Raw genomic sequence first — 72089 nt, 5'->3', positions numbered from 1 at the left:
TATTCAATGTTATAAGCAATAAAACTTTGGAACCTAGCAGATAATTGACTGCATACAGTCTGGATGCCAGCGGCTGAACCTGTTTTACCATCCACCGATTTTTTTTTAATGTTTTTAATGTTTTTTATCCTATTTCGAGGGTGCTGAATTCGAGTCTGGATGACGCAACTCTTGAATCCTTTAAATAGGCTTTTGAAATATTCAAAAGGGCTGCCAAAATGGCAACACAAATCTGAAAGTGCTTTAATTGTTTTCCTTATGAATGGTAAGAAATTGGACACTAAAATGAAAATAACTTTAATGATGTTGACTTGGTATGATGCTGCGGTGAAGTCTATTGAGATCGCGGTGAGTCTGATTGAAATGTTAACGAACATACCCCCAGAAGACGCCAATAATAATAAGTGAGGGAAATTTAGTTGCATTACAGCACTTATACCCTAAGCAGGCACTATACATCCTCTTCCTCAATTCGATCAAAAGTCTTGTGTACAATTTTTGGGGTAACTATCGATTCACATGTATAACATGGTGCGATCATATACACCGAGTTCATTCAACAATATAAAAAAAAAATCGGGATCCTCTGGAAAGTAAGAGAACATCTCACCAAACATACCCTGCAAATTCTTTATAATGCACTCATTTTACCCCATATCACCTACTGTAATATTGTGTTCGGAAATTGCGAAATTGCGAATGAATTGAAAACGAAGTAAGATATTTCAAAAACGTGCTGTGAGACTTATTACCGGTTCACACTCACACTGAAACTTTGCTTTATGATTAAAAGAGTCTTAGAATTTCTGATATACATACATTGCAAACAGCAATATTTATGTATGAATATTCTAACAATCAGCTCCATGAATTGTAGGCCTATATTATGTATATGCCAACTCCTGAACACTGTATCTCATCGCTTTTCTTCTCTTCTCCTCTCTTCTCTCTACTCTTCCTGTTTGGTTCCCTTATTCTAGGGTTTGTTTGGATGTGTGTGTTTGTTTTTTTCATCTTTGTACATTCCATCTCGCCAAAGAACAAAAAAAAAACTTATGTTACAAAACTATTTTTCTCGTTTCAAGGAACGTCCGTGACTCCCCCTCCCCGATCGTCCATTCAGAGGCAAAATGAAGTAAAGTATCGGAGGAAATGTGTTATAAGGTACCTAAATACATCAATCAGGGCGGTGATAGACATGGTATGCCTATAGTGAATATCTAGAACAGGGCTTGATATCCAAAATATTTTAATATGACTTGTCTTATGGACACGCTCAAACCTCTGTTTTCTAAATTTATAATGACCAAACAATCTGACCATTGTACATAGGCACTAAGTGGCGGTATCTAGGTAAATGATTATGTAAATTACACAAATTTAATGATCTCCACATGATTCCAAATATCATGAGTTATCTCTGCTTGGCTTAATATGATCCTTGAATTACAGGTTAAATCCTGCACAAAAAAAAAGAAAATCTATTTCCCCTTCATTCACTCTGATCTTTTTCCTTTTTTTTGCCATGTGATATGAATCAGAGGGTGCTATTATAGCCTAACTTTTAAGGCCCTAGTCACATATAAACACGGATCCTCAAGGATCTAAACCTGATCCGGGGAGATCCGGGGAGATCCGGGATAGTTTCGACCTCGATGAAGTGTCGACGAGCGTTGATATGACTGTGCACGCGGTATCAACACGGCAGCTACACGGATAAGGCCGGAAGAGCGCGGCGTCTACACGGACAAACACGACATCTACACGGATCAACACGGCAGCTACACGGCAGCCACACGGACCATCCCGGATTTCTCTGCCTACACGGTAATCCCCGGGTGACGCCGGATGTTTTTGACCTCCAAAAGTTGCCGTGTTGGCACCCCGGATGTCCGCGGATCTACACGGACATACACGGATGGCCAAGGATGTCCAAGGCGTCAATATGGATCTCTCCCCAGATCATTCCGGATCAGATCCGGGGTGGTCCGGGTTGATCCGGGATGTCTATGTGACTGGGGCATAAGACAGTACATTTAGCATTCATTTAGCGAGGCGAGTATGTGAGCGGAGGTGGTCGCGATGCCAGTTGCTACGGACAAAGTGACGGGCTTGACTCCATCCGTATCATGTAGACCTAGGGTCAGGAAGCTGTCGTAAACGTATACATTCAACCCACTTTCCAGGACACTGACCGCGAAAAGCGAATGGCACGACACAGCCAGGCCCGTCCGGTTATTGTAGTAAGATCCACTTACTATTCCCTCGACCCGTGTGTCCTCTTCTGTTTCATTGATATACCACTTATGCATTCTGCTGCCTTCCAAGAAGAGGATGAAGCGCTCTTTTTATACGGAAATAATGAGTAGGACGAAAATGAAAACACAGTTAATAAGTGAAGAGCTTGTTTGCAAAAACCGATAAGTCCATTTGTCAAATGGAGATATTTGCGATTAAAGGTCAAGGAAAATAAAGAGAATAATAAAAAAATTTTTGCTTCTTTCGACCATAACTTCAAAAATATACCTTTATATGTATTGACCAATATATCATTTAAAAGGTATTATTTTGTATTTTATAACAGAGACCGTACTTCAAAAGCTTCAAAAATGGACTCATCGGTTTTTGCAAACAATCTCTTCAAGTGCACAGAACAAACAATGGACTTATCACAGTCAATTCGTACAATGCGCTATGTATACATGTACACACACAAACATACATTTATGTATCATATACATTTTTGTATTTATTTATTAATATACATTATTAGATTGTACACATAATAGCATGTTATCTATATAGGTAGAGAGAAAGAGAGAACGAGAGAAAGATTCTACCCAAGCTAATTTCATTTTGTTGCTCGCTGAGATTTTGATTTTGGCGATCTCAGCACTTCGTTTTTTGTTTTGTTTTTTCTTCTATAAACAGATGGCGCTGAATTACAAAAGGGAAGGCACACCCCTCTCCCTTTTAAACCTATTGCTGGAAAATCTTTGAATCATGAACAAAAACACAAACAAAATAATAGGAGAATGTGGTGTTTTAATAGGAAAACGGGGACATCCCATGAGACCGATCCCCATGAGTCATAATCACAGTTTTCCATGAACAGATTTGTGATAAAGGGGGACAATGAAGACCCCATCGCTGCAGCAGCTCCTTCAGTTTCGTGGTAGACAGTTTCTGTCCATCTGAAAGAGGTGGAATTGAGGCACATGCCAAGCAACTCATGAATTTCTGACGGAGATTTAGTTTGGTCCCGTCCAATAGAGTTCCGTCAGATTTAAGTCCCTTTAGGATGGTAGCGCACGCATCCTTCCTTAACTTGCACGCTCGTTAATATAGCGATTCGACGACAAAACTGACGAAGAGAATGTTATATTAAATTGACAGTCACTTGACGGACCTGGTCAATGAAAAGATGTTTGAAGTTTTTACGTGATGTACATTCTGGCCAACAAGAGGCTCTTATAGCAGCCGTGGGTGTTGATCATGGGAGTACGCAGTGGGAGAGCCCCAGCCCTGGTGGAAACGGCAGGTCTGAGTGGAATGTCCGGTTTGTGGATCGTTGATTGCCCAAAGAGTATCGGTCACATTCCCGATGAGCTGCGCGGTTTCCGGAACAGGGTTTGGGACAGTGAAAGCGTGTTTCCGCTGTAGCGAGAGGAGCTTTGTCATTTACCCTTCGTTCGAGAGCTGGGGGCATTTCATGAAACGTTTTGTCAGATATTTTTTTCTGACAAACTGTCAAAAGCTACTGAAATCCTTGCTTCTGATTGGCTGAGAACAAATTTGTCCGACAAGTTTGTCGGACAAAACGCTTCATGAAATGTCCCCCAGGTGTGGGATCTCTGGGTATGGTTTCTTGTACTTCTTGTTCTGTTTCAACAGAATTTGCATCTTGGTCTCGTAATCCTCAGTTTATCCATCACCACAATTGCATTCCCTTCTGTTTGCTCTGAGGATGTAGATAGGCTATCCTCTCTTAAACTGAAGGTTCCTGACTTCTCGGCTCGCTGTTCGTAGTCTTAATGCTTGTGCCACTGAACGTCTGCTCCCCGGTAGAGGTGTGAAATCTTTGAAGGTTGCCGTGGTGGTGGGAGAACGTTGGGTGGTGGAAGGCTTAACGGTGCGCCACGTATTTTTAAAAAGAAAAAAAAAATGTGGCTCACCGTTTATAAGCCTTCTACCGTGACCCACGTTCTACTGCCACGGAAGCCTTCAAATATTTTAAACAAGCAAATTTTATGATAGCATTATTGGCCTGAGTGACCTGGAAGCCTGGATAATCGTTTTGACGGAAAACGTTCAGAGGTCAACAATACAGGGTTAACTAGGTCAAAGGTAAAAGTTCACAGCCGCAAATGTCAGAGGAGATTATCGAGTTTGAAATATTGAGTTTCTAAATAGTCCCACACAATGAAATATCATTATCTAGAAGATCATACATGAACTCAAGTATGTTTATCACTGTTTGTATTGGTTTTCAGCAACATTTGTATCAAGAGAAATGAATCTCTTTGTAGGTTTTCTTATGAGTATCGCTTCTACAATTTAAAAGGCAAATAGATACAAAATGTTTTAAAATTTGATATCTTTACATTCTCAAATTATTCCCATTTTCAATAGATATCATAAGGAACAATATCCCTGCCTTTTAGAGTGACAAAAAGCTGTGGAACTGCGTGTTCCGTAAATGCTGTCTATTAAAGAGGAATTATGGATTTTGTTGTGGTATTCGAACTAGCATTGCGCATTATATCTAATGTTTATATTAACACTGGTGGTACAAATGAAACCATGGTTTAAACCATGGACAAAAACCATGGAGCGCCAAGCGTCGCACGGAATATTTCGTTAGGAAATTGGACATTTTTTCGACAAAATTACAGTTTCGTTAACGAAATTATCATTCCGTGGACGAAATGTTCATTTAGTTACAAAATGTTGTCATTTCGTTACAAAATAATCATTTCATCGACGAAACGACTGATTTCGTAACGAAATGTTCCGTGTGACACTTGGCGCTCCATGGTTTTTGTCCATGGTTTAAACCATGGTTTCATTTGTACCACCTTCGTGAATTCGGGCCCTAAAGTGCAAATGTATTCCGTTTTTTATCTAACCCAGCTAATTCAGACTCCAAATAATAGTCCTATATCAATCAGAAATGAAATGTAGAATTCAGCTGTGATCAAAAAGACATCGGGTCATTCACAAGGGCAATTAATTATTTTTCTCTTCTGTCCGGGCGAGTATTTTGGTGCATGATGGTTTTTGGCGCCCCCCCCCCCCTCCTGATATTATGTACAATAGATATACAAACATTTCACTGCCTCAATAATCAGTGACCACGTGACATTGAGGGAAAGTCGAACTCACGATACACCGTTTCAAGACTTCCAGCGAAAAGTCCAGTCCTGCGGATACGGGTTCCGTCGTAGGTTGTCCAATAGACTACTTGATCCCGGCGATCGTACGTGAAATCTTTCACTCTCTCAGGAATTGTACGGTAGATTGTGAAATTTACTTTGGCATTTGTTCCTTTCGCCATATAAATGTTCTGGTCATCAGCCAATAAAATGGCGTCTTCTACAAGCGGAACAGACAAGAAGACACATGGAGGGAAACGTAGAAGGTGTAGAAAGCGTAGACGTAGAAAGTATTATCAGTTTCATTGAAAGTGTTGTGTTAAACTCATCTTGTTAAGACAGTTTTGAAAGAGCAAAAAATATCTAATGTAATGTTCAGCAATTTTAATGGAAAGTATAGATTTTGATTCAATTCAAGATAAACATTTTGACGGACCGAAAAAAAAAATTCACTTTCATTCCCCTAAAGATCTTGTCAGAAGGCAGTGAGATCGCATATTCATGTTGCAAACATTAGGTTATATTCTTTTCTTGCTAAAGTACCGGACAAGACTCAGAAAGTGTCAAATGCACTCTCTGGGTGACAGAAAAAGGAACAGAGTATGACATTTTTTTTTCCGTGAAGACAGACAAAAGTGATGAAGCTTGTTGTTCTGAAACTTTGTTACGCTTCAAAGAACATGATTAACAGATATATGGGGATACGTTAATTCATATAATATAGTGTTCTTTTATTCGAGTCTTATCTTGTAAGATACAAGGTTTTGATAGCGTCTCAGATTCTTAAATCGACGACCATCTTCCATTCTTGAACTGGTCCATAACTCATTGTACTTTATTATCGCGGTGGCTCTTGAAATATTTTTCACCTGATTATATCTGCTTTAACAGTTAGATTATAATCATCTACTTTCCAGAAAATCCCGAATTGTTATGGTCAGTTAGTACTGGTTGAGGTGAGAATTCATGTTTTGAACATTCCTAAGTGAGATAATGAGAAACCTCTTATGAAATATGAAAGACCATGTCATTTTAAGAAATATTCAATGTCTATTTGATGAAAATTGGCTTTCAAATGGCCGAAATATCCAAAATAAGTGATAATCATAAAAGACTACAGGCCAAGCCTTTTATTAGGATCTGTTTGTTCCACTTTGTTTTTTGATATCTCAGCCATTTCAAAACCGATTTTCATCAAATAAACTTTTGATACCCCTTAAAATTGCATGTTCTTTGACATTTCATAGAGTGATTTCTGAATTTCTCGCAAAACGTTAGAAGCTAAATCCTCACCTCGACCAGAACTGTACACACCCTTTAACGTTCCCAGCTGTAGATAATTGGGTCTTGGGCAAATACCCCCTGGTCAATTACCCCGGACCCTTCCCCTGGCCCTAATGCTAATGCTAATCCTGAACCTAATCCTAACCCTAACCCAAACTCCTAACCATAAACCTAACCCTAACCCTAATCGTTACTCTAACTTTACCCATAACCAGTAATTAGGGGGGGGGGGGGGGGTAATTGCCCTTATACGGTAGATAATTATATTCTTCATAGAGTGAAATAGTGCTTTTTCCAGAATGGGAGCAGGAAACAATAAATAGACATTCGTAATAAAATTTGTCACGAACAACCGGATTGTTTCCAATAAAGAGTATATATGATTGTTATTGAAATCCGTCACGCACATGGACAGGAATGAACTAGTTATTTATGTTCTATTAAGTTATGTTCTGTTATTTCAAGTCATGTTCTGCCTTCCTTTGTGATGATATGTTTTTTGTTTTTTTTTTTGTTTTTTTTTTTTTTGGTAATACCTGCCGACTTTTTCCGTTTGGGCTGGCAAGTGACGAGTTGACGAAAAGGCAGGCGATTCGTCCGCAGTACAACGGGCTCAAATTCACAACCGTCCCCGCAGATTAAATGTTGACATGAGACAGAATCCGCAACGACATACCGCACAGCACCCGCTGAGCGTCCCAAATTTGTGGTCCATTTCAGGGTAAAAAACAAACAAACAAGCAATTAAACAAACAAAATAAATGAAATCCTCCGCCAGGACGCACACACTTCACCTGTCCTGACAGAGGTTCAAGATAAATCTAAATTTGATACATCACCCCGTAGTGCTCTTCGAAGGTATGATTATATATTTCTGCATATACTTCGGCATCTCTGTGTGTTTGTGTTTCAAGGAGAACTAACTTTTTTTTAGACAACTGGGAAATGGGTAAGGGGAGGCCGGGGTGGGAGCAAGGAACTCACCTGCTATACAGAACATGGCAAGATAGATTGTCGAGCTCATGCTGAGACTGCTGGCAAGATTCCAAAGCGAACTGTTTAAATACAAGTTGACAAATTTTTCAAAAGTTATACCTTGATTGCGTGAGTAAATGATATGAAACTTGCGGTAATATTGCACTGAATCAAAGATAACAATGAAATCTCGTTAAATGTTCAATTTTTGATATTTCACCAACAGTTCGATATTTGCATATTTTATAACAATTCATAGTGATTTCTGAATAGAAGCAAAGTTTTGCGAAAAACTGCTTAGGCTACTGTAGAATAGGAAAGTTTTTGCGATCTTTTAAAAACACAAAGACCAAATCAACTCGTAAAGAATCTAGTAGCGTTTGGTGTAGGCTTATAACAGCTCTGGCATAAAGGCAATTTAAAAGCTCTGGTTTTCTTGGGAGAAAGTGTAAACGGGTAAGGAGGGAAATATCATACAGTTCGTTAAGCTAACATGGGATGAATTTTGATGAAAAAATAGTGAAGTCCAAAATGGCTTTTGTCAAACGCATCTAAGGGAACTTTTGGTTAAATCAAATAAACACCAATATCCCGTGAAGTCAAATTTGTGTGGATCTAGCTGATGGCAACTTCATGATCATCCTTTGCCATGAATATCTCAGGATTGGATAAAGAAAAAAAAACATCTTGAGCTTGTTCAGACGTCACGCATGTCATCAATCCTTAACGTATGCTTGAAATCTCGTAAAGCTTTTATCATTTTTAATAATGTTATTACTCTATAGCTATCATTATTAGTACTACTACAACGTAACAGTGTATTATTTTGTTACTATCACTATTATCACAAATATCAACATCATTATTCCTATCGTTGCCCTGAACTTTTAAATACATGCATGCTTCGTGGGATAAGTGACATACATATTCTATATACAAGTAAAATAGAAATTATTGTCTTTCAAAGTTATATATAAATACAACATCGAAAAAAAAAACGTATCACAATATGGACTCGTTGAAGTCATTTCCCAATTTTTAGAGCAATAATATCATGACAAAAAAAAATATCCTTCCCTATACTTAAGGCCAATTTTCTAGCAAATGGTGAATTGGAAAATCTAACGTCCTTGCTGATTCTTTTTTTCCCCCTTTCAGCAGGAAGGTGATGTTTTCAGCAGGAAAACTTACCTTTGAGCTGCTGCTGTTTGGCGTCATCCGCGATTTCTTCTTACGCTGATGGCAAAGCTCCAGGCAAGGATGTAAATACATATGATGCCATGAGCTGCCTCCCGAAAATTTTAGCCCGATACTTTTTTCCCTTCTCTCTCTCTCTCTCTCTCTCTCTCTCTCTTTTAAATAATGTATGTGTGCGTGCCGTTACGATAGCCATACTTTGGTGGTCATATTTGAAATTTACTTCGACCTGGTGGGAGCCAGACACTTCTCATTTCTCCTGCATGAGGGCGTGAAGTTGTTAAGGTTAAAAGTTTGTTTATTTCTTTTCAATAGTTTAATGAAAATACGCCTAAATTTACCATTACGTCGAAGGGACTTGATGTTGATGTTTTTGTTGTTGTTGTTGTTGTTGTTCTGGGTTTGTTGTTGTTGTTGTTGTTGTTGTTGTTGTTGTTGTTGTTGTTGTTGTTGCTTGGTTTTGCCTACCAGATGGTGCCGAGGCTTCTGACAGTAACAGGTGCGTGAATTAACGAGCGATACACGTTCATGTGTAGTAGGTCTAGATCCATGCTTACACGTTTCCCTCCATTATTTTTCGTTAGTCATAATTATAGGTAACAAGGAAACAAGTTATCCGTGGTGAAACATCGTGACGTTTCTCCCCATAAGTGATTAGTATCATTGGCCAACACAAGTCATTGTGCATTTGCACCACATAGATTCTAAAATAGTAGTGATTACCTTAAAGGGGGTATCTCACTGAGCGGCGAACGTTTGCGAACGTAGCGAATTTGGGAATTCGCCAGGGTTCGTAAACGGTTGCAAAAGGTTCGTTAACATTCGCAAGAAAGTTCGCAAACGGTTTTTATTGTCGCAAACAGTTTTTCTTGTCGCAAAGAAATTTTGAACATGTTCAAAATTTCTTTGCGAACCTTTGCGAATTCGTATTTTCGCTAACGGTTGCAAACATTCGCAAAACATTCGCAAGAATTCGCAAAACATTCGCAAGAATTCGCAAACGGTCGTAATAAGGTGTCGTTAACATTCTTTTTGATTCGCCACTGCTAGCGAACACGTAAACACATGGTTCCTATGTAAAATTGGTCCATTGAGAGAAATTTGTCATATTAGTTCGTCATGCCGAAGAAGAAAGTTGTAAAAAGGAAAGTTAAGGCCCTTCGGGGGACGGGGGAAGACCATGCCCTGGACCCGGTTGAAGAAGATCTCCCTTCAGTCCAGGAGGTTGCTGCTGACCCCCCTGGTGCTGCTGATGAACCCACTGAGGTTGAAGAGGATGAGGAGTCTTCTGTCTCATCACCCTCTGATGATAGGGAAGGAAAACAGACGACGAAGAAGAAGAAGTCGGGTGTTTCCTATACTTGGACATCAGAGGACAAAGAACTTTTAGCTGCTTTTTTTGAAGAATACCCCATGTTCTACAACTTTTATTTGGAAGAGTTCAAGGACAAAACTACCAAGAGAGAGGTGGTGAAGCAGTTTGTCAAGGAGATATTTGAAGACAAGGGCCGACAAGCACCGACCTGTAAGTTGATTAATATATTTCATTTGGAGTATTGTGAATTAATGCGATTATGCTATAATGCAATTTTGATGACGTCATGATGTTTTTTATGCATAATCCCAGTTACTGTAAGAGTGGATATTTTCGTGCGACTAATTTTTCGCTACCGGCGGGGTAAGAACAGTTTCGCGTGTTTTTAATTCCGCTAGTTGTATTATTCATGTATCCCTGACAAGGTCAGCAGTTGAATAATTTTATCCATACTGCTCTACATGGTCCTGGGTATAATTATCAAGTTTGTAACAAATAACATGTTGAATGAAATAACAATGAAACATATAATTATGATACATAAGCAATTTATTTAGGGTACGCGAAACATTTTAAACAAGAACTTACATACAGCACTGTATATATTCATTTTCTGTTTTGTTTTACAGATAAGCAGGTCATGGGTTTCCTGAAAAATTACAGGACCAGGTTCGTCAAGCTTAGCTGCAAGAAGTCTGGACAGGCAGATGAGCAGATCACAGCTACGGACCAGTGGATAATGACCAACTTTGCTTACCTCAGCAGCAGCAGCATCAACAACATCACACTCAACAGCATCAGTACAGTCAGCAGCAACAACACAGTCAGCAGCAGCAGCACAGTCAGCAGCAGCAGCACAGTCAGCAGCAGCAACACAGTCAGCAGCAGCAGCACAGTCAGCAGCAGCAACACAGTCAGCAGCAGCAACACAGTCAGCAGCAGCAACACAGTCAGCAGCAACAGAAGCAGTACTTTTATCAGCCACAGCAGTACGTTCACCATCAACAACAATACCCTCCGCAGCCGCAACAGCTATACCCTCCACATCAGCTAGAGTATACCCGCCAGCCAGCTACCCTGCAGGTAGAGCCAAGCGCCACCAGCACCACCACCTTCACACCTACGACCACAGGCAGTGATGGCATAAACTCCAGTCTCGGTTCGCTAGTGAACTTCTCCGGACGTAATTTCGTAGCCAGCCCAATCACTTGCCAGACCAGTACACCCACCACCACTACTTAATCCGGTTAAAAACTCTAAAAACAATGTTATATTATCGCTTGTGTAATTTTCTTATTACATGTTGTGTTATCGATTTTAAGATTCAGAATTCATGAATAACCTTCCTTTTATATGGGTACTTACATGTTTATACTCATTTTACCAAGAGAAGAAACAAGTGTGATATAATTTCAGTTCATAGGTACGGAGCAAGTTACTAAAGTTTGAAAACTTGTTTTTACATTTCACATTAAAAACCCTACAGAAAAACGTAGACAAGATAAGTTTTTTGTGTGTAATTTTTAACAACATCTTTTACATTCTCTGTTGTTGATTTCAAGAGGTAGAATTCATGAATGGTCATTTCCTTTTTTTTTTATTTGCGTACGTATGCTTATACTTATGCTACCAAGAATAGAAATAAGCGTGATATAATTTCAGTGCATAGGTATGGAGTCACCTTTGCAAGTTAGTCAATTTTGAAAACGTGTTCTTTGTCTTATTTCGCACTGAAACCCCACAGAAAAACCTAGACAAGAGAGGGTTTTGCATATTGTAGTCTATAACTTTTTTATTTCTTTTGATTGTAATTTCGTGTGTTGTTGATTTTGAGGTTTTTTTTAATTCTTTTTTATTTCGGTATTTATGTCTTTACTCCCTTACCAGGAAAGACCGTCTGATATGATTTGGTTAATTAGTATAGAGTAAACTATATACACTTGTATGTTAAACAAACACTGTCATGTACGTTTCATATTACAAACACACATAAAGAAGGTACGTAGATAGAATAGGAGAGGGTTTTTTTTTTTCATTGTAGTTTATTCATATTTCTTATTGGCATTTCCGCTGTTGTTGATCATTTCAGTTCACAAGTATGAAGTTGAATTGCCAGCAAATGAAAATGTTTGGAAGCTGTAGTAATCATTTATTATTACACCTTATACAGATAACTCGAAATAGACTCGAGACTGAGTTCGTTACATTGTAATAAATGTAATTTTCTTATATCTTTTTTGTCTTGTTGATATTTGATATAAAATTGTCTTTTTTTTTCATTTCAGGATTTATGGCTTTTCTCATATATATTACCAATAAACTGTAAATAATTTCATTTATGGAGTGCACTCTACATGTGAATTTGGAGGGGGGAAAGGTTTCTCAACTCAACTACACAATTTTGTACCATAGATCTTTAACAGATTTATTAAGGAATGACTCTTTATCTTTATTCATTGACACCTACTTTGCATCACCACTGTCGAGCATCACTTTTTTTTACCATTCAGAATGTGACAGGTACCAACCCACTTTTTCCACGTTTCAAATGTTCCAAGAAAATCTAAAATTGAAGTGATCAATGTCACGCTGTTTCCATTTGATTCATGAGCTCGTTAAATTCTGATAACTGAACGATTTCCGTCGTCGCTTGTTCAATTACCAACTACTTGATTAACCGACCGTTTCTCACGACACAGATACAAAAGTTGCATAAAGAAATTAATTAACTTAATAAAGAAAAAAGAAGTAAAAAAAGAGTACAAGACCAGTCAAATCCACGTTAAACCACAACATTTTAATAAACAGATTGGTCCTGACATGACACATTTTCCCGTCCATGAAAGGAATCTGGAATGATAGTTGTCTCTGCACTGAACTCTTATTACCTTTTTTTTTTTTTTTTTTTTTTTTTTTAGGAACGCACTGTGTATAGTTTAATTTGCTTCAGTAGTTAACATAAATATGATATTGTCATTTTCTATACCGTTGATTTTGAGATGTAATAAAGCACTATTTTATCCTGGTATATATGTATGTCTACCTTCATTCTATGCCAACTGATTATGAGTTCGACATAATTTCAATAGAGAAAGAAATTGTATGCACATTGGGGAAAACTCTATTTTACATGTCACATTGAACCCCTGCAAAGATAACTCGGATGTTTCTTTGAATGCATTATCATTTGTAGCAGACCAAATAAACCGGATTTTGTAATCTGGTCTATCCGTGAATCTGAAACCACAATGGACCGAAAATACATAGCGAGAGACATTGTAGATAATTAGAATTGTTAAAACCACAACTTTCGGTGATCGGTACCCTATCTAGAAACAATATGAACTCACGGTATTTCATCAGTAACAATTACACAGGGATCAATAAACAAGGTCTTACGATAGTTCTTATTCATTCCCAAAGACCTGTAATTACATTCTTCACAATCATAATGTGCATACCAACAAAACCACGGTGAACAAACTGAACTTGGTCATACTAATCAAACTTTGCCTATTATTGACAGAACACTTCTTTTCTGCGCTGAATTTGTTCTTTTTCTTCGATAAGCATAATACACATTACGTGACACAATGGCGATAGGGACGATTTTGTAGTGTCAAAGAATTGAATTTTACGTCATGATGTCAGAAAAAATGGAAATCCGATACACAATACTTTCAGAGTACACTTTTCTGCTAAATCATAGAAATGAGATAGTCATGACCGAGTTGAGCAAGATAGAGCTTCCGAGAACTGGAGAGGGGGGGGGGGGGGACCCCAGAATGACCCTTCAAAAAAATTGATATTTACACATAATGATAACGTCATAACTTTCCATCATCAGTCTTTGGCATTGCCGAACACAGTTCAAAATCAGGTAGATCTCTTCCTGTACTTGTTCACATCAATAGCCTTGTCCTGCCAAGAAACCTTGCCAATTGTGGCATAGTAGTCTCTGAGATAGTCTCTCTGGGCTCTAGCACTTCTGGTTCCAACATTTCCTCCAACAACTTGCAAAGAGGCAAGTGTGTCTTCGGACCTCCAGCTTCCATCTGTCCACTGGTAATGGTCTGCATCAGTCTCTTCTCTGTCAGCTCTTCTGGCGATCTTCTGTGGTGTTCTAGCGGCTAACAAGTTGTGGAGACAGCAGCAAGCCAGCACAATCGTTTCCACATTTTCAGGCTTCTGGAGCATTGTGGTTAACAGGCATCTGAATCTGTGTGCTAATATGCCAAATGTATTTTCAACTATTCGCCTTGCTCTTGAGAGACGATAGTTGAACAATCTCTCAGGCTTCGTCATGTTCCTGGTGGCATAGGGCTTCATCATCCAGTCTTTGAGGCCAAAAGCGTCATCCCCCACAAAGAAAAAGGGGATTGGATGATCATCGTCAGGCAGGGGTTCTGGTGGAGGTAGGGCTGCTGCTCCCTCTTCCAAAGCTGAGTACAGCTCACTATCTTTGAAGATTCCAGCGTCTGAGCAGCTGCCATTGGAACCAACATCCAAATACATGAATTTGTACTGGGAATCCACAACTGCCAACATTACAATAGAGAAATAGCCCTTAAACTTATGGTAGGCGGATCCTGAGTGAGACGGAGCCTGGATAGCCACATGTTTGCCGTCAATGGCTCCCAGCGTGTGGTGGAAGTTCCACCTGTCGGAGAAGCCCTGGGCAACTTCCTTCCACTCTTCCTCAGTTGTAGGAAGCTTGATGCATTCTTCATGAAGTTCCTCATAGATGGCCTGGCAGACCTCTGGCACAATGGTCGAAATGGTGTTGGGTGCAACACGAAACCCGTAGGACAGGGACTTATAACTATCACCACTGGCTATGTATCTCAATGCAATGGCCAACTTCAGACCAGGCTCAAGAGCTCGTCTTAGGTTTGTGTCCTTCTTCTGGATGCGGGGGGTTAACCTCTCAACAAGCTCCTGAAACAGGCCAGGATCCACTCTGAGAAAGTTCTTAAAGCTCTTTACATCTCCATCATGCAACTTCTGCAAGAGCTTTTCGTATTGGCCAAAGTCTGTCCTCTGCAGCAACCACTCTCTGACCCAAACGGTCTTTCTTTTTTTCTTTCTTTCTTTTTTTTCTTCATCTTCTCTTTTTCTCTTTTGCTGCACGATAGCTGTAGCTGCAGCAGCTAGGCAAAGAAGCTCTTCAAGGATAGCCGCACGTTGAGCTTCTTCTTGGCAGAAATTCATTTCCATGCTTTTGAAATCCATCTTGAGCGGTGGTCACAAGAGATCTGGATGCAGTGGAAGGCTGTACGCTCGTTTTATGGGTCTGACTATGCATAATCGCCTGGTAATTTTCCAGGTCCCAAAACATTCGCAATTGTCGCAAGGGATTTGCAAACAGTTGCTAACATTTGCAAAACTGTCGCTAACATTTGCAAAACTGTCGTTAACATTCGCTAACATTCGCTAATATTCGCCACCTGTGTTTCGCAAACACTTTCGCAAACGTTCGCTAAAGTGTTGCTAATTGTCGCTAAACATCGCTAAAAGTCGCTAACTGTCGCTAATGGCAGAAGCGAACCTTGATTTTTCGCAAACGTTCGCCAGAAAAGTTGGCGAATCTCAAATTCGCTACGTTCGCAAACGTTCGCCGCTCACGGATATTTTGTAGGGGAGGGTTGGGGTGGAGGGTATGGGGTGGGACAGATTAAGTGAAAAATCGAGGCGAGTACCCGGCCCTCATCAACGTTTTCTTTCCTTTCTTTCAGCACTGATCGTTTAAGTACTTTAAAGGCATTCGATGCCATTAGTTGCCCGCCGGAAGCTCGGGTCAGTTTTACTAATGTATGTTGGCGTGACGGTACGACATTCACATCATAGTACAATTATATTCATATTCAGCGGTCATCACCAGCCTGATTGTTAGGCGACATCCAAGGCTACTTCTCATAAGCATTAATTTTCATCAGCTCGTGGAGTTGGTACGGTCAACATTTCCTTTGTAAAGAGGCAGTCCGTGTAACTTTTTAGATAAAACATGAAGGTGAAGAGGGATTTGCATTGTGTTGCTGTTGTTATCACTTATCAACTTGGAAGAAGAAGAAGAAGAAGACTAAGAAGAATCTCAAAATAGAATTCTGATCTTTACTAAACGTGCATCAAGAGAATAATGTCAATTGAGATTTGGCTGTAATATGATTGTACATCTCATTAATATGAATTGTAGTAAGTCGTTATAAAAATGAGTGACATCATAGTTCTCCATTTCACCTTCTCAAATGTTTTCCATCAATGAAACATTAAAAAAAAAACATACAATCAAATAAAACGGTATTACACACTAAAACATTGAAAGCAAGCGATCAAGATTAGGTGTTTCATATCGCTGACTGCGTAGTAAAATATAAACTGTTCCGTTGATCAAAGTCTAAACAGTGCTAAAGCATATAAATGACGGTTCATTGAAATGACATATAACCTATTACCACTATCATTTTGTAGAATTTAACGATTGTATATCTCTTTCTACTCCTCCTTCCATTCATGTCCACACAGGACATTCTTCGATAAACAGCTGAATATGCAATTTTCTCTTAAACCATAGTTCATTGACAGGAGGGATTTCCTCTAAAGCCTACTCAGCGCTCCTACCCTTCATGTCGCATACCCGAGCCAGGTATCGAGAAAAAAAATCCACTGAGCGGTTTAGAGCTATTAAACGAGAAGTGAGACTGACGGACGGACGGACAAACAACCCGATGATATACAAGATGTAACGCCTCAGGCACCAGTGGGGATGGATGCATTAAAAACGTACATTTCTCATGCTCACGCCAAGTTCCAAAATAATCTACACCAAAAAAAAAAAAAAAAAAAAAAAAAAAAAAAAAAGAGCTCCATGCTTACTTGCGCCCCGTGCTTACGTCGGGAAACAAAATTAATAACCTTGATAAAGTTAACGATATTGATATTTCTAATGGCACCAGAAATTGATTAGATTAGTTTTATACATGCATGCTCCTATTCCCTATGATCATCTAATAACTCTATCATTTTGTCTATAAGTTAACGAGGAAAAAAAAAGAATGGCCTCCATAGTCGGCGTTCATTGAAAAGCGACTATGCGACAATTTAATATACTATACACACTCACAGTAAGTGGCTCTTAATATTTCTCGCCCCCTTTGGTGGTTTTAATGTGAATATCATCAGCTGAAGTCTTGTAATCACACTAGGGAAAAGGTAATGGCTTCGCTTAGTGTTTTTGCTCGACAATGGACGAGCAGTATGATGATGATGATGATGATGATAATAATAATAATAATAATAATAATAATAATAATAATAATAATAATAATAATAATAATCATAATCATAATAATAATGATAATAATAATAATAATAATAATAATAATAATAATGATAATAATAATAATAATAATAATAATAATAATAATAATAATAATAATAATAAGGTCTTATTTACCCAGGGTAACCTCTTCACTGTTGCCACTGCTCTACCAGAGGGTAGAGAAGGACAGCTTCTCATTTGCAGCATCAAGAGAGCTATTTGTTTTATAAACAGGGAAAAGTTACAAGATGGTGTTTACCCAATATACAACATGACATTTACATACCAATTTAAATGGGCATTAAGATGTGCCGATAAGCTATCATTCGAATAGGTGTAACTTCTTATTTTCATTTGTTCCCCTTTTCTACGCTCACATTCATTGGGCAGTTCTTTTTCTTTGTAGGTATCTTCCCTCAGTGTATTTAGCAAAGTGACTTTTACTTTCGAAATGATCGCTCGTAGAAGTGGCCTTAAAAGGGGGACAAGAGGTTGCCAATCACGAAGACTTTTACAGTACATTGTCTCAAATCATAGTAAATGCACTCGCAACAGTTTAATGAATGGCAAATCTGAAGCTCCATTATGTGGTTGCACCTCTGCTGATGTTGTTACTGCAGGAAAATTACCTATTCAAATCAAACGTCTACATACAATAGCAAAACAAACCTATCAATATTGAGAATTGATATGGGATTCAAGTGTTTGGATGTCCGTCAGTGTATGAATTCTATTGCATCATATCTGATATTTTCTTGCCTTCAAACAAAGTTTCTCCTCATTACGAATTCTGATCTCTTTTCAATTGAAAACAAATTGTTTTTCTTCCGTTCTTCTATACGACAGCTCAATCTTCGAAGGTTGAAAACTCTAAATTAGTTTTTGTCATTAGAGTAATTTTCATTTGCCCAAGCAGCGGATCACTGATTCTTCAAGGAAGAGTATTATCCAATTAATTTTCTACTTAGCCATTGTCTTTTCACACCACCAATTTTTACCGAGTTGAATGTTATATGTTTCAGTTTGAAAAATTTTGTTCATGCTTGAAATACCTAACCCATCTAAAATATGAGATGTGCAACGTTTTGCAGTACCTGTTAATCATCCAATCCACTTTTATGACGCCAATTAAGTTTCGCAAAGCAATTATGTAATCAGGGTCCTACGAATAGAGGACGGGAAAATGTGTAATACAACGTGTATATGAAATAGGATTCGGCCATCCATTACATCCTGTTACAGACCTCCAGACGTTGGTGGTGTGCGTTCTGCATAACTTCGCAGGTTTAATGACATAGCACACCAATCGCTCTAAAGCACTTAGTTGTTTTGAATTTGTGTCTTGTGAGCGGACGGTTGTTTCATCCTCTCCCTCGCATGATTTTCTTCCTGGGAAGTACAGAGGATAACGGCTTCTTGGTCTTCGCACATTTTAAAGGGCATGTTTTGTTCTGTTTAGGGAGTGTACCTGTAAGCTGCGATCTGTGGAATAGTGGATGACATAATATAAGTGCGTACATAGGGTGGATGATATAAATATCCTTGGTGGTTGATTTCAGGTGAAAGCGCAAAATAGAGAGATTCGATCAGGACCAGGGCATCAAAAATCAGGAAATTTCTGCCTTCCACCACAGTATATCATTCTTAAGCGACGGACCAAGCTCCTTGTGTTTGCGGAGTGTATTTGAAGCTCCTTAGACCGACATAATAATTATATTATACACAAAGTGGTTTGCGTGCGTTCCAGTGATAGATGCTTCCAAATTCTTTCACGGGCTGAAAATGGTTGGACAAGCTAAAGACGAAAGCGTAAGTCATAACAGAAGGTTGTACGTTGTTGATGTTGTTGTTGCTGATGATGCTATCGTTGTTGTTTTGTTTGGTTTTTCTTCATCAAAACTTGATGGTAGTAATCAAAGTTCAAGCAGCAACTTGCGATAGCAAGAAAATCCTAGAGGAGGGATACGGCATCTAAAAAGGATAAATCGTACTTTAAGCATAATGAAAGATAAGCAGAGAAATTCGTGAAATATGTTGTAATTTCCTTAAATGCGTCAAGTAAGCAGACCTTTCTCGTTTGGCTGCTCAAGTTTTTGGTTATCATTTATATTGCCGATGATTCTATATGTTTAAGAATGGCATTATTACCTTCTTATTAATAGAGATGATTCCTATGTTATATTGCTAATGTCTTTTTAATTTGTAAGGCATCTTACTGTTGGTTAAAAGTGACTAAAATGTGTCGTTGCGACTATGTTCAATAAACAGTGATATTGACGCATGTGATTTATAATTTTGATGAAGCAATACTATCTTCCAGAATGAATAATATACAGGAATATGGGGGCATTTTTTTTTCTTTTAAGATTTGCAGACGTTTTCGTGCAGACCTGTCTCATTTGGCTCCTCAAGTTTTTGGTTATCTATTATATGGGCGATGATTACATATGTTTTAAAAAGATGGTTGTAATTGCTAATGTTTTTTTTTTAAACAGTTTTCAAAGCATCTTATTTTTGGTTCAATTCCTGCAATTTGTTACCCAAAATGTATCGTTCTAACGATGATACTGGCAATATTTACTACAATGACATCAATTCATTTGTATTGGTATCTCCAACGTGTTAGAGCGTTCATGAAAGTTTACATATTTTTCTCCCCTGTTTTGTGCGTATTCGTCTTTATTTCCAACATGATTAATGCATCGTATATTGAGACTGAGTACTCTCCTCCCCCCCCCCCCAAAAAAAAAAAGAGAGAGAGAGAGAAAAAAAAGAAAAATGCATGTTGCATCCATTGTAAGGCAGGCATCTGGAGTTTATGAGTCTATGGCCATGCTAAGATATTCTTTAAAATGCTGTAACAAGTTTGAATCATGTACTTTATGATTGTTGTTTTGTGATGTTGGTCTTGCGTGATCTTGCAGAAGACAATTCTATATTCTACCATTCTTGCACAGTTACTAAATGAATCAAGACATTATAAGAAAAGAGTTTGTGTGTAATATTATAGTTATGTAGGGACTAATTCAAAATGGAATTCTTTGCTTATGGCTGAAATCGATTACATTTGTGCTCCACGTATACTCACCAGCCTTTTATCAACTCTGTTGCAACTCTGTTGCATTAAATTCCCACATTTCTACGACATGCATGGGCTTAGTCACGTGGGTAAGCAATAGGGGCAGTAAAATCACGATTCACGATGCCATTACTGGATTACTACATTTCTGCTACTTTGCAGATTGCTTTTCGTCACGGAAATGGCAGTGTCTGGGCTAAAGGTATAATATTTCTGGTGATGCTCATTGGTAAGAAAATAGCTAATTTTTCTACTGAACCGTTGATGATTAGAGAAATATTCTACATGTTCTACATGAAAACATATCCTATGATAATATGCTAGGAACACACGCACACAAGGGTATTATATGTATACATAATATATTATATATATATATATATATATATATATATATATATATATATATATGAAGAGTTTGTTCGCAAAAACCGAGAAGTCCATTTTTGAAGATTTTGAAGTACGGTCTCTGTCATAAAGTACAGAATAATACCTTTTAAATCATATATTGGTCACTACATATAAAGGTATATTTTTGAAGTTATGGTAAAAAGAAGCAAAAAATTTCTTATTATTCTCTTTATTTTTCTTGACCTTTAATCGAAAATATCTCCAATTTGGCAAATATGGACTTATCGGTCCCGGTTCGAGCCGTAGAGGCCCGTATTGACCCGTATCAAACGTATAAAAGTCCACTTTAAAATCCTTAAAGGGACTGTACAGTACTGGTTGAGGTGGGGATTCACGATTTTAAACATTCCTAAGTGAGATAATGAAAAGCCTCTTATGAAATATGAAAGAGCATGTAATTTTAAGAAGGATTCAACGTTTATTTGATGAAAATTGGTTTTCAAATGGCTGAGATATCCAAAAAAGTGCTAGTAATAAAAGGCGACATGCCACAACTTTATTAGGATCTCTTTGTTTCACCTTGTTTTTGGATATCTCAGCCATTTCAAAACCGATTTTCATCGAATAAACTTTTGATACCCCTTAGAACTGTATGCTCTTTGACATCTCATAGAGTGGTTTCTGGATAACTGAATCCTTTTCGACCCCTATCGACCCCTATCGACCCGTGTCAACCCAGGATGTAAACCTTGTCGTCATCCGTTGCATTGAAGGCAATGTGGCATACGGCAACGGTCCATACGGTTTTACGCTGCGGGGTCGACGCGAGTCACTGCGGTTCAAACCGGGTCAATTCGGATATCAATACGGAATTGAAATCTGTGAGAAAATTTTGAACATGACCAAAAATTTTTCACCGCCGTATCGCAGCCCCTTAAATCCATCAGGAATTGACACGGTTACGATGCGGGTCAATGCGGGTCTCTACGGCTCGAACCGGGTCGATACGGTTTTAATTCCTTATGGACCCGATACGAAATCCGGCCGTGTGTGACTCTAGCATTACACACAACATTGCTCAGTCACGTGAGACTCGGGACGCGAACCCGGTACCCGGATGTGAAGGTAGACACGCTACCGACTGAGCCATATCCCCGCCCTTGCCTCCAAAGTAGCTGGATTACATACAGGCGCAAGCAGCAACGCCCGGCCACAAAGGGTTTCCCTGTAATCTAATCTCTCTAGGCTTTGCTGCATCTACAAAAACTATTCACATTTGACATAAAAGCACACAAAGATGTTAGTACATCGATCTGCAAGTTATCATTTCCACTGCTATGCAGATGTAAGGTCGATTAAGATTCAGATGTAAGGTTGATTGTGATACTGCATCTTGGTTTCTATTTTCACGTACTCATGAAGAGACGTCCAGAAAACTTCAGGTTCATTAAAAAAAAAAAACGATAAGTGAAAGTTACATTAAAGCTAAGATAAACATTATATCCTATATTGTTATTTCCATTATTATTATTATTATCCTCATTATTATTATTATCAACATTATCAATATTGTTATAATTATTATTATTTTCATTATCATTATTATCATGCATCATCATCATCGTCGTCGTCTTTGTTATCATTATCATTTTCTTGTTTGATTATTTCCTTTTTTTGGTAACTGAATACACCTCTTATATTCCAAACGTCATAAATGACAGCAAGCACGATAGAATCCTTATCCGTCACGTGGTTAGGACCACGCCCCGCTGTCATGATACCAACGACTGATGTCGTCGATCTCGGTATACCTAATCCCTGCAAAAATATTACCGGACCGGGCGGGGTGTCTCTCGAAACGTTCCCGTATGAGATAGCTAACTTCGGCGGGTTTCCTGGAGTAGGGCGCCAAGTGGCATGCTTTCCCCTCCCTGCACAGGGTAAGGAATCAATACTCAAATCATTAATTTGTCCATTCTGAGTTCTCAGGAAAATATCATTCTTAATGACATACATTACTTCTGTTTTCGTAAATTAAAGGGATCGCATAGTTTTGGTAGAGACGTAACTTCAGGTTTCTAACACTTTGGGGTGAAATAATGAGAGACCTCTTATGAAATATGAAATAACATGTAATTCAAGGAGGAATTCAACGTTTATTTGATGAAAATTGGTTTTGAAGTGGCTGAGTTATCCAAAACAGAGCGATCTAATAAAAGATGGGAGCCACCTTTCATTGCGATTGCTTTGTTTTACTTTGTTTTTGGATGTCTCGGTCATTCCAAACCCGATTTTCATCAAATAAACTTTGGATTCCTCTTGGAATGGTATGCTCTTTACTATTTCATAAGTGGTTTCTTGGTATCTTGCAAAAAGTTGAAAGCTCAATCCTCGCCTCCACCAATACCATACCATCCCTTTAACGTTGATTTAAGCTTTTCTTGTTTTAATGATAGTGTTACATGACAACAGTTATATTCTCACATGGTTAAACTACATGGTGCATTTGTGTTACAAAGCATGCGGTTTTAAGACGTTGTTGTAGGCTCATGGTTATATTCGCAGCACTTCAGGGCTCCAAGAACACTTTGAAATATTTAGTTGAAGTTCTTGTTACACATTGCCATATAGAAGTTTTTGTTCGCTATAAGGTCTTCATTATTGAACGTGTTGAAAGTGCACTATTATCTATCTGTCTAAATATTATTATATATACTATTACATATCTAAGTATCATATATATATATATATATATATATATATATATATATATATTCAACATCAAGTAAATAAAATGCATCTCTAGTTTATTTATAACCTATTATGATACTGTGCTTATATTTTCATACAAATATTACCGAATATGTATATTATTTTTATTAACGTGATACGTTTTGTGTATGTATTTAACGAAATGAAAATAAGTGAATGAACATAATATATATATATATATATGAATGAATAATATGAAATAACCATGTATATACATGTTGTATATGCATCAGTAATGCACTACGTACACCATTAAACAATCTGTACATGCCTACAGATACACACACACAACTTTTGTATTTGAAAAACATCTTATTTATGTGCAGGGAGTGATAGTTGAAATATCCCTTCACAAAAGTTAAACTTACATGGATATCCAGCGTTCATCGTTTCTATCTATAGTGAATTAATACACCGGTTATGTTTACATGCATTGTACAAAATACCATTCATATTGAATCTGCTATCAACTAAAAGACTAAATGCACTTTGAAATAATTTTTGAGGTGACTAGATGCCAGAAGCTTTCGATACCATTTGCACGTTTGGTTTTTCCTTTTTGGTCGTAGACGAATGCACGAGCAACCCTTGCGGTCATGGTATCTGCGAGGACGATATCAACGAGTACTCGTGCAACTGCAGCGGGACTGGTTACCAGGGAACCAATTGTGAAATCGGTAGGAGTTTTATATTCACCCCCCCCCCCCCCTTCTCTCCTGATTATTGTTCCGGAATCGTAATATTCCCACTACTGCATATTAAATGTGCAGAATACAGTGTTAAATCACTCCCCTTGTTACGAAATCTTGATTTATTTTTACAGATAGGAAAACAATAGAAATGCCTTTATGTTTGTACTCACGATTTCCACCAGTACAAGCTGTCTTAAAGGGGCATTCCAGACGATTTTAATAATTTCCCATCATGTAGTACATAAATCGACAGCTCCATGTATAGATTTGTGAATTTATTGTGGTCTTTGAACAGGAAACCAATACTCTGTAAATTACAATCTTCAACACTGAAGTGTTGATGACATACAAGTCTCACTTATTTCAGAAATGTAGCAGTGTAATTCCATTACAATACCGCTTGATTGACAGGTTCACCTGTGTAGAATGTATGCATACCTTCTTCTTTTGTTCTGAGCCCCAAGTCATGCATTCTTATGGTGAGGCTGCCATGTCTTCATCCTTGTTCATTGCAATTTGTTATACATTTTGAAAACATTCTTATTCCTCATCCAAATCACTATAAATTCTAAAACTCTCTACTCAGTGTAAGTAAATTATCGTTGTTCAAATAATGTAAATATCTGAAAATCATCCGGAGGTCTCCTTTCAATGATTCTTTTCCCCCTTCTCTTCTCCTTCCCTCGCAATAAGCCAGTTCGGGGCTCCAGTTTGAGCATGAGCAGAAAAAGGTCATTTGTACCGAGAGACAGGTTGGTTTTTAATTTCACTGAAATAAGCATCTGTAATGCTATGATTATTCATGAATAAATGGTGCCTGCCGGTACATCCACCTGACAGCAAGCCTGGTATTTGGCAATGTTAACAAAACAAAAAAAAGTTTGTTAATGTATTCAAAACAGCACAATGAAATAGATGCTTCCCAAAGTGTTGATAGACGAACCATTCTGGTCATTTCATCTACACAGGTTCATTCTTTGTTAGAATACGAGTTCCATAAATTGCTATGTTGGGCAAGCTGCTGCATGATTATGTCGCTTTGAATTGAGTGAAGTGCCTAACCAACTGTGAAAAATGAAAGGTCATTAAGTTATGTACCCATGTGCACATGAGCTATCTCCGAACTGGCTTATCGTCTCATTCTTTCTCTTTCTCGTTCAGTGTCATTCCTCTCTCTTGTCGAATCTTGCAGGACGCCCCGCATTGTTTGTCACGGAGCACACCAATCGTCTAATCATGGCATTCGATCTAAACAGCCTTGAGTTCGAGGAGTTCCTAGCACTGGATGACGTTCCTCTGGCAACTGCCTTCGATAGCGTGGAGATGAAGCTGTACTGGGCCTACCTGTCGGCGGACCGTCGAGTCTGGCGGTGCGATATCGCGACGAAAGATAAAGAGGCAGTCACAAATGGCACGGAATCCTATGGGGGTAACGGCAATCAAATCCAACTTAGCTGCGGCGTGGATTATATGGGAGCATCGAAATATCGAAATATCGGAATATCGGAATATCGGAATACTGGAATATCGGAAAGGAACGGCAATGATTTTTGACAAAGTTTCATTATAACTCGACATGGAAATCTGTCTATGGAATCTGAAAATTTCATTTGTCCCATGACTTTGCAAGTCGTCGTTACTATATCGTTGCCATTAGATTACAATTAAATTTCATATCAATTCGGTTCATTCTCGGTATCGATTGAAATAATCATTCTCACATCGAAGAAAAAATACATTTCAGGGTATAAATACGCAACTTTTCGAGCAGAGAGAATTTTTCTCGTGTTATATAAAGAATTTGTTGATTGTGGTGCAGTCATTTCTTGACACTCGATTCTTTTGGGATTTTTCCAAAGATAGCCAACCATCATTCGCTTCCCACTGTACTGTTTGATAGTTGTACATGTACGAACAGATGACGGACTAATAATTTTCGACTTATTTTTCAGTACCAAAAGCAATGACCCTCACACGGGGGTCAAGGATGATGTACGTCCTCTACGACGGGGTCATCACGCAGGTACCGATTGACATGCCGGGAAGGGAGATCGATATTCACACCCTTGACAACGATACAAGTGGCGGCGCTGGTATTGCAGTTGATGAAAATAAAGGGTACGCTCACCAGATTAATGCATCAATAAGCCAGTTCGGGGTTCCACTGTGAGCATGAGCAGAAAAAGGTCATCTGTACCAGCAGAGCATGTTGGTTTTTAAATTCACTGAGATAAGCATCTGTGATGTAGTGATTATTCAAGTGATACTTATAAGTGATGCTTGCCAGCACATCCACCTGACAGCAAAAGCGGTATATGACAATATCAATAGAAAGAGATTGTTAATACATTCAGTGCAAAATAATGGGATGGATGCTTTCCAAAATGCCAATGGAAGGATCATTCAGGTCACCTAGTCTACGCAAGTTCATCCTTTGTTTGAACATGACTGATGAATTCCATAAATTGTTACGTTGGGCAAGCTATGCCTTCTGTCATTTGAAACTAATGGAGTGCCTAATCGACTGAGAAAGAAGAAAGGTCATTTGTACCCATGTGCCCATGAGCTAACCCCGAACTGGCTTATTTAGATCACCCAGTCATCCATCGTTTCGTTTGGTCATACAGAATTCCTTCCGCGATATAGACATTGTTTTATGTTGGGTTTTTTTCCATCCCTCCATTTATTAGTATTCTTTTGAGTACAATGCCATAGTATTACTATTGAGGTTGTTGTTGTTCTCTTTTTTTTTTTCATTTTCCATCTGAGAAGATGACTTATAGCCCATATTTAATTCAGCTGCTGTACTAGCTGGTCTTCCAAGGGGTCCAGTTGGATGTGAGGCGGGACCACTTCACCGGGTTATGCACCCTGCTCTTTGCAATGAAGTAAAGAATGAAGTGGGATCTTTTACGCGCATGTCCTATCCGAGGGGCAGAGTGTTTTGCCTCTCACTGCAAGGGACTGTATGCATGATTACACACAACATTGCTCAGTGGGATCCGGGAATCGAACCGGGGTCCTTTGGACCTGAAGGCAGACGCGCTACCGACTGAGCCAAATCACCTCGGGCCCTTTCATTGCCTGAAATGCATATGTGGTGCCTATTATGAACAAGATGCATGAATAGAATAAGTCAATTATAGATGAATGAATAAAATGAATAAATTAAATTGAATTTAATTTTGTACTGAATTTATTCTCATATTTCATAAGAAAACCAAATACAATACATATAACTGGACAAAAAAAATCGACAACGAAATTATCATATTACAATGCAAAACATGAAAAAACAACAACAACGTATTGCTACAAAACGAAATGCAGTGATATCAGGCGAGTCAACAATGCAAGGCTATCTGTGCATAGATGACGGAATCAAAGCATTAAGTTTGTTACGAACGAAAGTGTGAAATATGAAGGAACGAACTATGAAGTAATGTCCTTTTCTAATATTCAATGCGTTTCATGTTCATAATGAAAACAATATTATCCATGAAAATAATGACTCTGGATCTTTGCTGATATTCATAATAAACAACAAAACTATAACACGGAAAGAAGAAAAAAGGGTAACTCTATCGTGTTCACTTTGCTTAAAAAGAAGAAAAAATGATATGATTGTTTGAGAGGATGAATTGATTAACTGCAAAACCGTTGCAGGTGACAAGTCACTGTGTTACAAAGAGATTTTCAATTAATAATTTTAAATGTATATCTCTCTGTAATTCTTTTCTTTTTTTAATCTCAGGATCCTTTTCTGGACAGAGGTGAACTCGAGCAGAGTTCACTTAATTTCCCTCAACAGAACTGGTGCCTGTGAGACAATCATCAAAACATAGCATCTACTGCGAAAGGTTTCAATAACACCAGTGAGTTTAGAAAAAAAAAAGAAAGTCTAGTGCTATACATGCATGAAATAGCTCCTAATATACCAATAACCAGGCGTTAGTCACAAACCTAACATTTCAATTTGATTTCATATGATTTTGATGTTAACATTGATTTTTGTATCATATTAAAGTGTTTGCTTCATTATGTGTATTATGACCTCGATGCAAATCAGCATGCCGATCGAGACATCCTGAATAAAGTCATTTTAAATGTCAATGAATGAATAAATAGATGACAGGGAATAAAACATGCACATGTTTGATAGAGAAAATATAGAATATATTATGGTCTTATGGAAGACAAAAACTTAAGATGCAAAAGTGAGAGGTTAAGATTATCACTATTTGTGGCGGTGACACGACATTTGCTCATCATGCAACAATTGCTCCAGTCTTATTTTCTCCAAGTACCTATGGTTAGGGTTAGTGTTGCGATTTTTTTAAAAGATTTTGATATGAGGATTAGAATTAGGGTTAGGGTTATGTTTTTGGTGTGTGCGTGTGTGTGTGTGTGTGTGTGTGTGTGTGTGTGTGTTTGTTTGTTTGTTTATTTAGACATTATGCTTGACTATACCGTGCAAATATTTCTTGGGAGCAATTCTCGCAGCAGCAAGTGTCGTGGAATCATTTGTGGCTGCACGAAAGAGAAAGAAGAGTAGTAGGTATGAAGTGTTTCCATTTAAAAACAGGAGGACAACATTGTCTCAAATAGCGCCATGGTGATAATAGTGGTCCCTAAAAAGAGCTCTTTTCTTGCACACCTAGTCTGGTGTTTCCTGTATCAAGACTCGGGGGCTTTCAAAAGTTCGTATGAGACAGTTTGGGTTGACTGGTCAAGAGAATTATCAAAGAAGATAGTGATGATACAATCATAAGAATATAGAGAAGTGACAGCATATACATTTATGTACAATACTTACGATTCTCTTTGAATTTTTGTCTGTTGCTTTGCTCATAATTCTTTGGAAAATGAAAGAAAAAACTGACTGAGGTTAACAAAATCCCTTTCATGGGAAAATGAAAAAAAAAAAAATTAAAGGCACAGAGTATCAGTTTACATCTAATGGGCGGAGAAGAAAAAAAAAGTAAAGAGGACACATTCAACTAAACAAATGGGGAGTACTTTAGCTTTAATTCTGAACAATGTAGGCCAGGAGACGTCATAACAAAAAGCAGCACATCTCCGAGAGAGTTTCAGTTCTCAGTACTTGTCTTTTCTTCTTTTTCTTTTTTTTTCTTTTTTTTTTTGCAATACATGAAACAAAAAAGCCGTAAGTTCATGTATTTCATAAATGACCAGACCTGGATAGGTCGAGCAATTACGTTGACTTGGGTAAGTTATAAATACAGCGGAACTGGCTTGAAATGGGAAATTCCCATTTTAGGTATAGCCGAGAAAAAAAAAATGGTTACAAGACCTGTTTGTTGCAGATTGGCAATTCAATTTTACCAATTGCTCTTGCAGGAGGTCTACTGCTGATTAGCTCCTACGATCGCCACGGCGAACTCGCGTACATGGACTTCAACAGAATCTTTGATTACGGCGATGGAGGCAGCGATGATGGGCAAGTGCCCCGTATACTCCCCCTGGCCTGCGGGGAAGCGGAAGCTCAAAATCCAGAGATCTTGGGCGTGGCCTCTTTCAATGATACGTTATACTGGATGCAGAATGGAGGTATCTTTGCGATCACAAACTACACTTCTCGGTCAGTGCAGGGGTGCGAATTTTACGCCATCCCTGCACCGCGAGGTAACCGGCAGGAGTTGGGATTGCAGAGAATGGCGATTGGTAAATATTGACCTTTTCATTCAACTAAATTACCAGCACCTAAAGATGGAAATAGTAACATTCAAAGTGTGTGATTGTTACTACATATAGTATATGCTCTTTTGTAAGTCTCAAAATAAATGCGAATGCATGATTTTGATGTTATGAGGGAATCTTTTTAGACGAAGAAGTATACCTGATTCCAATTGTTTACTGTGTTCAAATTTCTCATACGGTATGTGGTGTTTTAGCCGAAAATTAATACATTAGACTAAATATCTGTTAACTTTCTCGTCGGTATAACACGTTGAATAGTTGAATAACACTTGGTCTTGCCTTTCTCTCTCATTCAAAAAAAAAAAAGAAAAAGAAAAAAGTAATATCAGATATGAAATTATAAGCCTGACATAACGAGATCTCCTTGTGATAACATAATCTTATTAGTTGTAATCTGGAACAATATTTCAGAACGAGAATGTTGTTTACAATCATATTGTTCTTAAGAATATAAAGAATCAGGGTAAATCCAGAGCACAATTAGCAATGACAGTGTTGTATGGTTCAACAATAAAAAGCAAAAAGACGTGGTAAAAGTGCATGGAGTTGTTAAACAGGCAGGAAAAAAACCGAAAAAAGAGTTGATCTAAAGAAATTTTGTAAACATTACGTTGTAGATAAAGCCCGATCCATTGTAGCAGATCGTACCCTCCCACTGATCCACGACCAATATAACACGTTGATGAGTGGAAGGAGATTGAAATCAATCAGAGCAGCAAGAGCACCCCTTTACCTGAACTCTTTTGTGCCTTATTCCATCCAGATATTTAATGATTAGCAGAATTTTACACATGTATTGTTTTATTGTATCGTCAAGATTTGGAAATAAATTACCCCTATACCAGTTCAGTGTTTCTAGTTGATTTAGTGCTAGTAGTTGCACTATAGTCCATGCATATCAGATTATCGTACCAAGTGCTTTTTTTTAATACTCGATTATTGATATTGCCGACGTATCAACGTATGTTGAACAATAATTGTTTTCTGTGTTTTGCAATGTTGACAAAAATGCTGTATTTTAAATGGTTAACATGTCATCTGAATGTTGTCTAAGAAAGAAATTGCTGCATATAATATATATACATGTATATATATATATATATATATATATATATATATATATAATGTACATACATATATATCTAGATCATATTGTATTTATATTATATTCATATATGGTAGAAGTGTGTGAACATAAATATTTTTTTTGTATGGACAATATTGATTGATTGATTGATTGATTGATTGATTGATTGATTGATTGATTGATAGATTGATATATGTATATATTTATATACTATGTGCTTGTACAAAAACATCGATTGAATACGTTTAAAGAGTAAAAAGCAAAAGGTTTATGGGCAGGTGCGGTTCCCACCCAGAGTTTCAAAATGTGTCTTGTTAAATTTTATTGGACAAATATGTACAAAAAAAAGTTTGTTTGTTTGTTTGTTTGTTTGGTTGGTTTTTTTTTTGGGGGGGGAAATATTTTACTTAATAGTTCAAGTCATTATATAACTATTAGATATTTATGATAACTCGATGAAAAGGTTTGTCATTACAAACAATGCTTCACCAATCGCTCTACAATGCATATAATCACAGCGGATAGTGCGACATTAGAGACACGTGCAATTGATGTCCATGTCAATCAACAGCAATGATGTAACGGTTGTAATTGGCAATGCTTCAGTGCGAGAATTGTGTCAGTAAGATTTGATAAATTTCTTTACGTTATTATCTTTTTTCCCTGCATGCCTGTTTGGACAAGACTGTATACTACCAGTATAAACCTGCCTTAACTGCACCCATTACGAGCATTTCTGAAAGATCATATCGTTATAATCTCCAGCGGAGACTTGTCCATTAAGTAGCTGCATTGTAAATATTAATAGAAGAATATTGTTTTTTGCGTTGTAAGCCTTTGTCATAGCTGTCACCACTGTGGCTGAAACATTCACTGCTTTCTTTACAGTACAACTGTATACTCTGTTGTACACAACAACCATGTAGGCCTATTTCATTCCTGTGCGTGAAATCAACAAAAATATCTTTATATTCACCATGATTAATCATACCTGATCTGTCAAGCAGTGACAGACAATACCTGTATACCTGTCCTCGAATAAGAGTCAGAATTTCTGCTTACATTTTTTGCAGTTGGTATTAGTTTTCAACAAAAAGAAGTGAATAATTACAATGTAACATGCGTTTTCTCTATACAGAGGAGCACCGTGCATTACTCATACTTACGTATATAATCGATGTATATTACGACTGCTATTACACTATCATTATATAATAAGACTGGGTATTTATCTCATACAGATGAATTTTTCCATAAGAACAAAATTTTGAAATAACATTGTCAGATTTGTTTCATTACAATTTAGGAATATTTATGTATGAATTATCCAAAAATGATCTTCCTGATATTTTTTTTTTTGCATATGTTTAAAAGAAATTATTCTATTCATAATTATCCCACCCGCCGCAACGTGACGATTATCACCTACCACGTACCCGAACCATTTTTGCGAAAAAACAATTATGTATACAGGGCCGAAATACTGGAACGATCTCCCCATAGAACTCGCAGGTTGTTTGTCTTTGTCGACCTTCAAATACAAATTAAGACAGAATCTATTGAATAATCACATTGCGTAAGTCCATTGAAATTTCCTTCTATCTTGTTTATGTGCCTTTTCCTGCTGTGTTGGTTGTTGTCATTCAAATCAGTTAAGCCTCTCTGTTTGCGCTCTTGAATTCCTCCACACCACTACCCTTCTTCGTACTCTAAGACTTCGGAACGCGTGAACAGCTGGCTTGTTGTATTCATCTCAGTGCTATACTGGCTGGTAATTCAAATTCTAATTCTAATTTTTCTTTGAATGTTAGTACTTGTATGTTCACTCTTTAGGTTTTCCGCATTTCTTCCGAAGACTCGCATGTCGAGTTGTTCTCTTTTCAGCATTATTCAAATCATATTACACTATTGTCAACATTGCTAAGTCAACTTCTTACATCTGCAGAATGTGGTTTTCTGTATATCACTATTTGTATTGAGAAGGTTCTGTTAGCGCCCCAGGTATTTTAGCCTTTCATTTTTGTTTTTCTTTGTTTTGGTCCTACGTTGCATCCGTGCTCCTCATCTTTATCTTACATTCTGTTCAGAATTTGGGACCTACGCTTAATAAGCTCGCTTTTAAGTAGGTTCCATCATATATATATATATATATATATATATATATATATATATATATATATATTTAGCGTTATACATAGAACCAAACGTACGATGATTGACCGCTATGTTTTATGTTTACATTAATTTACTGTGCATCCAAGCCGGATACTATGATTCATTGTTTTATTATATTTGATGTACATTCCTTCATTGAGAAGTATGAAAATAAATTGAATTGAATTGAATTGAATTATTGCCTTACTACCAACATTCTTTTGTCATTACTCTCGTAATATAACCTTAATTAAAACTATTAATATCGACGTCACCATCTTGATGAACATCATGTTGGTAATTGAATAAAAAGACACAATTCAATGACAAGAATTAATATGTTGTCTGTATGATTACAGTGTAACCTATCAAAACCACCACTTACCGTTTGCAGATGAAAAAAGAAAAAAGAAAACAGCTGTAGTACCTAAAAATAGTTCTAAAATGTGAGTTACGGACAGAAACTACCAATGTAAATTTTACTAAATATACAAAAATAATGTGAAGTTTTCTTGAAATCGTTTCTAGAATAAACTGTCTACACTAATGGTTTATTTAGAAAATTAGTAATACCTCCTTTACATTTGATTTAATGCAAAATATCTATATGGTAACATGTTTTGTGATACAACTGAAGTATACATATGCATTAATGACATAAGGTGTATGTGTGAATCCCCCCCCCCCCCTCCCGCTTGTATTACATGTATTCATGGTGTATGCACGTGTGAGGACATGTCCTCATGTAAGGACAGGTAAATGACTATATATTTATATATATACTGTATATATATATATATATATATATATATACATATACATATATATATACATACATATATATATATATATATATACACACATATATATAACTATATACATATATAAATATATATATATATATATATATATTACATATATATATATATATATACATATATACATTTATTTATTTATAGATATATAATAAACCCTCACACTTTTAAGTATTATCTATATCTGTATGTGTATCATGCATACATATATCTAATGTCTAAGATCATGAACGGATACACACTAATGCGTGCTAACAAAATACACAGAACACTACAATCCAAACTCGTCCGAGAACAACACAAGTCGCAATGTAATTGATTGGCCACGGCCATTTAATGAAGTCACATTCCTTTACAATGAAGGAACAGTCTCACGAATGCTAATACATGTAATGAATTCCCTTTATCTTCCAGAGCCGTCGCGATTATTGCATGACCATGAATAGCAAAAACATTCATAACTAAAAGAGAATCATAATCAAATCTCAGGAAAATCAAGAGAAAATGAAAGTACACTAGCACCAAATTTTAATTATATCTATGTAGAACAAACTAAAAAGAAAATCCATAGGACATTGGCACGCAGATATGTTCGATATAAAATGCTGACCAATTTGACAGGATTTATAATTTTCAAACATCTTCTCTTGAGAGGCTCTCATAAATAGCTGAATTTCCACAGGTAAACAAGTGCTCTCTAGAACACAATGACACTATAATTAGCATGAAAAGGTCACAGTACCAATGATGATTGGGGGGGGGGGGGTGGAGGTGGTTCTTTGGGTGCCCTGGTAGCTGTATCTCCTCAGATGAAGAGACATATAATAATGTGGTGGACTCCCGCTATAACAAAGTACTTGGGACTGGCAGTTTTCTTTCATTATGTCAACATTTTGTAATAACCGATCAAGTAAACAATAATAAACTTTTTTACTTCATTGTAACAACAATTTCGTTCAAACCATGTTCGTTACATCCAGAGTGCACTGTATCACTGCTGTAGGTGATGAACAGAAGGTAGAAGGATTTGCAGAAATTCATTTACAGAACTGCCTTTTCAGGTATAACATCCACACACACCCACCCACATTTATTGTGCACACACACACACACACACACACAAAGAATATCAAATGCTAGATGATCATAATATAATCGGTATAAGCTTCAGTGGACCCGCGAAAGGGTTAGAGCAGACAAAAGACAGAAGTCCGTCTTACACCCACAGGTACAAGGCAGCAGTCGATAGGGGCAAGACTTAGTGTCTTACAATCCAATCTTTATACAAAACTACGAATATCAGTACAATTATGTGGAGTCAAAATAGACACCAGTATCTAACATGATTTTATAGCAAGAAACAACAGACGGGCCTTCGCTGCAATGAGAATTTCAAATAGTAAAGTTTGTAGAAATTGAACAAGAATATGGTGAATTTGCAAATGTTTGCAAACGATTACTTACAGCCTCGACATGGAAATAGCATATGGAGATACTCATTTGAATAAAGACTGGGATATTAAATAAAACAAATATATCAGACTAATACATGTATTACAAAGAAAGCTTGTGAGTTGCCAAATGTCCTCTCTTTCAGTTAACCACCTTTTTCTACAGTCAAAGAGAAACAACCAGAATGATTAAGTTTTATATACAATATAGACATATGAGTGCCCAATGGGACAAAATCATAAAGTTAATAAGGTGATGCAATATTTCAGATTCTATGCTATGAAATTTGAAAATAAAGAAAAATGTTCTCTCTAGACAATACAAAAAATTGAAAGTTACACAACAAACAAAGCAAGACCAGACCTCCCAACCTTTCTGACTGAAAAATAGGGACGACATGGCTCACATGTGGGAAAGAAATAGCAGTTCCCGTATGAGTGTGTCCTAAAAATATCATTAAAAAAAATCCTATTGAAACGAGACTGAGGAACGGTCAAAATTCATATTCTTTCCATCCAAATTCAAAATGGCTGTGAGGTCTGCAAGATGAAGTTCAAGTTTTGTTCCTCTATTGCTAAGGTGCTGCCAAAATGGAAATTACTATTAAACATGTATCAAAACAAGCACTAGTACGAGGTTTGCATATACTACAAGTTGCTATGTAGCCACTCTACTTGCTGTGAAGGGTCGAGCAAAATGCACTGTAGAGTCCTTGGAATACAAATGAGATTTTACTTGGATGTATGCATTCTAAAAAGTTTACGACACCATGTGCGACATAAAATTAGGGCCACTATCACTATTTCTTTTCTTTTTTTCTTTTCTTTTCTTTTTTTTTGGCTAAAAACCCAGGAAATGCTTATCAGAGGCATTTGTACTTGCCATCCCCCCCCCCCCATAGAATATTGGTAGTTTTATCATTACCATTAGTATCATTTTTAGTAGTACTAGTAATTGTAGTAGTAGTAGTAGTAGTAGTAGTAGTAGTAGTAGTAGTAGTAGTAGTAGTATCATTACTACTACTACTACTACGACGACGACGACGAAGACGACGACGATGACAACGACGACGGCGACTACTACTACTACTACTACGATTACTATTGTTGGGGAGGTAATGGAAGGAGTACCTGGAGCATATTAATTCCAGCGAAAGAATTCTCATTTATGCAATGAACAATATTTATCTTTCATGGCAGTAAACCTAGGATATAAAGCCATAGCTTGTGCTGAAAATACATTTGATAGATAGCTCATATCTGCAGCATTACACCTGTAAGCATTCAAATTAATTTAATGATGAAATAATGCATATTTTGTGCAGACAAGGCAGTGCACTGGATTACATTGAATAGTTTCAATATCAAATGTTTTGCTCTTTCAGAGACATCACGGAAACATAAATTTTGCAAACCTAACACATAACAAACACTAAAATTAATGGCACCACAAATTTGCCAGGAAGTTCTTCTCAACTAAGATCCAAAAATGTACATTAACGTGTTTACTTCTCAGGTGATGAAATGAGTATGAGTCATGTCAAACTGGTTTATCAAACACACAGAAATCAAGGTTTGATCCTACAGAACTAACACAAGTACATGGACTTAATTCAAGACAGTTTGTTCCACATTTGCTTTCATCACCATTACTTTTCCGTCTATCCAGTATGAACACTCTACAAAGATGTTAGTCTCACTCTCTTCCAACCACCATTCCAAATACCATTGACATATTTTACTGTGTGTTTGCATGCTACAGTCACAATGGTATATTGTATGAATGAAGACATCATACAAATTACTGTTGTTAAAAAATTGTTCTGGAGGTGAAAGCACTTTTCGTCACCTGGGTGACAAGACCTTGAATCTGAAATTTTGAAAATGACTTTTTTGGATTAATGGTCAAATAATCGGTTTAGTGATGTCCTGTCCAAATCCTACATGTAACTGTCTTACCCCCAAAATGAAGCCACCACAGCATATCAAAGAAACGGCTCTCCCATTTGTCACAATGCTTTGGCCGCCATGTTTTTTGGCTCTCCTGAACATTTGACATTTTGTAGATACGAGGTCTTGTCGCCGCAGCAACGTTTTGCTTTTTTTTTTTTCATTTGCCACAGGCTTAGGGGGAAAAAATAAAAAAAAAAAACAAAGTAGACAAGTACAGGCAACTCCTGTTATAACAAACTCCTCAGGACCAGCAGTTTTCCCTTGTTATCTCAGCATTTTGTTATAGACAAACAGTAAAGTACATAAGGATATACATATGGTAATTTTAGAATCTGAAATTTTACTTTGTTGTAATGCGAATTAGAGTATAACCATGTTCGTTATAACAGGAGTGCACTGTAGTAGTAACTTTGAGTGATAACTCTATGCCGTGATCTTGAAGCACTTTTGAACTTTGAACCTCAAGACCAGGATGTTATTTAACTAATCCTTTGCCACCATTACCACACACACATCTCACACATAGTGTCGTGGCAGCAAGAACCAAGTAAGCAACTACAATTGTAGATGATCATACTCATAATTAATCAACAATCAACTGTATATAAAATGACTGTAAATTGATAAGCACTCACTTTTGCAAATATAGACTGGCAGTAAAATAAGATCGCAAAAAAAAAAAAAAAAAAATCTTATATTTTTAAAATCTGACATCAAAAGGGGACAGCAATCGCAGTTAAAAGTGGATTCTATTGCATCCATTTGGTCGCAGAACACCAGAAGTATAGCTACAATCTCAACTCTACTTATAAGTATAAATTTCCTAATCACCGATTTTCTGATGCACGAATCTCGGGCAGAGGGTTAGAGAGAGCAAGGTTATGCGAGAAAATAAATTTACGAAGGACTGCACAACGAATAGAGTGACACATCCTTACAGCAGCATACACAGAGCACTTCGTCCACTCTTTGAAAAGATGCGTTCCGTACACCCAAAACCGCACACCACAAATAATAGCACCTATAATAATATTCGCACACATCGTACACTGCTCTCATGCACGTGCATGACTCGACTAATCCATAAGAATAAGTTACACATACATTGTATGGTATGATTAGAATCATCGCTAATAACCATACTGTTATATTATTGCATCACATGTATTTACAGGTATACATCAGGTAATCTATACACTTCCATGTACACTATTTTGTTCATTTCTACAGCATCATCCCTGCATAAATCACTCAGTCCCCTAATCTTGTGCTACAGTTGAATTCCTGCCGTCCACTCTGTTGGAACACACTACAAATCCAACCTTTCATGAACATCTAACTAAACTGATACTAAAATTGGATGTTTGACAATTCATTCCCAATGCAGCACAGACTTTGCGGGAGTTCCGAGTCCGGTTTCACTGTGCTCAAAAGCAGGACTTACATTTTGTACATGACCATGACTCATCTGGCTTCAAAGATTAAACATGCAGGCATGCCCATTGTAAATCACTTGATACACCTTTAGTGTAGATGAATTTCTTTTTCTTTTCAGAATAGAAGAAAAATAGACAGACATTTTTTTCCCTTTTTTTTTTCATATACAGTTTTCAGGGGCACGCACTCAAATACCCTAAAATATCATTCATTAGTTCATATTCCAGATAGTATCTGTAGGATAGTGTCTGTAGACATTTCGAAATGTCGACCAGTTGAAATTCAGCAGAGCAACCTGAATAGGATCACAGCTGCACTTGGTTTAAAGGTAGGGGATACCTTTTACAGACCTCCCAAAATGCAGCAAAACATTAAATATGAACCTCAGGGGACTTGCTTAGGCCGCTGCTTAGAAATTTGGAAGTCAACAGTTATCTAAAATTTGATTAATGCACAAAACTCAACTACTCAGTAGTTCTGTGTGTCAGCCACACTAAGCCTTTTTGTTGCATTCTTCTGTATTTGTGATCTATAAACACAAATCTAAAAGTACAAGAGCTGATGTAATAACGTATAGAGTGTGTGGCAAAAATAATGTATATAGAAATGTTTGTAAGTGTTGATGAACTTTCTTCACAAAATATACATGATGGACACACATGCAGTACATGGGTCTGCAAAGGTAGCCTAGTAATGTACTGAAATTTACGGTGAGCCCCGAAAACAATTCAATTCAAAATCTAACGGTCAAAAATATGTACTAAATGTTACCTTCCACTTTCAATACTTTATGGGAGTTTCTAAAATGATACTCTCTTCAACATACCACTGTATTTATACAACTCTTCATTTAAGGCGTGCAAATGGGATTCCCTACCTTTAAAGGAGTTTCATTCCCATCACATTCTCGATTTCAACGCTAAAGATTGTAGCAGTCACATTGGCACGAAAGGGATGCTCAGATATCATATTTCACGGAAATGTTAAATCTGTTTTCTGCTGATCAGTAAGTCATAAAAACAGAAGACTAAAAAAAAAAAAAAACTTGAACATTTAATTTAATGAGACATCTTCATATACAACTGTATGCATCAGGCAGGAATAGCACAAGAATTCATGAAAGGCATACAAAGCCACCAGGGAGAAATATTAAGTAGAAGCATCATCTATTCTGTACAGAAGACTGTCCACTGAATATATCTCTCCTTCGAGAGTAAGTACATATCTGCTCAAGAAAATATTACAAATCTATGCCAAACAAAAGTTGACAAATAATGACACTGGAGCAGGGAAAGATAATATGCAGACCCATTCCTCACACAAAATTGCAAGAAGAAGACAAACCAAATTGCAAAGATGTTGACGCTGTTATACTCCTCCCATTACGAACAGGTGTGGCATGAGCACATTGCCATGGATACAGCCTCATATCAGTCAGTTTCATTTAAGGATACATCATGGCCCATCAGCTGAAAAGTGGCCTTGTAAAATAATTTGCAGTCCCTCAGAGTTTAGGCATCTGTATCATGGTATCCCTTTTTTTTGGTGGAATCCGGGCGGTGTTTGTTCCGACATTTACAGATCCCCACGGAAGGGACTGAAAGATATTGCAAGAAGAAATGTGCGGGTGCTCCTGGTAGAATTCTCATCACGTTTCCACGGCGACATATTTGAGGGCAGCAAAGCCATATTTCTTGGACATATCACGCTGGAATTCCTCTTTTAGGATTTGCAGGCACCTTTCAGAAAAGAAAAACGATCAGAGCGATGAATACCCATTGAGGCTGAAATAGTTGGTTTTTTTTTTTCATTTTCATGCAAAACTCTTTACTTTGGACGCTTCAGTGTTACACTAGGGATATGAGAGCTTTATTAATAACATTTCATCTACAAATGCAATATGGTTGCCGTATACTTTAGAATTTCATTTTCCTCTCACATGCACTTCTATCACTGAAGCTAAGAAAACACTCCCTGCACCGGATTCAAATCTAAGACATTTTACGTCTCCAAAATACACTGCAATATTAAAGGCAGTTTGTACTTCCACATGTATGAGCAGTAAAGGTCATTGGACGAACACTCTCAGAAATGTTTTCCATGGGAGAAATTTAAAATGGCAGATGAAGAAATCAGCATATCGCTGGCACCTGCTGGGGCGACAAGATTTCAGATTTGAAATTTTGGTGAAAATGACTTTTTAGGATTAATGGTCAAATAATCAGTGAAGTGATGTCCTGTCCAAATCCTAGCTGTCTTACCCAAAAAATGAAGCCACCATGGCATGTCAAAGGAAAGGCTATCCCATTTGATATAGTGCTTTGGCTGCCATGTTTTGTTTGTTTGTTTGTTTTTTACTCTCCTGAACTTTTAAAATTTTGTAGATACGAGGTCTTGTTGCCCCAGCAACAATATGATAATGCCAGACCATGTATATTGTTCACACACTAATGTGCCTGGCGCACAATAAAACTGAAACAGGAAACAGATGTGCATCGCTTCCTAGCTGCTGGATTGTTGGTAATGCTGCAAACACTGTTGATTTTACGTGAGGACTCACAAAAGGTGAAATGGGTAAACCGAGTCAATTTTTGTGTTTTCCATATTTTCTGAAAGAGCTACTCTTCTTCTATATTATTCTTGAGTTTGGGATCATAACTTGAATGGGAGAGTGGGTTTTCAGCAGTTTTCTACAACCCTTTTTTGGTAGATTAGTATGGTCAGGTATGTCTTAGAGGCCTCATTTTATTTCTTGAAAATCCATTGCACATTCTGTTTACATTCTGTTCATCACACAGGTAACATGGCTTGGAAAAGATTAAAAGCTTGAATAGACCTTGTACTTCAGAGCCTCTTTTCTCAGTTCACACTTTTCCAGAGTGTGTGCTTTCCAATATTTAGATAGGTTAGGAGAGTCCATTTGAGTTGAGTTATAAATCATTTTAAAGCTTAGAGTTCGCTCTTTAAGAATCAGCCCTTAACTCAGAATCAGCCCTTAACTAAAGTCTGGCGACTTTTTGTTGGTTTTGTGATGCAGGGTGACATATGGCCACTCCCTGGGCCACACCAGTAATCATAAAATATTGCACACTGACTTTAATCCAATCCCCATACTCACGTTCGGTATTGCTGGCTGGTGCGAAACTTGGCAATGTCGAAGCTGGGAGTGTGGGGCATGTGGATTATGAAGGCGTTGGGAAGCACAATAAAATCATAGCTGAAAGACAAGAAGAGATAGAGGTGGAAAGTTTGCATTTTGTTTTGCATTTCAAGCATGTAAAACATGTAAAACGTGTAGTTTGCAGAGCCACTAACCAAGGCAGTTGTACACACTTTCATGCTTCTACGGTAAAGATATTCATAACATGCATTTTCAAAACTATGTGCAGGATAAATGAATATTGCACCTAAATACCAGCCTTTTCTCCTATCAGCAATCAATTACACATGCATCAACCGAAAACTGAAAGTTACCAAGACATATTGAATCGGTCATGGTGATTTCAGTGAAAATGATAACTATAATATGTTCATATTTTCAAAACGCATAATTATGATATGTTAATATTTTGTCACATATGAATATACACATATTACTCAGTTGAACTTTATGTTATTGCACATGGCACAATACTACTTGATATCATTACGTAATGCGGGATACACTAGCATGATGAAATTATTCTTGGTTCCATTTCAGATTAAGCTCAATTACAGTTAAACTCGCCTAAGTCGACATCGCATATGTCAAATAATCGCGCAAGTCGATTTTAAAAAGTCCCGATTTTTCCCCATTGACTTACGTGTATTAATTCACTCACAAGTCGAATTTTGTAAGTCGAATACTCGCCTAAGTCGATGAAATTCCAAGAACACTTTCACGGAAAAACCATTAAATTCACTGTGCCTAAGTCAAATAAGATTTTATTGTGCAATAAATCACTGTCAAAATCACAAGACGCCAGTTTTTGTTTACATAAGAACTAGCCCGACCAGACAGGTGACAAAAAATGATCTAAAGTATCAAAATTCAAAGCGATCGCATGCGATTGTTGAACTCTCTTCATGTTTGGAGGTCCGCTGGTCCAGCCCTGTCACGCTAGCGCTACGTACGTACAGCGACTGGGCTGTGTAATAGTTGTGCGTACAGCGACTGGGCTGTGTATAGTCTGTGTATGTTTGCAGTCTGCGCTGTGCAGTGGATGGATGAAGCTGCTGAGTTTTCAAAGTGGAAAGTAGGGGGAAAGTTACGGGCTCGGGTAAATCAGAATTACACCTCTACGCGCATTTCAAGCCACAGTATGGTAAACTGGAATCAATCACTGATCACTGCTCAAATATCGTTCATATTCACTTCCCCAAGGTTTAACAAGGGTGTAAAGTAATCGGACCTGTGCCAATACTAATGCACTGTCCATGCAAAGTTAGCCACGGCCCTGCCGGGCGACCCGTGCTGCAGCACGCCACCTCTCCAGCTCTCGGCTCCAGAGTAGACAACATACATGTACATTTATACATAATGTACGTGTGGTTTAACTGTTGTTAAGTCGATTTTTTTGACTTACGCACAAGTCGAAAATCGCCTAAGTCGATGTGTTTTGCTCAGTCCCGAAAAGATCGACTTATGCGAGTTTAACTGTATATGCATTTTATTTTTTAATGAGGAAAAAAAAAATCAATTCAAACTAAGTACTATGTGGAGCATGCATGCATTCAATTTGAAAGGTATCGCAGGGATTGAAATAAAAATGAAAGAATTTTCACCTTTGAGCATCAAGTTCCATGATTTGGGACACTTTATTCCAGCCAAAGCCTAAAAACCTCTGGTCATACTTTGGACAGTCCTTCTTGACCACAACGTACGGCTCAAAGTCCGGCTCCCATTGTACCTAAAAAAGAGAGATTGACAGTCATGGGTGAAACATATCACTTTTCACTATGTTGGTGATGGGGAAAGATACAGTAACAGATGAAATATAAACATATCACTTTTCACTATGTTGGTGATGGGGAAAGATACAGTAACAGATGAAATATAAACATAACACTTTTCACTATGTTAGTAATGGGAAAAGATACAGTAACAGATGAAATATAAACATATCACTTTTCACTATGTTGGTGATGGGAAAAGATACAGTAACAGATGAAATATAAACATATCACTTTTCACTATGTTGGTGATGGGGAAAGATACAGTAACAGATGAAATATAAACATATCACTTTTCACTATGTTGGTGATGGGAAAAGATACAGTAACAGATGAAATATAAACATATCACTTTTCACTATGTTGGTGATGGGGAAAGATACAGTAACAGATGAAATATAAACATATCACTTTTCACTATGTTGGTGATGGGGAAAGATACAAACAGATGAAATATAAACATATCACTTTTCACTATGTTGGTGATGGGGAAAGACATAGTAACAGATGAAATATAAACATATCACTTTTCACTATGTTGGTGATGGGGAAAGATACAGTAACAGATGAAATATAAACATATCACTTTTCACTATGTTGGTGATGGGGAAAGATACAAACAGATGAAATATAAACATATCACTTTTCACTATGTTGGTGATGGGGAAAGACATAGTAACAGATGAAATATAAACATATCACTTTTCACTATGTTGGTGATGGGGAAAGATACAGTAACAGATGAAATATAAACATATCACTTTTCACTATGTTGGTGATGGGGAAAGATACAGTAACAGATGAAATATAAACATATCACTTTTCACTATGTTGGTGATGGGGAAAGATACAGTAACAGATGAAATATAAACATATCACTTTTCACTATGCCCTCAATGCCAACATCTGGTAAGGTTATGGTACGCTTTTGGAGCACATCAGGAGATGGCCCAATTTTGGAATGGTATAGTACGGTATGGTACCTTTTAGGAGTGTTCAAGTGCTCCTCTGGCGCAGGTATGGTAAGATAGGTTACATTATAGGAGAGCGATCAAACGCACTCAAAGATGGTATGAATGGGTGACAATGTCCAACCTTTGCATGGACAAAGACAAGAGCAGAAGCGAAAGATCATAGGCGATTCAAGTCGCCTCTCAGGTACCTGGTAGGGTGTGGTGGCCGTCCTCCAGCGGGCAAAGTTTGTGGGGGCGTGTCCCTTCTGCCAGACGTGGTAGCGGAAGGTGAACAGGGTGCCCATGTCCAGCATGTGGAGGAGGTCTGCCTTGGACTTGGGGAAGGTGAGGCGGTACCGCAGGGTCTCAAACGCCGGCACCACCAAGGCCTGCAGGCAGGAAGTGATGATATGTGGGGTCAGAGGTCGACTCAATACGTTCCATCGCAATGAGCAAAATATATCTTACATTAATTAATCCTTTCTACCCAAAAGTTTGCTCTGAGAAGTAAAACTAAAATTTTCAACAAAGATATCTGCAGTTCTGTCAAACTGAATAAAGACACAATGGTATGCCTGTTTGTAAAGGTTAGGAGTAAAATTCATAGAAATGAATGACAACGTCTTTATTCTGTTGCAACTGATTGACAAATTGCCCTACATTGCGTCGATGTAAGGCAATTTGTCAACCAGTTGCAATGAAAACATCTCAATGGAAGAATTTCAAGAATTTGAATCTTTATTCTGTGTTGGTACTGGTTGCAAAGAGCAGTCTTTAGCAGATTATCTGAAATTATCTGTATTTGGGGGTTAAAGTTGATGTTGTTGACTTGTTTTGCTTCTTTTTTTTTTTTTTTTTTTTTACTTGCTACACACAGCTCAGAAGTGTGAAATAAGTCTAACGCATCCAGTGCCACTCCCAAATTTCATCTCTGCACAGATTTTTTGTGAATGAGAAGGATTACAATACAGGGTCATCTCTGTAAGACCTCCGTAAACCTACAAACTTATTTTGAGAGCTAGATTGCAAAATAAGTTAACATCATTCTTGTTGATTTAACCCTAATCAGGCTGGGGGGGGGGGGGGGGCAGAATCCGCCCCCCTCAACGTTTCGCGCAATATCTTCGCAACGCGATAAGCTCCCGCTTCATGTTTCATGACTTTTTTCTTTCAAGTATCGTGCAACTTTTGAGACCCAAATTATTGCGCCCGCGCGTACCGTTTTGACGCGACACCCGTTCGAAAAAAATTTGTCAACCCCAAAATTGCTCCAAAACGTGATTTTGTGTACAAATCCAATGCAAATTGTGTTCTTTCAATTAATTCACATAAAAATTCATATCTTCACTTAGAATGGCCGAAATTAATTTATTTTAGCACAATAATGCTTTGAAAAATGTCTGTGACAAGCTTTGGCCAAAAAACAAACAAAAACAAAAGGTCAAAAAACAAAGAAATACATAAGAAATTCAAAAAAAAACAATAAAATACATAAGAAATTAATTTCGATACAGATTTTTTTTTTTTCCTATGTCTCAGAAGAATGATACAAGAAACATTTTTAAAAAGAAATTAGCTTAATTGGAGCATGAATAAGTGATTTAGAGCCCAAAACTGATTTTATGCATAAATTACAATATTAAATTAATTAATATAAAATATAAGAAAAATTTTTTGGAGAAAGCAACCATACATTTTGATAGAATACGTCGCGGGCGTCGCATGTGCCGATCTTCGGCGCGATCGCGCGTTCCATAGGCGAGATCTGAAGGGGGGCGGAATCCGCCCCCCCCCCCCCCCCCCCCCTCAGATATAGCATAGCCAAAAAAGCCCAGCCTGATTAGGGTTAAGATACAATGTATTTGTACATTTACACTGGAAAGAAAAAGGAAAATATGGGATTTTTTTTGTAGATACATATTCAAGAATATTTGTTGTTATGTAACAAGGGATATATCACTGGAAATATTTAGAAGTGGCACTTGAAATATTTTGTGATGGAACTCTAAATTTTTTTGGCTCAATTTCTGTCACAAAATAGGTACAAATAAGCACTCTGCATTCTTTTATTACCATGCCAGCTCTTTAGAATAGAAATTCTCACCTTGTTGGACCCTGCCATGTCCAGCATGCTAATAGCCTTCCTCAGGTAGTCATAGAGACCGTACATCGGGAGGAAGTCGATGTCGCTGAGAAACAGGTATGGCGTCTGAACCTGGCTCATTGCTGTGTTCCGCAAATAGTTCACAGGATAAAATTGCTGGGAGACAAAGGAATACAGGTTACAGACATATTATATGGTCAACATAACAATGGTAATGATTGGTCAAAATGAGTCACATGACTAACGCAGCAAGGATCAAATTGTTACACTGTGAGCAGTGATGTGATGTCAGGTAATATCATTCAAGACTTTGATCGGCTGCGGACGGGGATAGACTAAAATGTGTATTTATGTAGTCCATACATTATAACATATTTTGCCTTGTCTATCATTGTAGTAAATAATATAACACTCAATATTATATGACCTATATAGATACCAATGTGTGATTGGTCAAAATGCTGTCACGTGACCATGTTCACAAGGATGAGAAGCGTTATATTTCATAACATGACGTAAATTACGTACAATCATGGAATATAACAGCGACTACGTTAAACAAATGGCGTTATATCTGGAGGGATGACGTAATCAAAAATCAATTGTTATGATGCGCGCAACATACACAGAGACGCTTTGCACACACACACACATACTTACGAATGTAATCGTGACCGGTCGACCGACCACACGCACCATACCACTTACGTTTACAGAATGCGCTAGCGGTAGAGCATCACACTGACACACGCTAGAACACTGCAAGCGCGAATTACGAAATTGCAACTGATTTGTTTTCGTCAAACTGGCATGGCAGCTTTGATGAGCAGCTGCCCTTCGCTTGTGAGAGAGAAAGAATTGTTGTCCTGATAGCTTCTACTCCAATCAATGTTAGACAGTCATGACAGGAAAGCCAAAGGATTTCCCATTACATTACCAGAGCCTGAACTGAGTAAGTTTTTATGCTACTTGTACTAGCGCAGGACCTGGACCAGGGCCAGGTCCGTAGTCTAAACAGCTCTTGTACCAGTGACCGCAGGCAGAAGAGATTTTAGGCCCTACATTATCAGAAAGTTCACATTCTCATACATCACCACAAACAAATGTTATGTCAACAAGCTTGCTTTACCCAGACCAAAAGCGGCATTTGGTCTAGTCTTCTACAATTTTTACATCTCTCATTACAAAATCTGGCTCTACCGCTACGAAACTAGGCCCTACGTACGATTGATTAACGACTGTTCTAGAAATTACTTTGTGATAAACAGGCAACGGTCGTACTCCACGGAAGAACGAATTCCCGGTAGGCCTACGTGAAAGCCATCGGAGTTAGATCTACGTATCGAAAGGTTACTTGTGGCTCGATTGAATACCACTGGCACTAGCGCACTGTTGTCATGCGGTACGCGCGTTCATGCAAAGGAGTAGTGTTTCTAGACCTAGTCGTTTTGCTTTAGGGCCTATACAGCAGTTTATTTCTTGTACTGTAGGTCATATAATATAACAGATATTGACTTTTTCCTTCGATAGGAATATAACATTTAATTTCCCTTGGGAAGTTATATTTTTGTCTCGGAATACTATATTTTTCCTCAGCGCTACGCGCTTCGGAAAAATATAATAATCCTCGACAAAAATATAACTTCCCGCGAGGATCTCAAATGTTATATTCCACCTCTGGTAAGTCAATATCTGTATAATAGTCCCTCGGGATTATATTTTTACCTGCGCACTTCGGGAACATGTAATCTCTTGGGAAAAATACAACTCCCTCAATGGGTGTCAAGTGTTTTATCACAAAAGAAAAAGGGGATAAAAACAGACGATGACAGTTTCAATACCAGTTTGCACATGATGATCATGGATAAAACTGAGTCAAGCAGGGGAAAAAAAAAAGGTCTGCTCAAGCCACCTCATAAAACAAAGAATGGAAACAGAAAGAAAGTAAAAAAAAAAAAAACAACAACAAAACTACAGGTAGGAAATTTAATAAACAGTACACGTATAAAAGATACTCTTCTTTGAACTTTCTTAATGATTTTTAAAATGAAGAAAAATTACATTTGATGCACTCATCTATAACCCATTTAACATTGGTCCAACTAATGAAAGAAAACAATAAAAAAAAAGAAAAATGAAAAGAAAACACTAAATTTGTCATAAATAGGAAAATATTAGTGGTATATAAAAGATCTTATAAAAGGAGTGCCATCATTTCAGACATCAAAGAAGCCAAAAGTGGCGAGTCTCACCCCATCCTTGTAGACGACGTGGTATCCAATGTTCTTCCTCGCCATCAGAACCTCTGAGCTGAGAGCGTAGCGCAGGAACTGCTGGGCCTCGGCATCAGACATGTACAGTGCGAGACTTATTGGGCCTAGCAAGAGAGAGAGATTTTTAAAAATAGAGTCAAAAGGAGCCTAAGCTTTCAATCCCAGAAGAATCTTCATGAGAGGTAAAGTGACAAACGAGTATGAAAAGCAATCACATATGAGGACTACACACAACAAGCACAGTCTAAGGAGAGCTTGATAGAGTGAGAGAGAAAATGCATGTTTATATTTTTTGACCACCCAGCTCAAAATGCACAAAAAGTAGACAAAAGAAATTTATTCTTTTCTACATAGTTTACAAAAAGTAGGCTCTAGGCTTAAGAAATAATATATAACTTGTTCAGTTCAAATTGGACCATCCTAACCCAATCAAAAGTAATTGAAATCGGAGAGAGTTAGGACGTGCAGTTTCACAGGAAAGGGAGAAAAGATGATTTAGATATAAAGGTCAATCAGGAATGCTGTGCAGATTTATCAATGAAAACATGTTGCATTCCCGGGTGAAAGCTGCGCGAAAGCTACCAGCTAGCCCTAGCTTCTCATGTCTACTGTTATAGATGTAACTAAGGCAAAACTAATGTATAATTAACCCATTGAGGACGGTTTGATTTTGCTACAGCACGCATTTCCCATAGACGCTTGCCAGAGTATACTTGGGACTTGTACTCAACAGGATAAAGTGCAATTAAGGTGTAACTAAGGCTAGAGTTAGGGTTCCTTGGTGTAACTAAGGTGTAATTAAAGTGTAATTATGGTGTAATTAAAGTGTAGTGAAGGTATAATTAAAGTGTAATGAAGGTGTAACTAGTGACCACTAGGGTTAGGGTTTGTTAGATGTAATAACAATGTAAGGTGTAAATTATGTGTAGCTACGGTGTCACTTACCTTCCCAGTGTTTGCAAATGGCCTCCAGCATCTGAAGTCGGTCCATGGAGAGCTGGGCCACCAGAGTCACATCAGTGTCAGTGATTTTCTGCAGGAAACCAAGAAGAGCAAGATGAGGTACTTGAATGAGAGGTAATTAGAGGTACAAAGACATCAAGTAGAGGGTGATGCAAGTTATGGAAGGTGATCCATTGTCCACCTTTTCAGGCGGTTGATGCGAGGGAATGCGAGGGATGATGTTCAGCAGAAACAGAGCTGGTAAAGAAATTCACTGTCTGCTGGAAGTCTTGAATGATGTACTTGAATCCTACTAAGATTCCTGTAATTAGCTTCAATCATCTTTAATACTACTACTACCACTACTACTACTACTACTACTACTACCACTACTACTACTACTACCACTACTACCACTACTACTACTACTACTACTACTACTACTACTACTACTACAACTACTACTACTACTACTACTACTACTATTACTTCTACTTCTGCTACCACTAATTTTGTCATTGCCATGAGCGCTATAACAAACATTTAGCACCATTACTACTGCAATTACATGTTACCGCTACTACTTTTATGGCTTATATTACTACTTCTACTGATTACTTCAACTAATATGTATAATTACCACAACCACCACTACTACTTATACTACTACTACTTCTACTACCACTAATTTGTCACTGCCATGAACACTATAACAAACATTAACACTGCTACTACTGCAATTATATGTTACTACTATGGCTTATATTACCACTTCTACTGATTACTTCAAATAGAGGTGGGCTATAGAGGGTGACATTTTCAGAACATGCTCATCACACCTTCGTTTGATGACTTTGTGCCTACTGACACCATTTTTGAAAAAAAGAACGAAAAAAATGCGAAATCCAGGGTGCCCCGGCCGAAATCGTTAAAAATCCAAGATGGCCGCCGTTTCAGCTTTAAAAAACATTTTTGGCTATAACTTGGCTATTTTTTGGTCAATTGTGATAGTTTTGGTGTCTAACCCCATGTTTTAGGGGTCAAGGAAATGGAATATAATGATGATTTTAGTGTAAAACCAGATCTTCTGCATGATACCAACCTTTTTCCCATATTTAGGGTTAAATTTTCCTTGTCCTTTAACCCCTACCCCACCCGCCATTTTTGCACTTTTTTCTGTATTTTTTTAAAGTCATGTTATCTACCATACTCTTAATAACAAGTTCTAGCTATCGATCTGGTATTTTCTACTAACGATACAACAAGAAATATACAAATAACTTACGTTATATGTGTATGTGTCATGCAGATATCGGTATGTATGTGGCTGGTACATTCAGGATGCATGGTAACTGTGCAGCCAGTGCTAATACTGTATCTGCTTTATGGTGCCCATTGACATTTGGTCATTAAACTTTAACAATAGTCAAAGTGTACAATTCTACTGTAGGTGTACAATTTTGTAAAATGACTTGAATAAGCTTCTATATTTGTTATGCCAATTGTCCTGCATAAAGGTACTTGACTGGACGATGTACATTTTATCTGCCGTCTTGCCAAGAAAACACATTTTTTACCATAACTCAGTCATTTTTTCATCTTTTAGCCTAGTTTTTGTGTTTCTCCATCACCACTTGGTCCCTTATTTCTCATGGCTGCTTTTCCCTACCATGTATGGTATATTGCTGTACTTTTATAAAGCAAGAGTCCTCGCGTTTCATGGGAAATTTGATAGCATTTGACTGATTATCCAACCAGTTCTATGACAAACAAATGTTGTGTACAATGTATGTTCCTCACATCTATAGCATCATAATGGTAGAGTCATCATCTCACTCTCTGTGACTGAAAGTTACAGTAGAACTGTACAATACAGTGTATGACTACACGTCTAAAGACCAAATGCTAATAAAGCAGATACCATAAAGTTTAGCCACAGCTGGCTTCACAGTGACCATGCATCCTGAATGCACCAGCCACATACCGGTACCTGCATGACACATACACGCATTACGTAAGTTATTTGTATATTTCTTGCTGTATTATTGGTAGAAAACACCAGATTGATAGCTAGAACTTGATATTAAGAGTATGGCAGTCAACACGACTTGAAAAAAAATACAGAAAAAAGTGCAAAAAATGGCGGTTGGGGTAGGGGTAAAGGACAAGGAAAATCTAATCTTAAATATGGGAAAAAGGTTAGTATCATGTGGAAGATCTGGTTTTACACTAAAATTATTATTATAATCCACTTCCTTGACCCCTAAAACATGGGGTTAGACACCAAAACCATCACAATTAACCAAAAAATAGCCGAGTTATAGCAAAAAATGTCTTTTTTAAGCCGAAACGGCGGCCATCTTGGATTTTTAACGATTTTGGCCGGGGCACCCTGGATTTCGAATTTTTTCCGTTCTTTTTTTTAAAAATGGTGTCAGTAGGCACAAAGTCATCAAACTAAGGTGTGATGAGCATGTTCTGAAAATGTGACCAAATATTGACCCTCTATAGCCCACCTCTACTTCAAATACTATGTATAATTACCACAACAACTACTACTACTACTACTACTACTACTACTACTACTACTACTACTACTACTACTACTACTACTACTACTACTACTACTACTACTACTACTACTACTACTACTACTACTACTACTACTACTACTACTACTACTACTACTACTACTACTACTACTTCAAACTCCTGCTAGCAGTAAAACTACTAACTGTAACTACACTGTACTCCTCCTATTACTACTACCATACTACCACAATTACTACTACTACCACTACTGCTACTACTACTACCACCACTGTACAGCTAATACTAATAATAATGACTATAATAATTGCTGAAATTCGCAATGAAGGTGAATAATAAACCTGCCACTATGTATTGCTTTGTGAGAGTTGGTACTCAAAGTGATGAAATTTAAGAAGCAGTTTTATTAATATTTTTCCCTAATTTCTTTTTTTCTTGGTTTGCAGTTTGTTGTTGCTGTGGCAAGCCACTTTCTGCCCCTCTCAAGAAACGTGTTCTTGCTTTGCCAATACCTCCAAACCAAAGTGTGTGCCAAATTTCACTTGACTGTGGAATTACTTTCATTCTGCAAGCTTCTGCTGTGGTGGCACTGAAATACTACTGACAAACCAAACTGACTGCTATCAATAACTTCAACCATGACACTTGAAAAGAAGCTTTTCACAAGCAATTCGCACACTGCATAAAAATGAAAATGCAACATGCCAGGAATTAGGCTAGTCCTAGCAATGGTCTCTAAGCGACAGCGGGCGGAGCTCAAATCGGTATTTTTCGACTTACCGGTTTGACGTAGTCCAGGTAGTAAAGGTGTGTCCTGTGCATTAGTAATTGCTCTCTTCTGAACTCGTAGCACTGGTCATCCTCGTCAAGACTACTTAGCTGAAACAAACAAAGGACGGCAACAAAAAACAAAATTGATTTCCACATCAGGTATTCAAATGAACATAATAATGGATGATATTAAATTGCAGCAAAGCTACTAGCATGCGATATTTTAAATGCTTTTCCTGAAAATTAACTGGTTGGGAGTAAAGAAACTCTTCAACAGCCTAGAGTCTGCTGTACATGACTCAAGGCATGCTGTTAGCTCCATACAAAGTCTTTTCTTCTTCTTCTTCCTCTTCTACTTTCTTTTCTTTCTTTTTCTTATTCATTTATTTGGGGGGGGGGGGATTGTATGCACAAGTACACAAGTTAACTCTTGTCTTCTCTTTGGACCTGTAGCTGCAATCTTTGAAGAATTCATTTGTGCACTGAAAATTCATTGGTCTGCTTTTATATGTTAAACACACACACACTGACAGCAGGGATGCCCATCTTGTAAAAGCATTGTAATATTTTGAGGGCTGAAAAGACTTATTTTTGGTGGAAAAAAGTGTTATACCTTTCCGGCAAAAGACACGTTTAGCACTGCAGTTTGAGAAAAACAGTACTTTCCATGAGATCTGTAGTATTTTTTGGCAACAAAAACAAACAAACAAACAAACAAATACAGTGCAAAATACTGCCAATAAAGTAACAGTTGGCATCTCTTTGACCATGTCCCAAGGTGCCACAATCATGTTTGCATGAATGGAGCACATCTTTACAAGCAGAATTTTCATTTTCTGATATTCTCTATACACTTTAGACAATGGTCTTGAAACAAGTTTAGAGAGGCCTCTCAAAACAGCTGAGTGACTGGGAACATTTCTTTATTCATTCAGCTGGATACACAATATTCTCATGCAAACCTACTTGAAATAGTGTTTCCTTGACTACTGTACCTACACTGTAATTAACGTCATTACCTAATTAGCCTAATTACCTTTTCTCTCAGTGTGTTATTTGACTTGCCCTGGCTGCACCCAAACAATTCTCTCCGGAGCAGGTTGCCATCGTACTCTAGGAACGTGAGGTAGAGGTTGCGAAAGAACTCCACATGCTTGTTCTTCACCCGCAGTTTCTTGGGAGAGTTCCAGTGGATGGCCTTGAGGTCGGTAACCTCGTTGTAGCAGAGCTGTAGGGTTAAAGATATTCATAGCTCATCATCCATCCATTCTCGAAAATATACTGTACAGTCAAACCTCCCTTTATAGTGGCCACCTATTTATACCAACCACCTGCCATATACTGTAAAAGTGGAAATTTTCACGAATTTGTGCAACCCAAAACTAGCGTGAAAATAAAGCGCGCGAATATTTTTGCTTGCCGTATGTTCCAGTAGTTGATGTCTTGATTCCGCAGAATTAAAAACACGTGAAACTCTTCTTACCCCGCCGAGCGCAAAAAAATTAGTCGCGCGAAAATATCCACTTTTACAGTACAGCCAATAAAAAACTAGAAATGTCGCTACAGCGACTGGTTATACCCCCGCCAAACAACATTTCATAAGCTTTGGTCAAAAAACTGAGGAAGTAGTTAAATCCGCAAGATCTTTCCTTGATCTTCTGCCATTAATATGCCGTTACCATGGCAATGTACTTTCGGGTACTGTCGAAAAATGCGTCTTGCACATCTACAACCAAAGGCACACATCTGTACCAAGTTTCATGGAAATTGGGCAAAAACTGAGGAAGTAGTTTGCAACACAAAATTTTCCATCATTTTGGCTCATAATGTGAGCTGTTACCATGGCAACATACTTTTTGTCACTGTCAAGAAATGTGTCATGCTGACCTATATCCTCAGACAAACATTCAATATGAATTCCATGAGAATTGGAAGAACACTGATGAAGCAGTTTTGCCATGAAGCATTTTGCCCTATATTTTACCAATAACATGCCGTTACCATGGCAACGCACTTTTTGCCACTGCGGAAATATGTGTCTTGCACATTAACATATTCAGATGAACATCTGTACCTGATTTCATAAAAATTGATCAAAAACTGTGGGAGGAGTTCGCGACGCAAGATTTGTACCCATTTTTGCCCATAATATGCCGTTACCATGGCAACGTACTTTTGGGTACTGTCAAAAAATACGTCTTGCACATCTACAACCCAAGGCACACATCTGTGCCAAGTTTTATGGGAATCGGTTGAAAACTGAGGAAGTAGTTCGCGACGCAAGATTTGCAACGGACCAACCACCCGACCGACTGCCCGCTGATTCCTATATACCCCCTTCAAACTTCGTTTGGCGGGGGTACAGTATAAAAATAAAAATCCTCTGAGACAAAAGCCATGTTAAAAGGGGAAATCCAGTCCAATCATAAGTTAGTCTGATAAAGAAAGAGTAAAATATTACGAGTTCAACAGTACAATTTTGATCGAAATCAGATGAAAAATAAGTTACGACATTTTGAAGTTTTGCTAGTTTTTGAAGAAACAGTTCTTGAACGGTCAATATGAATATGCAAATGGAAAGTGAGCATGTCATACCCTTACAACTTGCCATATAGTTTGTGCGTAAAATTTTGAAATTTCCGGTTTTTTATTCAAATGCAATGATATGCCCATGCCTCAAATCCTGATATATCTAATTGATCACTATTCTGAAGTTATTCTACCAGGAATAACATCATGTTTCAGACTTTAATGACAGAAACATTAAATCTTCGTCATTTTTTGCACACCATCGATGGAAAATTATGAGGTTATGACATGGTCAGCTCACTCACTGGCATATTCATATCCACTGTACAAGAACTGTTCTGCAGAAATTAGCAAAACTTCAAAATGTCATAATTTCCCTATTTGTCATCAGATTTCAGTCAAATTTTTACCGTTGAACTCGTAAGATTTTACTCTTTTTTTTAATCAGACTAACTAATTTTTGGACTGGATTCCCCCTTTAAAGGCTCTGTGTACAGTGGCCACCTGTCTAAAAGGGCCAGTTTTTCTGTCTCCCTTGGGTGGCCACTAACAGTCAGGTTTGACTGTATGCTTTGAACACAGTAACTCATTAGATGCAGAGACTTGCCACTTCACAGAGAGGCAAAAGTAAATGAGCCGGTGGGGTGCAAGACACTATTAAAGGTGCATAGTCCCGGTATAGTAGAGGGCGCTGTTGATGATACTACCGATTACCGTTAGCATTGATACGAAGATTGCCGAAGTTGAGCTGTCATCAAGAGTAAAGTGCGTAGGTGTTGCTAAGTAACGTTGCCTTCGTTGTCTTCTCTGCGCATCACGCAGTCTGTAGTAATGCCAGGGTGCGTGTATATGTGCTTCTTATTATGACATCATAAAAGAAGTTTGCTAAAGCTGTCATCCCCCTCAGCCGAATCATGAGCCGAACTGTGATCGGACCACTGACTACAGTGGGCCAGAGCATATGCGCCAAAGAGGAGTCGATAGCATAGGTCTCTATGGGAAACTTGCGCCGTGCGCCCGCGTACGCATTTGACTAAAACACCGGGACCATGCACCTTTAAAAGTCTGTGAGCCCTGATTTGATTTGCACTGACTTAAAAAGTGAATTTGTGAATCTGGAGACTTGGACATATTGTGGAATGACATTGGTATATGAATACATTACAATCTTTGAAAGCATTGGAACGATCAACATTTCTTTTCATTGTTTTTCATATGTGTGTGTTTTTTTTAAACTGTGACTGCATTTATGTTTTTGATTTCAGCAGAGTGTGAGAGAGCCTCATACACCAACATGAGTTCTTTCTGTAATTCCATGGGAAATTTTCAATTTCTCTGTCTCTCTCTCTCTTTCCTTCCCCTTTTTTCCTTTCTCAAAATTCCATGAGTTCCTCATCTTTAGTATGATTTAAGTGAAAACTTTAACCTTTCATCATTCAAATGTGTTTTGTTTTAATGTTCTTATCAAAGTCAATTTGAACATAGTGTAGAATAAATTGCACTTAAAGGACAAGTTCACCCTCATTAACATAAGGATTGAGAGAATGTAGCAATATTAGTAGAACACATCATTGAAAGTTTGAGGAAAATCAGAAAATCCGTTCAAAAGTTATGAATTTTTGAAGTTTTTGTGCAGTCACCGCTGGATGAGAAGACTACTGCAGTGTATGATGTCACATGCGTACAACAATATAAGGAAAATATAAAGAGAATTTCACAAAATTTCATCTTTTGAAAAAAGTACTCATTCCCTTGACTCGTTACTGACATATGTTATGGGTAATATTATTCCCATTGCCTTTAGAAAGAGGCAAGTCAAGTGCTCTTTTATTATGCAAAACTAGAAATGTCGCTTTGGCGACTGGTATGCCTCCGCCATAATGCATGATTTTCCCAATAGGTCTAGATAGTACATGTGGACAATGTGTGATTACATTTTCACAAAATTGGCAAAATATTGAAATGACAAGTTTGTCACAAATGTGTTGAATGTTCACCTTCCTTGACCTAGGTTTAATTGGATGAATAGGAGAGCATGTATCTAGGGATTTAAGGACTTTAACTTGACTTTGACCCATTCATACATTTAGGCATTGAGTAATTTTCAAGGTACAGGTGTGGAGAAAAAGTGCAATTTCTGAATTGAATAGTAAATTGTTACCATTTTCATCTGGCCCTTGACCCTAAAATTCATAAGATAATCACTTTCAGGTAGAACATGCATAATATGTACTAAGTTTCAAGATAATTTGAGCCACTTCGAGATACGGAGGAAAAAGTTAGTTCAGCACATTCACTTGATCTTTGACCTTTTGACCTTCGAGGCAAAAAAAGAAGAAAAAAAAAAACTTTCCAGAGAAATTCTATTAGGTTACACATGCATACACCAAGTGTAAAAAACTAACCCTGCTGACATTGCATAAATATGAGGGAAATAGTAAAATTTTGAAGTGTTGCACTTGACCTTTGACCCCTGACCTTTGACCCCATGAACCCTACATTCTCTAGATAATCACTTCCAGTCAGTACATGTATATACTATGTTCCATGAAGATACCTTGAACAATTTTCCAAGGCACGGAGAAAAAAAAAAGAAGTTTTGATATTTTTACTTGACCTTTTGACCTTTTACCTTTGACCTCATGACCCAAACTTTCACCAGAGAATCTTAATTGGGTAATACATGTATACACTAAGTTTCAAGAAAATATCTTCAGGCATTCAATAGATATGGCGAAAATAGTGAAATTTCATGTATTTGACCCCGACCTTTTGACCTTTGACCTTTGACCTCATGACGCAAACTTTCACCAGAGAATCTTAATTGGGTAATACATGTATACACTAAGTTTCAAGAAAATATCTTCAGGCATTCAATAGATATGGTGGAAAATGTGAAATTTTATGTATTTGACCTTGACCTTTTGACCTTTGACCTTGAGCATGTGCACCCAAAAGTTGATAGGCACAACTTCACCCCCTAATACACATACATGCCAAGTTTCATTAGGATACCTCAACAGGTTTTGATAGTTACCTTGTCCACAAAATTCATTACGGACGGACGGAAGGACGGACGGACGGACGGACGGACGGAAGGACGGACGGACGGACGGACGGACAACCCGAAAACATAATGCCTCCGGCACCACTTCGTGGCGGAGGCATAAAAAGTGAAAAAATGTTGATTTTTCTTTATATTTTCTTTATACTGTTGTACTCATATGACATCACGAGCCTTAGTAGTCTCCTCATCCAGCGGTTCCAACACAAAAATTTTAAAAACTCATAACTTTTGCATCGATTGTCCAATTTTCCTCAAACTTTCACTGATGTGTTCTACTAATTGCTGCATTCTCTCAATCCTTATGTTAATGAAGGTGAACTTGTCCTTTAAAAACAGACAACCCACAAGAGCACGTAACGAAAGTATGAAAACACATAAAATTGATGTGGTCAGTGTTTGATTTTTTTTTTTTGGGGGGGGGGGGAGGGGAGAGGGTATCTTACCTCACTTCTTGTGTTGTCACTCAGCTGTACATTCCATGCACAGGGCAGTGTGTAGACAAGAAACGGGTGCTGTTTGATTACAGCATTAATAATGTCCTGTGGAAAAATTGCACAAAAAAAAAGGAATACTAATAATGATAGCAATCAAGCACAGTACAGGTGAGTCAAAAGCTTTTGCAATCAATCATCAATAAATGAAGAATAAACAAATAAGCAAAGACTTTATTCATGAGCTTCTATTGTACTACTGTTCTACCAACTACCCTGTCATTCCTATCACTGTCAGGTAATAGTACACCCAGACAAAGAGTGACATTGTACATAAGTAAAATGACTCATGCCAGGATGAATGTACTTAGGGAAATTTGAACCCATGACCTTCTTTTTAGATGCCAGTACCTTATCCTCTGAACCAAAGTGCTCCTGTGATAAGGAAGATGATGATATCTCCAGCCCAGAAAAAAAAAAAAACAACAAGATTAAAGCAAGAGATTATTAAGCAGATGGGTATGAGTTTCTTCAATTTGTAGAGGGAGACAAATTGAAGAAAACTCACAACTCAACTGCAATTTTGTCAAATTATAAAGTAAATATTAACATTGTCATAAGAAATTTGAGAAGGAATTATGCATGAAAGCTGAAAATGTTTAATGGAAAAATGAAACAACTATTGAAGCAGTATAGAAAAGTGACACGATATATAAATAATAAATATGATTTCAATTTAGACAGGGCATCAATATAATCCTTCTGACCTGGTCTGCAAGTGCAGTAGAAAACTGGCTCATCAATTCTTTCTCAGCGGTCAGTAGCCACATCTGCATCCACTTCAGCTCGCGCAGCTTGTAGAGGTCAAGCAAGATGACCCCTGTGTTGAACCCACGACCCTGTAATAAAGTCAAAGGTCACAAATGCAGGATGGGGGGAAATGTGGGTTAGGATTTCTTTCACAAGCATACAGCAGGTTGGGTTTAAAAGTAAAAGTATAATGCACACTTCATTTATAAGGACGTTTTGTTTTCTTACTGGAGCTCTATGTTGTCAATGCTTCCAAAACATTCTTACATATTTTTTCAAAAGTACACATATTTGTTGGGTGCAAATCCTTTTGTATCACTGCAACATCATTGCTTGGGAACAGAGAGTCTTGATTGCATACTTACAGCTGTATGTTAAATCTGGATAATTAGAAACAATCCCATCATACTTGCAGGTGGTGAACTACACTGTACAAGAACGATTATCAAAAGTGAGGTGAGAAATTGTACACATAGCTGTAAGAGTTGTTCATGTTCTCAGTACTACAATGTACTTGAGCAGGATGTTCCACAGTTCACATGTAAACTATAAAAGCGATAATTCCCCCAGTGGGTGATAATTCCCCCTTACATCTCCAATATATGTCTAGTTGTTTATTTTTTTGTTTTTTGTTTTTTGTTTATTTTTTATTTTTTCCAAACTGTCAAGTGGATAGTTTTAGGTTACTAAAACTATAAAGGTACTATCACTCAAGGTAATACCATGAAAGAAACTTTCAAACAATAAATTTATACTTGTAATATGTGCTCAAATTGAAAACAAAAGTGAGACAGACTAATGTTGTCCAATCACACACACATACAAACAACAACTAGAGAAGCACTCTGAGAGTGCAGACCTCTGCCAAGCATGCAGCTCATTTCCACCACTGATCTTGTTCTTCCATAGAGATTTCAGTGATTTCTACTCATATGTACTTATTGTGTGCTGAAAGTCGCTCGATTTCCCAATATAGAAGCCTTTGTTACATCATAAACCCTCAGCTGCACGGCGCACCTCGCCCTAGCAGAAACTAGAGCACGCACTTTAGTGCGCGCATGCAAACGTCAAATATGCGCAGCCTGAACTCCCAAGTTCATTGACCCTACCTGCCAAAATATAAAAAATCCTTTATAAATTCCCTCAAAATTCTAGGATCACTACCAAAATTTAATCATCTGTTACTTGTATCATTCTAAACCTTTCCTGCAAGTTTCATCCAAATCCGTTAACTGCTTTTTGAGTTATTTTGCACAAGGACAAACAAACACACAAACACACAAACCAACGGTAACGAAAACATAACCTCCTCCCTTGGCGGAGGTAATAAATACAAAACACTCCAAATGAAAATGACTCAACGTACCAAGGCAGGCCAAGGTTTGTGTTTCTTCCACAGTGTGCCAAGGTACCAGTCGCTCTGGTTCTCCACCAGGGCCAAGGCTTGCTTGCTGGTCATCCGCTGGAACAGGCCCCAGAGCTCGGCAATGTCGCTGGCAAACGTTATGTCCGTATCGAGGACTATGGTCTGGGCGTGGGAAGAAGTCAAAGAACTAACGCTAGAGTCTACCACCTGACCTTACTACTGTAAGAAAAAAGGATATTTTCGCGCAACTAATTTTTCGCGCTCCACGGGGTTAGAAGAGCTTTGCATGGTTTTGATTTCGTGGAATCAAGACATCAACTACTGGAGCATACGGCAAGCAAAAAAATTTACATGCTTTTATTTTTGCGCTAGTTTGTGGTTGCACGAATTGCGCGAAAATTTCCACTTTTACAGTAACTGTCATGCTGATTCCGTTCATGAAAAGTGTAGACATACATAAATTATATTTGTTTTAAAAAAATGGCACTGGAATTAAAAGAAAAGAAAGAAAAAATAATGTGTAGTTATGTTCTCCCTTCACTCCCAACATACACCATGGTTACTAAACCATTTAGAATGTACTACTAGAATACATTATCACATCACAGCACAAACATACTTGCAGTGTAACGTACCACAGCTTTGTTTTAAATACAAAGAGATAGCTCTTTTGATGGCTGGTTTTCCTAAATAATGAGCAAATAAAAACAAACAAACAAAATTCTTTACAGCTGCTACACTCCACACCAAACCCCAAAACCAGCCCAAACACAAGACATGTGGAGGCGGTTATTAAGTACTTTGACCCCCTGCATCGTTGCACACATACCTTTTGCAGGTCCGGAGGCAGGATTTCTATCAGGAGCAATTTCATTAACCCGTAGAGCCCCGAGTAGTGTTTGTTGGGTATCCACTCTACGTGGCTCTGTTGGAAAAGGAGAGAAATACAATGTGTTTTAAACGGTATTGTCACTACAAGACGGAAACAAAGCAATCCTTTCACAGGATTCTTGTTCAACCCTTACAGTGCTTTTTAGTCACTGGTTGGCAAACAGACTATGTTTTCTTTACTGATTGGCAGATGTGTGAGAACTTATTGTCAGTGTGTAGAGATTACCTAATCCCCTTAATTCCTATTTGTATTGCATCACCATGACCTTCCTGTTGGAGTGAGGCACATTGTTACACCTGAGTGGGCTTGCAAACTTTTATAACTAAAGGTTAAGTTTGGATGGACTACTGAAGAGTAATAAAAAAGCTTGGTACATGTAGGTTTAGCCAAGTGCCTGAGCACACAGAGGGTTTAAACAAAAAAATGCACCTGAATGTAAAGTCTATGCTACCAGCTCCATACTACACACATTTGAGGTGAATCTTAAATGATTTTCTAAATACCTGTGGGAAACTATTAGCTGAGTGTGCTACTGTTTCCCTATAAAATCTTTAACAGTCCATTGTGAAAACACTAAATGAGGTCTCATGAAACACACCCATATTCTAAAGATGAACTGCCTCTAAAAAGCTGTTCAGTGGAGGCTATTGTCACTGTCAGAGGACTAAACAGACACACTACACACAATGATTTTGTTCATCGATTTGAGTTAATTTTTGCGACATTTTTCTCTTCAAAGCATCTAACTATGAATCTCTTTTTATTGCCACCACTTTGCATGAGTGACTGCGCACACAATTTTATGAAACTGCACAATGCAAAAATGCAATTTCATTTCATATGCTAACTCATATCCACATCTGTAGTTTAAAGAGTGCACAGGTAGTTTAACATTTTGATGTTCCTTCTTTGTTTTTTTGGTTTTGGCTTTTTGTCCACTCTATTAAAGTTGGTCCACGAAAATCCAGTACAGCAATAGAAATGAACAACATAACAGTCACTAAAAATTTAGATTTGTTTTCTTTCTTTTTTTCTTTTTTTCTGGCACACATTTTAATGCAAGGGGCTTTATATACAATATGAGGCTCACCTTATAATTTTCAGCCAGGTAGAAGCTCACTTTTACTAAAAAAAAAAAGGGAAAGAGAGAGACATACATCACCGTTCTCATTCATGTGGAAAATCATAAACTTGTAGGGGAAAGGAAGCACATGTTGCCGCAAACATACCAAACAAGTTAAATTGCTTTTCTCACATCAAAGAATTACCATTCAGCAAGTCGGCGTGACTCTTTATATGCCGAATGCCACATTATTCTGAGACTGCAATGCAAGAGTGCATTTGAAAAGCATTCTGTTCTTCATGTAACTTTGCATAGAAGCATTGAGGCTAGAAATACTGTAAAACATGACATATTCGCGGCATGAAATTTTTGCGAATTTGAGTCAATGGACTTTTTCGCAGCATGAAATTTTCGCGAATTGCCACTGGCATCCAATGCATATAGTGTAGACAAGAACTTTCGCGAGCATTCTAATTTTGCAAATCTATTCGCGAAATTCGCGAAAATTAAAATGCATGCTAACATTCCTCGTTTTACAGTACACTACATCAAATATCATGTAGAAAAAAAAAGGCAAGCTTTGTTGTAATGTAAATATGTGTGAGGAATGGAATTGCCCACGGCGCTTCTATGTACTGTGGCATACATGTACATATACATGTATGTACTGTGATCTCTTCCAATCAACTCAGCATGGTTTTGTTTTGGAGCTACATTTTGTAGATTTGCATGTGAAACTCATTCTATTTTTCATGTAACTTTAAATCTATAGATGCATTGAGGCTAGAAATACAGTACAGCAAATATGCAGGAAAAAAAATGGCAAGCTTTGTTGTAATGTAAACATGTGTGAGGAATGGAATTGCGCACAGCGCTTCTATGTACTGTGGCATACAAATGTATTGTGATCTATTCAAATCAACTTGAGCATGGTTTTGTTCTTGAGCTACACCAAGTACATTATGTACATATGCTATTTTGGCAAACAGTGCAAATGTGGTACACAAAGATTTAATCTGGCTACTCTTCACTGTACATGCAAAAATCTATCAATGAGTATCCATATGACACAGTTTTTGTAGCTGATTCTTAGTGAAAGCCACAATTTTATGGCATGCAAGGTTTGTTTTAGATATTTGCAGCCAAATGTATATGCTGTACATGCATAGGAAAAACAATCACAAACTCAAGCTAGTTAAAGTGTGAAATTTCATAACAATTATCATACAATCATTTAAACCAAACCAGGCCGGGCTTCTTGGGCTGCTCTGTGACCAGGGGAGGGTTGAATCAACGCCCCTCCCCCCCCCCCCCCCAAGATCTCGGCCATCGTTCACGCAATCGCCACAAAAATTGGCACATGCATTACCTGTGGCAGAATCTACCTAAAACAAGAAATTGAAATTGCTGTTGTAAATATTAATCAATTGCATAAAAGGCATAAAATCATACATGTTGCTCTAAATCATCAGAATATAAAGCTCCTAGAATCCTAATTTTTGGTGATAATATCCTTTGTACCATTCCTAACAATGTACTCAAAAAAGAAATTTTGTATCAAATTTAATTTATGTATTGTATTGTTTGGTGAATTTGTTATGTATTTCTTTGTTTTTCAACATTTTGTTTTATAATTTTTTCACAAAATGTATCATTTTTCACAAAATTTATGACAGAACCTATTTCAAGCATAATTATGTTAAAATTATTTGATTTCAGCCAATGAAAGTGAAAATGATCGTTTCTTTTTGAATAAGGTGAGAAAATTCAGTTTGCATAGACTTTGTACATAAAATCACGTTTTTGAGCAATTTAAAAAAAAAAAAAAAACTCAGGCATGTTTAAAAGGTCGGGCAGCATTGTAACAGTATGCCCAATTTTTGCGAAATGGTGTCACAACATGTGTAGGACTTGAAAGTAAAATATTTGGCCCGGCGGAATAGTCATGGAAAATGTCGGGGGGGGGGGGGGGGGGTTGATTCAGATGAAGTTAACATATAAAATTCCCAACAATGAAAGAGATGTCAAGTTTCTTAGTTGTAAACAAGATCATCTTCTCAAAAATGTTTTTCTCAGATTTTGATACAAAGTACTTATGACTTCATCAGATTTTGATGGTGACAAATGACCAATCAAATGACAGGAACTCACCTCCGGGTACATCCCAGGTTTGGAAGAGGGTAGAGAGGATCTGCTGACCCATTTCGTCCGAGATGAAGTGGAAGTGGAGAGGGTTCTTCCGGTAGAAGAGGATGGACTTGATAAGGATGATGACATCTCGACTGGCGTTGTGACCGGCACAAACAATGGATACATGGATGGTCTGAGGAGGAGACGGAGTGAGGAGAGGACGTCATGGAAGAAAAACAAAAGTATGAGGAAGATGATGAGTTGAAGGAGTGGGGAGAAGAAGAGAAAAGGAAAAGGAGGAGAAAAAAGAGTAAAAAAATTAAAGATATGAGGAAGATGGGGGAAGAATAGGAGGAGGAGGAGGAGGAGGAGGAGGAGGAGGAGAAGGAAGAGGAGGAGGAAGAGGAGGAGGAGAAGGAGGAAAAGGTGAGAGTAGAGGAAGAACAAAGTTGGAGGAAGATGAAAAATTAGAGGGGCAGGAAGAGGAGGAAGAGGGAAAAAAAGGAAAAGGAGGAAGAAGATAAATAGGAAGCAGATGAAGAGTTGAAGGAGGAAGAGGAGGAAGAGGATGTGAAGGAAGAGAAGGAGGAGGAAGAAGAAGAAATGTAGGAAGAAGACGAAGAGTCAGAGGAGTGGGAAGAGGAGGAGAAGGAGGCGGTGGGAGAAGAAAAGTAGAAGATGACAAATGGAGAAGCAGGTCAAAAAGGAATGAGGTGGTTTAAGTAGAGAAAGGAGAGAAGCAGGAGAAAGATGAAGAGTTAGTGAAGGGGGAAAAGAGGATGAGAGGGAAGTGGAAGAGCAGCAGCAGTAGGAGCAGAAGGGGGACCAAACAAAAGAAGAAGTGGAAGGAAGAGGGGAAAGAGAGGAAGACAATGAGAAAAACATACATCAACGTGCCAAGTTTCAATAGGATTCCTTGAACGTTTTTTCAGTTACCCTGTCCACAAAATTGATTACGGACGGAATGACGGACGGACGGGCTTACAACCCAAAAACATAATGCCTCCAGCGACACTTTGTGGCAGAAGCATAACGAAGGAGAAACATTGCGCAGACATCAACACCTTCCTATTGTTTTTCAAATATTTGAATTTTTTTTTGTTTTTGGGGGGGGGGTGGAGGGAAGGCAGCATCTTTGTTAAATTTTTAAAGGTTTCAAAACGGACACAATTTTCAACAAAATTGGGAAGATCAGAAGGAGAGGAATTTAGTTTTGTTCTATGCAGTAGTTACACTATGCTCTTGTTCACATGTGTGACCCTGCAGCGCAAAACAAAACATAAAGTCGCCAGACATGAATTTTTAGTTTTAAACAGCAGATTCTGAAAGAGCAGACTTTAAGCTTAAATAGATCTTAACGTGAATTATAATCATGATGTATTTGATTCCAAACTTTCTTTGTATTTGATTACAAATTTAGAAGACCTATAAATTGGTTGATATCAGCAAAAAACAGGCCCAGCATTGTTCCCTGCATGTTCTTTCTGGCACCCCATACTTCTTTTAATATGGCAGTTTCACACTGAAGCAGCAACAGCCATGAAGCACAAGTGCAAGTGGAGCTCACCTCACACTTCGGGATGGGGTCAGAGTTGACACAGTTGACAGGGAGGGAGCGATTGGCCTCAAGGGGACCGGTGTCACCCGACACATTATTGTTCTCCACCAACACCTGCTGGTAGGTTTCATATGTCTGCTGCAGCTGACTCTGTGATATGCTGGGGGGAAAAAAAGATAAAAAAGGAACCAGGTTGTTAAGTTAACAGATTAATTTGTACATGTACATTGACTTAAATCAGCACTGAATTTATCAGTGTTTTTATATAGTAGAAGCCAGTATGCCCATGGTTTCTTTTGTCATTGCTTTCATTAAAACACTGGTCAATTCAGTGCTAATTTACAAACCCGTATGCGATTTCTTTAAGGAATCAGGCTGTTAACTTTCTGACAATGCAAACTGCCCTGGTACCAAGTCATAGATCTATGACGAGTTTTACCACATCTGTGATGCACCAATTGCCCCAGATACCGAATCAGCACACAAGAATGAAATCTCACAATCTCAGTTTGACCTTTTCGGGACATGTTACGTAATTGGGTGGTGAGGCAAATGTTTCTGTACATGTGTACTTTCAAAACACATTGAGCCTATCTTGTTGGGTTGCCATTCCTGAAGACATGCCAATATCTTTGTTGCTTTTTCGGGGGGGGGGGGGGGGAAGAGATCTAGGAAAGAAGGAAATTGAATGGGTCATAAGTGTGTGCTAAGTCCTACACCTTTACACCAAGTTTGCACACCAATTAAAGCTGCAAGAACATTGTAGTATCTCTTCATCTCTCCTTCTGTCTAGTTACTCTTCTTTTTTTCTTTTCTTCTCCTTCTTCTTCTCTTCTTTTATCTTTCTCCTCCTCTCCACCTCTTCCTTCTTCTTCAACTTTCTACTTCTACTTCATCATCATCCATCTTATTTTTTACAAAGAAAAGGGGGAAGCTGAGGCATAGAAAGGAAGGGAAGAAAAGGAAAGTGGGGTAGAGCACTTAGCTTTACTGTCCTACATAGCCTTAAAGGGATTGTACAGTATTGGTGGAGATGAGAATTGAGCTTTTAACTTTTTGCACGATACCAAGAAAACACTTATGAAATATACAGAGCATACCATCTTAAGAGGGTTTCAAAGTTTATTTGATGAAAATCGGGTTTGGAATGACTGAAACATCCAAAAACAAAGTAAAACAAAGCAATCATAATAAAAGGTGGGTCCCACACTTTGTTAGACTCGCTCTGTTTTGGACATCTAAGCCATTTCAAAACCAATTTTCATCAAATAAACATTGAATTCCTCATGGAATTACATGCTCTTTCATATTTCATAAGAGGTTTCTCACTATCTTACCAAAAATTGATAAATACCTGAAGTTAAGTCTCAACCAAAACTATGCGATCCCTTTAAATCTCAGCCACACACCTGAGTTGTCGTCGTAGCATCTGGTTCTCATGCTCCATCTCCTTGACCCTGTCAGCCAAGATGGCCTCTCGGCTGTTGAAACCAAGGAGGTTGCTGTTCTCCCTTGCTGCTTCTATCAAGTCAGTTGAAACATGAGGAAGACAAATCTACAAGGTCACTTCTCATAAAAGACATTAAAGGTGTGCCTTTTAACTATCTTTCTATGTAGTATAAGAAATCGCAGCAACATGGTCCTACTGTGCAAGTGTGCATGTACAGTACACGCTACTCATGTCTCTGATATTGTGTAATAATTATTGGATTTACAACAACCAAAAATAATAGAAATTGGATACATTTGATACTTAAGAACAAGATAAATTTTGTAGGTGCCTAGCCACACTTCCATGTAATTTCTATTCTGGACAATACCATCAAAGTATTAGTAAAATATTTTAGAAACAGTTATAATGAAGCACTGGCTTGCTGACATCAATATCTGATATTGACAGCAATAATATCAAATCCTTTGTGTGCTTAACCAAAGCAACATTTGACAGGTAATGCTACCAAAAGAATTAAACAATGAACGCTTGATTACTCACTGAGAGCATTCCATAAACTTTGTGATATTTCATGTAGCCTCCCCCTCCCTTAATACCAGTGTGCATTGGAGCTACATTGTATGCAACATTTGTATTATTTAATGTCAACATCTTTCCTGTCAACATCTATCACTATGTTCCAGGCACTAATGATGCTCATCTCAATTCTCAGTATCGCCAATACCTAGGTGCCGTGCACAGAGCAGCGTTTTAGATTCATTATGGGATAGCTCATGGGACAAACTTGCCGCAGTTTTGGCTGCACATACAACTTGTATGCTCAGATCACGCTCTGTCTTTATCAAGAGGAACAATTGTATTTTTTTCTTGAAGATTTCTTTGCTTTCCATCATGTGACCAGCACATTGAAGCCTTGCAGTAGTGAACCATGACTCTAGTGACTGCAAATCAGTAAAACTTAGAAACTTTCAACTCTTTTAAGCTGAATTATAGCCATTAAAAAAAGGGGTAACAATGGAAAAGCAGACAAATAACTCCACTGAATCGAATGGGAACTGCGACTCGCGTGAGGCAATCGGAAGCGAACAAGGGCACCGAGGAATCCCACAGTGCATCTGTGACAGAGCTCTTCAGCATGCGCAGAAGTTTTCTGCGCATTGGCGATACCAAGAATTTAAGGGAATGGCAATAATGTTACAATGTATGTAGCTGACAATTAAGAGCCAATTTGTTGGCATACATTGCCAAGAAATATTCTCTACATGTACACTGAGATATGACTTTTCCTGTGCACGAATTCGGGTAAAATCAGAGATTTAAGGCTTCACCCACAAACTGTGCAACAGAAAGTACAGTAGGCCACATCAGAATATGCACAACTTACCACTGTGATCTGAGGTCACATAGTAGAGCAGGACCAGAAAAGGTACAGACAGGAGTAAGATGGCCGCGTAGACGACGCGACGGTGGAGGCGGATGACGGCCATCTTCTGACGCTGCACCTTCATCACACTCGCACCTCAATACTTCACCTCACACTCACTCGACCTCTGAATACGCAACAAGTCCACCAGTGAAAATCCGAATAAAAGACCCAACTCATTTTTCCATCTCGCGTGTTTGGCTCTAGATTTCAGTCACATGACGTTGTCTTGATACTGCTCGTGAAATACGTGGCTGGCCAAGAGCGCCTTCTTCATGAAACTGCCATCTTCTTGCTAACTTTTTCGTGGACTTCCAGACAAACAATCTGTAACAGAGTGAAAGAAAAACATTATTTTCATATCAAATAATCAACAAGAATCAGACAGCATTGTTAATCTTAAAGGCAATGTAAGCTTGTAGCAGCATCTTCAGACCTATCAAAAACTACAGTTCCTCATACCCTATGGGTATTAACAATGTCAATTGTTCCATACATTTGTATGTGACCCGCTACAACAAAAGGATCCTAAAGTCGCTGACGGGTGAGCCGAGAAAATCGAGTTTGAAGTCAGATAACCAAAATCTGTCAAAACGTTCGGATTTCTGTTTTAACATAATTTTGTAGTCTAATGTTTCTTCTATCATCTGCCGAAATTTTGAAGCTAACTGATCAAAGGAAAGGCCTGAAAATAGCATTTTTCTGGGCCATGCTTGGCTCGCCCGTCAGCGACTTTAGGATCCTTTTGTTGTAGCGGGTCACATATGCAAAGGCCCTGTCACACCTTCCCGGGTAAGCTATGCGGGCTTATTGCATATATGGATTTTTTAGCACGCAGGATAATTTTCTGCGGGCGGACAAGGATTTGGGCGAGTTTCGCGTGCAGCTTACCTGCTGGATATGTGTTACTTTAAAACGTTTTACTCATGTTCTAGTTACGGGCAAGTTGCGTGGGAGCAGTTGCCTGCAAGGTGCTACCGCTACTGCCCTTCTACTGGTGTTCTGCGTAGACCTCTGCGGGCAACCCCCCGTGACTCGACCGGAACAAGTTCGAGTATTCTCAAGGACCCGTCACAGGCCCGTAACATTTGATTTGGTTCTGTGAACCTGTGAGTGTGACCCTCGTGCTCCCATGAACAATGATGAACAACGTGATGAAATACAGTATCCACACTCTAAGCTAACATTACAATTAAGCGAAATCAAGATGTCAAACAGTATTAAACACAGTTAAAACGTGTAGTTTGAACCTAAAGTGTAGATTGTAACGCTACGCAAAATTTTACATGCCTACCGGTGGCGGTAACTTTACGTTTAGCACGACAAAGAAAAGTTGATTCCGCTTGCCTACATCAATGTGGATACATGGGACTATTACAATGGTGTTGTACTGAGACTGAGAGCGTTTTTAACAATGATCCAGATCTGGGAGGTAGTTCGCTAGATGCTAAAATATGCTCCGGTAATACGTATGACAACAACAAAAACAAACTCTCAAACTTGTTCAAAAAGTGTTTGAACAAAAATACTCACTAAGAAGAATGTTATTAAGTAAATTGCCCCAACTCTCCAGACGTGAAAAGTACAATTTGGAAGGCTCGCTTTTCGTCATTCAATTCCCGTTCACCCAGCCAGCAGGCCATTCGACGTCTTCACTCCAAAACGAACACGGGAACGGACGGTACTACGGGCCGCGCAGTATGATTGTACAACTGTGTATTGTGTTGATTGAGTGAGGTGCGCCAGCGGGGACGGTGGTGATGCGTACTCAGTATGCTATGCGATGTCTATGTATTAAGGGCCACATTTGGCTGTTTTGTTAGGTTAGAGTTTAAACAGCAGAGGGCAGCATGACTACTAGTGTGT

At 38.0% G+C, this 72089-nt stretch overlaps 2 protein-coding genes across 2 annotated transcripts; both read right to left on the bottom strand.

Moving 5' to 3' along the window:
* Positions 1–14022: 14022 nt before the first annotated feature.
* On the bottom strand, positions 14023–16771 carry LOC140235900 (putative nuclease HARBI1). Its single transcript, XM_072315890.1, has 2 exons — positions 16765–16771; positions 14023–15179 (listed from the first exon to the last, which is right to left on the bottom strand). Exons 1-2 carry the CDS (start codon positions 16769–16771, stop codon positions 14023–14025), a joined length of 1164 nt encoding a protein of 387 aa, XP_072171991.1.
* Positions 16772–40597: 23826 nt separating this feature from the next.
* Positions 40598–71770, bottom strand: LOC140235625 (xylosyl- and glucuronyltransferase LARGE1-like). The gene is made up of 19 exons (XM_072315632.1): positions 71757–71770; positions 70185–70550; positions 68757–68868; positions 67357–67507; positions 65811–65982; positions 63687–63721; positions 62534–62629; positions 61705–61866; positions 60296–60427; positions 59541–59636; positions 54538–54729; positions 53511–53609; positions 50184–50271; positions 49218–49342; positions 46966–47121; positions 45071–45250; positions 43741–43865; positions 42095–42193; positions 40598–40715 (listed from the first exon to the last, which is right to left on the bottom strand). The coding sequence occupies exons 2-19, from the start codon at positions 70306–70308 to the stop codon at positions 40625–40627; spliced, it is 2235 nt and encodes a 744-aa protein (XP_072171733.1). The 5' UTR covers positions 70309–70550; positions 71757–71770; the 3' UTR covers positions 40598–40624.
* Between the last annotated feature and the right edge of the window lie 319 nt (positions 71771–72089).

This window comes from Diadema setosum, chromosome 12 (assembly GCF_964275005.1).
Source record: "Diadema setosum chromosome 12, eeDiaSeto1, whole genome shotgun sequence".
Taxonomy (NCBI): Eukaryota; Metazoa; Echinodermata; class Echinoidea; order Diadematoida; family Diadematidae; genus Diadema; species Diadema setosum.
The sequence above is the reverse complement of the archived record's forward strand: the minus strand, read 5'-3'. Positions and strand labels throughout refer to the sequence as shown.

Bases quoted from the DNA above. Each gene is read 5' to 3' on its own strand.
- LOC140235625 (XM_072315632.1), bottom strand. From the start codon at position 70,308: ATGAAGGTGCAGCGTCAGAAGATGGCCGTCATCCGCCTCCACCGTCGC. The intron at 67,508-68,756 runs GTGTGTGGCTGA...TTTTCCCCCCAG, and splicing joins ATGCTACGACGACAACTCAG to CATATCACAGAGTCAGCTGC. The intron at 59,637-60,295 runs GTCAGAAGGATT...ATTTTTCCACAG, and splicing joins CTACTGCACTTGCAGACCAG to GACATTATTAATGCTGTAAT.